Source organism: Aythya marila (genome assembly GCF_965140915.1).
Source record: "Aythya marila genome assembly, chromosome: 3".
In the NCBI taxonomy this organism is placed as follows: domain Eukaryota; kingdom Metazoa; phylum Chordata; class Aves; order Anseriformes; family Anatidae; genus Aythya; species Aythya marila.
In genome coordinates, this window is record NC_139044.1 from 5,679,147 (window position 1) to 5,751,235 (window position 72,089).

At 44.2% G+C, this 72,089-nt stretch overlaps 2 long non-coding RNA genes across 2 annotated transcripts; both read left to right on the plus strand.

Moving 5' to 3' along the window:
- The first annotated feature begins 19,586 nt into the window (after window positions 1-19,586).
- Window positions 19,587-27,166, plus strand: LOC309876328. The gene is made up of 3 exons (XR_014317157.1): window positions 19,587-19,681; window positions 21,786-21,911; window positions 26,888-27,166. It is a non-coding gene; the product is annotated as an uncharacterized lncRNA (long non-coding RNA).
- Window positions 27,167-28,749: 1,583 nt separating this feature from the next.
- LOC309877151 lies at window positions 28,750-34,815 on the plus strand. Its single transcript, XR_014317319.1, has 3 exons — window positions 28,750-29,060; window positions 29,648-29,755; window positions 34,651-34,815. It is a non-coding gene; the product is annotated as an uncharacterized lncRNA (long non-coding RNA).
- The last annotated feature ends 37,274 nt before the right edge of the window (window positions 34,816-72,089 follow it).

Sequence of the window (72,089 nt, forward strand, 5' to 3'; positions counted from 1 at the left end):
CGGACAGAAAGATCTTTACCTTACTTCTCAGCAATCTTAGCCTCTTTATTTATTTTTTTCCGTGTCCCCCCCCCCTCCAAAGGTAGCAAAACAAAAGTAAATTCTCCAGAAACGAGCTGCTCGCTGGAGAAAAAGGGGCGCTGGGGGGTGGGAAGGCGGTGGGCTGTGCGAGATGCTATAGGGAGACAGCGCTGGAGATAGTTGTCCCAGCTACGAGATAAAAGCTACATTACATGAAATTAATGGAGGCTGTCTGAGACGTACATGAATCACTGTTTCAACACTAAGAAACCAGCACAAAAGAATAAAGAAATCTGAGTACTAACTATATCTTCAAAGGTCTCCTATTTACCCAGCTATACCGGGTACTGACACAAGTGGGGGGAAAATATAAGAAAAAAGCACTGCTGTGATCGAATGAATGAGACCATATGAGCTATATTGGTGCCGTATGCATTCTATTTAGCTGATATCAAACACAGTTTAATGAAAGTTAAATAGTTTCTGAGGAGTGCATGAGCTGGAACAGATTAGATTCCACCGAGGGGTCTGTCAGCATATTGTTGCTCACATGTATTCCCCGCGCAGAGCTGCCACAATTCCAGCACTCCATTAGCAATACACAAAAGACTTATGCAGATAGCGGGCATAAGCACGTACCGCCATGTTGGGAAATAAAAAAAAAAAAGAGAGAGAGAGAGAGGAGAAAAAAAAAATAATAAAAAAAAAAAACAGATGAAGGTTTTGTTCGGCACGCTCATCTGAAAATAGATCTCTGTAATTCGAAAGTGATAAGAATAGATGGAGGAAAGGAGAAGTGGGGGCTGTAAGAAAAATATAAAAAATAATAATAAAAAAAAAAAAAAGAAAGAAGAGGAGGGGAAAAACGTAAACTACCTTAACAGAACAGATATTGCACCAAGTATATAAGGAGGTTTTGATCTTTCAGGGACAATGACATGGGTGAATGCTGTGCCCTTTTGATCTGCAAGTTACATCTGGTCTTAAAGGAGCAGCCGCTGCCGCAGCTGGCTGCCCCACAAGTTGCACTGGGACACGGGCTTTGGGGAGGGGGCAATAATCCTCCGACAAACCCGCGTCCCTCGGGCTCCTGCGGCTTGTTTTGAGATGCGGAATTCATCCCAGGAATACCGCCGGACAGCCTGTGCGACTGCTACCATCGCTGTCACTGATACTAACAGGAATTGAGATTAATTTTTATCACTTCAGAGGATTTTTATTCCTCTCCCTGGAAGAAAAAAAAAATAATAAAAAATCTCCTTCTCGGAGGTGTCTGTTTTAAAATTAGCACCAGGATAAGGCTGGTGGGGGTATTTAGATATCAGATGGCAATTGCTCAGTGATTATTGCATTTTGATTTAATCTGACAGAGCTGATCTTGCACCATGAAATCCCTATTTTCACAGGAAAATAGGAGTTGCCATAGTGGAACAGACCATGTGTCCACCCAGCCCCGCGCTGTGCCAGCCCGCCCCGGTGCGTGGGGCAGCCCCCCCGGCACACCGTGCCACTGGGCACCGCTCAGCGCGGGGGGGACTTCGCCTTGCTCCTGGCTGCCAGCGCCTTGCACTCGACGTTTCTTTCCCTCAAAACTTTGATTTTTTTTTTTTAAGCCCAGCTCTTTCTGCCCACGTAGGTGCTGCCAACTCTTTCTGGAGCAAACCTGCGCCCGGCCAGGGACTTCTTGGTGCTGTGGCGGGGTGTGGGAGGGCAGGCAGGAGCTTCGAGGGGAAGGGGCAGAAGCGAAAGCCCTCTCGTTTGCCCAGGTTTCCTTTCTGTGCAGCTGGGAGCCTTCCTTATTAATATCATCCGGGCTGGGAGCGCGCAGTGTTTCCTCGGGCATCTCTTCTGAGTCATTTTATCATTATTCATAGGGATAAAAATGGCCCAAACCGAGGATGTTGAGGATCCGTTTAGGGTTGCCTGTCAGATCCACTAAGGTAATTGGCTCCATTTCTTCATTCTCCTTCTAAATTAAAATAATTTTATTAAGTGGTACAGGAGGTGTTTCACCTGTGTCACCAGCTGCCTATTAGAGCCAGAAAGGGCTTTTCCACATTATTTCTGCTTGTTCTTACAACACTATGTCATCGCATCCAGCGTTACATCATGTCAGGGGTTGTGCAGCCCCATGTACTGAGACCCAGTGGCTACAAAATGTAGGTCCAAAATGCCCTTTTTTGGGGGGGGAAAAATCAAGTATGCTTGACTGATGAGGCTCTGCTCACTGCTTCTAAGTTAGAATCCATGTGGGGGGAAAAATTATCCCATAACTGAGGGCTGGGGCTGCGGCCTCATTGGAAACTCAGCGCATTTACTGGGCTGGTTGGTTGGCTCCTCCTGGTAGGGCTCCAGCTGGGGTCAGTAACTGCACTTTAAAGAAGCAGAAACTGAGCTCCAAAGGGCCTTGCTGAGGACATTTACTGTCAAAATCAGGAATCTGGGGCTCCCGATTTCATGTTTGGAGCACCCAGCCTCGCTGGTCAGGGATGGGCTCTGTGTTTCCATCACTGGTGTTTGCGAGCAGCGTTGAAGCACAGCTCCAGGCGTCTCCACTCAGTGTCTGGGCAGCGAGAACATAGCGGGTACACCCGATTTCAGCATCCGCCTGATTCAGACATCTTCTCGAGGCTGGAGGTTCAGGTTGCTACCTCTTGCTGAGGCACAGGAGCCAGGAGCAGCTACAGGCACAGAAGCAGCATCAGCAAAAACTGCTGCTGGATGTTTTATTTTCGCCTTCCCATGAACCACCAGCTGCTAGTGACGGGGAAGTTTCCACGAGGAGATAACGTAAGCCATGCAGTGAGAAAAGGTCTCCTTTCCAATGCCCCAAATCATTTCCCTTCACAAAAAGGTGCAGGTGTGCAGTAACATTCCTTGTGGTTAGATAGGGAAGGAAAAAAAAAAAAAAAAGCATGTTTGTTCAGTTTTCAGGGATCTTGCAACTGTTTTTCTTCAACCTGCAGGTGGCATTAGCACTAAAAATGGATTTTCTTTCTTTCTTGAAAAGTGTTTAGCAATGAAACGAAGAAAGCTGCGAGGGGATCTGTAGTAGGGCTGCGTGCTTGGAGTTAGTCATCCTAACTGCAGATGGCATTTTTGCATGTTTTATAAGGCAGGGATATACAAGTGTTTTAGCATTAGAAATATAATACGTTAAGCTTCCGGAAGCAGCGGGCTGGTAGGACCAGAGGAGCCTGAGCTTACGCCAAATCTGTGCAGCCGTGAGCAAGCGCTCCTTGCTGACTGGTGCCTGTCCCTCTGCCTGTCAGCACCTCGAGCTGCCGGCTTGTCCCCAGCCCGGGACAGTTTCTGATGCCCCTCAGAGGGCAGTTCGCTGTGGGGCTGAGCTGGGTCCTGTTAAAATCAGCAGGAGAATCCCTTGGTTGGAGCAGGACCAAAGCCTCCTGCGCAGCAGGGATCTGGGGGCGTGCTGCAGCCTTTGGCTGTTGGGTGTCTTGGGCTCTTTGGCTGTGAGATGGAGAATAACAACACCTTTTTGCCTTCCTTACCTGGTCAGGAGGTTGGAAACATTGCTTACTGCTGAGAAACAGTTTAAAATAAGTAAGGTATTTCCCCCCCACCCCTTTTTCCTTGTGTGTCAGGAGCAGGAAAATCTCCCATTTTAAACCACAGTGCATCCCACACCCCAACACTAATGTTCTCACCTTCCCAAAGCACCAACATGCTAAAAATGAACCATTTAGGGCCATATTTTTTCAGACCTGGAAAGTGGCAAGTTCAGAAGAACAGAGGCCAGCAAAGGAGGAGCTGGGTCACTCTTCATCCCATTGCCCAACTCCTCGCCCAAGAGTCCCCAAGGAACCCAAGCAGTGACAGAACAAAGAGCAGAGGTGGAAACTCCTTGTGACCCTGCACTGGTTCAGATCCGATTGACTCAATGCAAACCAATGCCTTGATTACCTGAAAGCATCTACAGGCTTTTCCTGCCGAAACGCAGAGTTTTGGGGAAGCATTGACTGGTGCTGAGCCCCAGGCACAGCACAAGCAGAACTCCAGCCCCTGGGACCCTGTCCCAGCGGGGACACTGACCTTGCTAGCTGGTCTGTCCAGGACAGTTTAGGTGCAATTGGATGCAAACAGCTTAGATTGCCAAGCTTCCCCCATTTCCCCAACAGAAAAAAACTGAGCATCCTAAAAAAGATAGAGGCTCCTCCCTTCATTGCATTGAAGCTCCCAGAGGAAAGCCAGGAGTGCCCCAGGGGCAGAAGGGCTGCAGTGGAAGGTTGTTGAAGAGGGGAGCTGAGGGAGGGCTGAGGCCACAGAGCTCTCACCAGAGGCTGTGTGGGGACTTTATTTTTCCCTTCTTGTTCAGCAAACTATTTTGTTATTGGGAAGTGCTAATTTGTGAAAGCAAAACAACTCCGGGCGAAAGGGTGTGCTTTGACAAATTTCCCATATTGAGGAGGGGCGGGGAGAAGCATGGAAAGAAGAGAAAATAAATGTAGCACGATTGCAGTGTCATGGGGGGTAAGTGGTGCGTTGGAGACAGGGGCTAAATCACTGCTAAATCACTGCAGGCAGAATTGATGTGAGACTGGAGCACACAGAGAACTGGGCAGGGGCATAAACCTAATTGATTTGAGGCTGGAGCAGAGAGTTAATTGGGGGCCAGGGTGGAACAGTAAGTAACGTAGTGCTGTGATAGCCACGAGCATATCTCACTCTGCGCTGCCGCATCCCTGCTCGTGCCTGCGCCGGGTGTGGACGCTGGGAGGCCGGGGATCACCAGGTGGCTGAAACAGTGGTCACGTTGTTTTGGTCGGAGGTCGGGCTCAAGTATTTGGAGGTGGGTTTGAGAACACTTTGAGCATTTGTGGTGCTTTCTGCTGCGATGGACCTCAGGAGAGAGATGTCTCAGCAGCACTTGTCGTCCGCAGCCTTGTTTTGGCTGGGGAAGTGGAGGAGCAGTTGGCTGCCAGAACAATTATTTCCATGGTCATGGAAAAATGGGCACTTTCATGGAGAAGAACTTCATTCCTCTCAGAGAAGCAATGTACATCCCCAAGGAAACCACCCAGACTGGGCCGCAGTTATTCCTTACAAATAATTTTTTCAAAAAAAGAAGGAATGAAACACAACAAAACAACACAACAAAACACTGTTGAATTGAGCACTCAAAATTTGAAAATGCAAAGATGAAGGTTGCCTGGGCAACTGCTTTGCACTGAATGAGGAAATGATCTTGTGAAACAAACATTAAGTGATCATGTAATTAAAGACTGAATCAAAATGCCATTGTACAAGGAAGGAGCCTAAATTAAAGTTGACCAGTCAACTTCCAGTTTGGCGCTTCTTAAATTTTCAGAACTTGACTTAAACTTAACTTTTTGTTATTTCTTCATTTGCATGCAGTCTCAGTTTTTTCTATGCAAGAAAATTTATGGAATATCAACGTGTTATGGCCATGCTCACCTCCAGCCACACTGATCTTCAGCCAAAGATGTCTGGATTCCTACCTAGCACACGTCTGCCACCAGGACAAAAAGTGCAACTTTGGTCTGCCACCTTCTGGGGCATGGTGTACAGCTGAAGGGACAACGTGGCCTTTCAGTTTATTATTATGTGCAGTTTGCCACACTGCATCAGATGGGGAGCAAATCTAGTCTGCATTAGATGCACCAAAGAAAGATGCAGGAAATGAATACGCAGATGTAGAACATCCACAAGAAGACTTCATCCGAGCCACTAGTAGTTAGAGGTTGTTTTATACCCTCAAGAATAATTTCTATATATCCCTTCCAAACCCTATTTTTTATTTGTTTCTTGGCAGTGGTGTTGGTTTTAGGTTTCACCCTTTCACCATTTCCATTACCCAATGTGTCAGAGGAATGTGGTGACTCAGTATTCCTGGGGTCTGCTTAAAGCTCTGGGACGAGAGTGTGGTCCAAAACAATTGTTAGCAATCAGTCACCAACAGCACAAGCAGCCACCTTAAAACTGGAACACTAAATGCCGGTTGGTTAAGAAAAACATTGAAGCAATATCCACATCTCTGTAATATGTGAAGCCTTCTAAATGATACCTTCCATTTTGTTCCTTTTGCAAAACCACAGTGGCATCTTCTGATGTGTTACAGCGTACTAACCATTTCAAACCTGTATTTAAGAATTTGCATCAGAGAACTCCTCTCTCTAATTCATCTGGAAACACACACGTGTTTTTAGCTTACGCATTTTTTAGCTTACTAAGTGATAGTTACATGGATCTCTACCGTTCTCTTGCTATTTTCAAGGGCAAGAAACATCCGTACACACAGCATGTACTAGTGCCTGGCTTTTATTATTATAATTGTTATTGTACTTAGCTATCTGTCAATGCAGAGCTTGAGTTTGACACAAATTATCTCTATGGTGGTGTGCCCCTACCGTGAGATGCTCTCACATCTCCCAGCTCCAAGTGAGAAGACAAAAGACCAGTTTTAACCTTCCATTTGCACCCACTTCAGTTTTGCCTAAAGATCTTGCTTTGGGGCAATTTTGCCTGAAGATCTTGCTTGAGCTGTCCAAATAATTACTAAGAGGTATATCTAGAAACAGAGTGACACAGTATGGAAGCTTTAGCTTGCATTTACAGATTTTCTAGTTATTAATTGTGTTAGTCTTTGTCAATGTAGACTATTGTTTCTTGTAGCATAGGTAAGCCATATGACTGTGGGTAAAAATGTGGGTGCCAATGCATTTTCTCAGTTTGTTTTGAATAATGGTAGCTGTATATATGTATATATATATATTTTAATCTTAATGATAGTTGTATGAAAAGAAAAAGATCCGTACTTGGCAGATGCCAATGCTGTTTTGAGGCGGGGGACTAGAAGATCTTGTGAGGCTTCTCTCACCTCTGTCACTGCACACGGTGATAACCCCAGACAGCACCCGTGGCTAAGCAAGGAGACTCCTGTGTTTGTTGAATTCAGCTTTGTGCTGCTTTCATTTTTCAGGGATAGGTTGGGAAGTTCATTCAAAGTTCTTCCTTTATTTTGGGAAATCCCTGACGTTTTCCCATTGACAGAGAACAACTGGTGCTACTTAGTGACTTTCTGCACTTGGGTTGGATCCTGTTCCTGCCTCCCCACCCAGCCCACTCCAGTCTGACCATGGTGTTCTCACCCAGCTCCCCCGTTTTGCTGCCCCCAGCTGACTCCCAGCCTCTTTGCTTGGCCAAGCACAGCAGCTCTTTTCCTTTTTAAATTCACACCGGTGTTTTTATTCCATGGCTTTACCCAACCAGTCTTACTCTTCCACTCACCATTTAGCACTAGCTCCTCTTTGCGGAGCCCCCATCCACCCAGCCAGGCCAGCTGTAGCCCATCCTTCCCATCCCACGTTCCAGTTTTGCTTGATGTGCTATCCCATGAGTTTCTTTCCACCTTGTCTTCCCCACGTGTCCCCTTCCGAGTTGTTGTTTCCTCTCCTGTCTTGCTCAGACTGGGAGATACCCAGGGAGAGCTGACTCCTGTTTTCTCCGAGGCCTCTCTTGGAGCAGCTGGAAGCCACAATTACAGAAAAAGTCTGGTTTGAGTTTGGCAAAGTTATAAGCAAATATAAAAGTCTTTTATAATGGGAAGTGTCATACAACCTTAATAATAGGCAGTGCTATCAGCCCCACCTATAATATGTACGTGCGCGTGTATAAAAATGAGACCTGAAAACTGAGCGAACATGAAAAGGCCTCGACCTACTTTCAAACCCGCCCGTGTGCTCCCCATCTCTAATGCGAGTAGACAGGACAGGTCTTGTACATCTCTGGGTTCATTTTACAGAAGTGTGTTACAAGTCGAGAATTATTGTGGAAGGAGACTTGCAGACAATAAAACTGGGAAGGGCTTTTGCAGGATCTCATTTACACACGGGCGAAATGCATGAGCTCTGTTGAATCCCATCCAAGGCAATTCAGACAGATGTTGAAACATGCGATAACCAAAAGTAGGTCCAAGGCTGGGCCCTCAGGTAGACAGATCTCTCCCCTAATAGTCTCAGACTGTACGGTTTCAGGGTCTGCTCTCCAGCTGCAACCCAGAGGAAATTTGGAGAGAGAGAGGGATTCGTAGCGTCCTCTTTAAGCCCACCACTAGCTTATTAGGAAACGGAGAGCTCTCATTCCTGGGAGCAACGTTTTGTGAACTGTCATACTCGCTTCCTTCACGCGCTGGCACAGATTGCCTGCTTGACCCGAGGGCTGAAGTCATTTACATTTCTGATCTGCTCATCTCTCAGAAACTTCCACAAATTAGAAATACCATAAACTATGTTTGTTGTAGCGAGGGCAGAGAAGTCTGAAGCGAGGTCTGGGTGTCATGGTTGACCTCGGCTGAAATACTGGTTCAAAATAGACCTTCTTTGAAGAATCTCAGAGCCTCTGAACTTCAAGGCACTGGCTAATGTCTAACTGACTGCAGGGAAGTATTTCTTTACGGGAGGGCTCTTCTGCACCACAACTCTCACTTCGAGCTTCTCCAGAGTCTTGTAGGTAAAGGAGAGAGCTGGAAAATGGATACAATCTCCACAAGGATTTTGAGTTAAAGCTGCTTAATTGCAAGGTGTTTTCCTTCTGTGTTAAGATTTCTAACGAGCCTTTACAGGAGACTGCCAGTGTCTTAGCTGGGAAATGCTATGGGACAGCCAGCAGTGGAGCCTTTATTTCCATAATGCTTACTCTTCCTCGTAGTTTTGGCAGTACTTCCCATGGGTATGCTCTACTTTGTGCTTCTGCACCAAGGGCAGGTCCATCCCTTCTGCTCTCCCCTGGTCCCAGGCCCCTTGGATGGGCATGGAGGCAGCCGGGGTGGCTCTCCAGCTGGGACCTTGGGGCTGGCCCTTATGCGTGGCCTCAGGGGGACAGAGATGAGAGTGAAGCCTTAGAAGCAAGCTGGTAATGCTGCAAGTCTGAGTGGTCAAAACCTTGGTGTTTTCCATATGATGAGGCAGTTTATAATTTGCCCTCATTCCCTCCTGCTGAAAAATTCCTCTAATTCTTCCCATGTGAACGGAGAGCATGAAAGGAGCACCAAAAGTCTCTCCTCTTGCTTTTCCCATTCATTTTCTTAGGCTAAAGCCCTGTGGACGAAGCCCGTTCCAGGTGCAGGAGAACTTTTCCTGTAATATACCCATGGTATTCTTATCAAAAGTGTTACCTCCAGAACTATTTCCTTCTCACATTAATTATCCTTTGAGCCCGCTTGCTCAGAGCACACAAAAGGGTACAGAGGCTTTGCAGGATTTTTTTTTTTTTTCTTTTTCATTAAGTAGCACATGTGCCTCTCTTTGCATACGTGGGGTGGCTCCCCACCACCTTGAAGACATCACAGCGTGTACCATAGGAACCGAAGCTAGCAGGTATAAAATGGGTGGTTATTGTTTACTTATGTGCCATAATGCTTCCCATATGAGCTACTGACGGGGCTCGCGGTGCTGGAGGTGTAAGAATTAAATTAAGAGTTTCAAGAAAACAAAAGGAAACGTAAGCTAATGGCTGCTGGGATAACATCTTTCATGGCTGAGTCTTCCCTGCAAGGCAGGGTGTGCTCTCGTGAGCCTCCCAGCAAGGGGAGGTGGGGACGGATCGGACCCATGGGCACGGAGGCTGCTGGTTGAAGGCAGCCCGACAGGCGATGGGAGGACAGAGAGGGGTTAATCTCCTGTCCTGCTTGCCCGAGGGAATGTTTATCGCCTCTCGGGGAAGGTCTCCTTTCCTTAGGTGAGTTAAGTCAGCCTCTGCTTTGTTTGACGCTGCCCATTTGAGGAAAGCTTCTCCCTGACCTTCTGCCAGAGAGACTGATGACAAGGACGGTTTGAACTAACCTTGACATTCACCAGGGTAAATGGCTTTTTCCACAAGTAGTCAGCAAGCAAGGAGAGCCAGTCAAGAGCTAATGAATCTGCACCTGAGGGAAACTGAACAACAATTGTACTTTTAAAGAAGGAAAGCCTCCCGGGCTCCATCTGTGCTTAAAAGCTGGAGGATTAACTCTTCCAGCTCGCGCCTGGGTCTCGCTGTGTTGCTTTCGGCTGGTGATGGGGAGACAGCAGGGAACACCACCGCGGGGCAGGAAAGGTGCTCAGCTCTCTGGGTGCTGCACTGCTGGCTTCAGAGGGGGGCCCAAGGCTGGATTCGAGTCCTGGGCTTTAGCCAGGTCTGGGCGGGTGGGGTTATCCTGCAAGGACTCACCTATAACACAGGGAGGGACCAGGGGGCACCTCAGCCTGGGGCTTTGCACCGAGGTCTCCCCAGGATATGGAAGCTGAGGCATGCCGAGCCCGCTTTGCCCTCCTCCTGCTCGAGGAAGGAGGTTTTGCTGGCTGCTCGGCCATCTCTGCAAACAATAGAGAGAGCGTTGCCCATTGCGACATATTTCACTTTGCTCAGTACTGTCCGGATGATGTATTCTTAGTCCTAATTAGGTTGTTCAAAGCCTAGTTTTTGTGAATAAGCCATCATTGTGTGAAGATTGGCCTGACAGTCCTCTGGCCTGTTCATTCACAAATCTTGCCTGTTGCTTCGTTGTGCATTAACTCGTTAGGGGTTTCCTCCTGCAGCTGGAGAGGAGGACGGGCGGCATTGCGTGGGATGTGCCACCTCGGGTGCATGAAAATCAGGGTATGGCCGATTTCAGCCCCCTTGGGTGAACCTCGCCGTTCTGTAGGAGCTCGTCCCCTGCCCCAGGAAGTTTGCAAGGGGCTGGCCTGCGAAGCGAGAGCCTGTTTTGGGGGGGGTGCTGGGGAAGTGACTGCAGCCAGCTTTTGTCTGGCAGCACTTGGACTGCAGGCACACGGATTGCTTTTCGGAGTCTGCTACTAATTCATGTGTGCATAACTCCTACTGGCTGGACTAAATCGAGCTCTGTAAAATGTATTTATTAATACTTACTTCCTAGGGCTGTTTATTTAAATGTTTGCAAAAGGCTTTGGAACGCGAAGCAAGGGAAGAGCACAGGCTCCGGCGCTGAATCTTAAGCACTGGCAGTGGAGACACTTGGCAGAAACCAGCAGTAGTTTTCCTCGGGAAAACAAAAGGTAGTGCCCGTGCCATCTCTGCCACACGACCATCTTCCAAAGGGTGGTTTTAAAAAAACAAAACAACACGGCAAACCACGGTGTTTTAAGGAGAGAAGGCAGCAATGCTGAGAAAGAGGGCTGGTAGCTCCCAGCACAGCCGCGGTGCGAGTGGCACGTGTTGCTGCTGGGCTTTCCCCAGCGGGGCTTTGCTGGGCTCCTGGCGGCAGGAGCAGAGATGGGCGATGCTGGGGGAAAGCCAGGGCTGGTGGTGGGCGAGTGCCCGACCTCATGAGGGGCTGGGGAACATGCTGCAGCCCGCAGCCTCCCGGGGAAAAAGTTGCATGCAGCGGAGGAGATAATATTTCATCTCCCCGCGGGTCGGTTGGTTCTCGGCAGAGTGCTCTCTGCTTGAGATTTGAGGATTTGCAGACAGACAAACTCCACAACCCGGCAAAGGTCAGTCTAAATATCAGGCAGATAAACAGCACCTTCACCGTAAGCACACCGCCGATTTATGGTGCTCAATTTACTCTTTCCTTTACATGACAAAGTGAAGCGCATGCTTCTTCAGAGGGCGGCAGCTGAAAAATTTAAAGTAACATAACTTCCTGAGGTGGTTTTAAAGAAATATGCTTTCCTGTGGCCACAGCCTGCTTCCTCTTTATATATTTTTTTTTTCTCTCTATTTTGCTTTGGGGAATTTCTCCTTCCTGACCCCCCAGCCCTGCAGAAAAACGTGACACCTGTGCCTTGCTTCTGCTTTCACACAGAACCCCCGCCTTCACTCGAGATTTAACGGCACGACTGTACAACACGAGCAGGGTCCCGTGAATCGCTAGCAAGGGGAGTTTTGCACGACTGATTTCCATAAGATCAGGCTGAGATAAGGGGAACAAGGCAGAAGATAATTTCAAAATCTTCATTTCTGCTAGTTCTGCTTAGGTAAAGCAGAAACCTGGGAAATTTAATTTTGTACAGAAAATGCTGAAGTTAATCAGTTCTTCGGGGCATCCGATTCCCATTAATAACACAGCTCCTTTATGCCAGGTGAAATCCTCATCACTAGACTTCGCCTGCTCCATCTTTGGCAGAGCCCACATTTTCCCATGACCCATGAAGTGTCTTTGAAGTGAATATAAATTATGCTACAACGCAAATACACCTTTTACAGTCCCGGAGTGGGGAGAAGGAGCCACAGGAAATCAGGATCAGACTCCCCTTAATTTTCTTGTTACTGATCATGCAAAAAGATCTATGTAACTAAAACGTTTCTGTAGGTAGTACAAGTTTCTGAAAGCAGAGTGCGTGCCAAACACTTCTGTAAGCTAAACTCCATTTCATTAGTCAAATAATCAAGGTAATAACACCACTCTGCATCATAAAAGCAGAGAAAACCTTAGTGTTTCCACCCTTTACAAATATATTAAAACTGAGATTTAGTGTTTTGGTTTGGGTTGCGTATTTTTGTTTGCTTGCTTCTCTGTTTCTGTGGGCAGAAGTCCTGTTCTCATCAAGGCTGGGCTCTGTCCATTGCTAGGAATCGTGGCTGGCCCTGCCTTGGATGCGGGGACTTCGCCAAGCTGGACCTGTTTGCTTTTACCCCAACTCATAGAGTAGCTATTTAGTCAATGTGTGCAAAATGAAATTTAGTAGCACTGCACAGTTGATGCATTTAATATTTTTTATTTTTTTAAAGCTACCTCTGAAGCCCTGCAAGCTAGCATTTGCCACAAATGTATATGGCTGTAGGCTGCTGGCTGCAGCCATTGATGCCAACAGAGCAAACCCTGGTTCAGTTAGCTGGGTTCCTGTTTGTTGCTGCAGCCTTGAAATCATGCAAGTTACCTGCCTAGTCTGTACTCTTGAAGAAAAAAAAAAAAAAAGTGAAGTTTTATAACACAATAAAATAATTGTAAAGCTATGAAAAATGCAAATATTAGCTTAGTTGCTTTGAAGTCTGTTCTGAGAATTTGTACTTCACAAGGATGCCCTGCACAGGTTTTGCAGTCGGAAGAAAACACTGAGGTGCAGAGGGGAAGGAAACCGAGCTTCCTTATCTCTTCCAAGTTTTACAGGCTTTGGAGGGCTGAGGGGCGTGATTTTATTTTTTTTAGCAAAGACAACATTTTCACCGTTAAAGCCAACTTTTAGCACCTTAAATTCAAGTTTGATGCTTTATATGCGGTTTCCGTTCTTGTTGAAGAAATGCTGCTTGCCTGGGCAGCATGGCAGAGCAGCGAGCAGGAGGCAGCCAGGCTGGAGCAGAGAGGTGAGGACCCAGCTATCTGTGGTGATGGGCACCAAACGTCTGCGTAGCTCCTGGTAACTGCAGCTCCCCACGGCACAAACCCCTTGGGTGCCAGCATGGACAGGTCCCCCTACTGCATCTCTACAGCCCCTCCACTGCTGCGCAGGAGATGGAAGAGTGACACGCTATTAAAATTGGTTATTCTAGATAGCTCACCTCAAAAGGCACCGGGGATTTGATATAATTACGGGAGTATTCCCCTGCTACCCGTGGTCGGGGCAGTGGCAATGTGATGCCATATTGTGCTACTGACAGCACCCAGCATATCTTTAAGTTGTAATTGAAATATCATCCCCAAATGATTTTTTTTCTAGTAATTTTTGACCCAGTCTTCCATGACCTCAGCAGACAGCCTGACAATTAGGGCTGGGTGCGCATCCACTGAGCAAGGAAGTAAATGACTCCGTCAGTCCGTAGGCACGTTTGTATCCTGATCTGAACCTGGTAGAAATGACTGCTGTCCTTCTCGTGCAGCAATCACGGGCTGTGATGACAACTAACAATTAGTAGCCTTTGGAGGAAGTTAGTGTTTAAGTTAATTTTTAAGCCGTTTACAAGCTTAGCCAAACCTGTGGGCTGTTTGCAAGTCAGCTGCTCTAAACCCGTGCTGTGCATGGGTTGGAGCTGGCCAATGGATCTGGGACAAGGTTTTATGGCACCGCTCAGTGTTGGCAAGAAACAGTACATTTTCTTTTCTCTTTTTGGGGTTTCTTCGGGTGGTGTTCCCAGTCTGGGCATCGTGGAAGGGAAAGGACAGAGACGCGTGGCATTCCTGCGTCTCTGCTGTGCTGCTCGCGTGGGTTTTGCCGGTTGTCCCTGGGTCGGGGCCGTGCTCTCGTGCCCCCGGTGCCTGAGCATCGCGAGCTGAGCACCGCCGGGTTCCCGTGGCCACTGGAGCTGGGCCGGTGCAGGGCATCTCTTCCCGGCTCTCACCAAGGACTGCTACGGAGCTGGGCAGCGAGACCACCTGCTTTACAGGTGCTTTACTTTGGTGCCGTGCTGGCTTCTGTGGTCCCTGCGTTCGTTTGGTTGAGGGCTGCCTGCATCGGCGTTTCATCTCGTGGGGACGTGTCCCTGCTACCCACCAGGCAACCTGCCGATCGCCAGATAAGCTGCGGGCGCTGGGGCTGCTGCGGTTCCCCAGCTGTTGGTGCAGGAATGGCAATTTGTTTTTCTCAAATGACCTAATCCTGTTAAGGGCGGGCGGCGACATAAGCACAACAGTAAACAGCATTAGTGTCACCGAGGGCTCTGCGAAGTGTTGGATCGTCTTCATCTGTGGTGGCTGGAGGTTTTGTTTCCTTCGCACAAGATGCTATCGCTGATCCGGCTCCCACCCCGTAGGGCTGCTTATCTCGGTGTGTCCCAGGGCGTTAGCACGGAGCGTGCCTGCTGTGCCACGGGGCAGGGGAAGGCAGCAGGGAGGGAGATTAACCTGCAAATGATTTCCTTGCACTGAAAATGGCTCATGCCAAGTCAAAGCCAAAAAAAAAAAGATGATGAAAGCGCTTTGGAGAGGCTGATCTCAGCCCCATCATGTGTCCATCAAGAAGAAAATCTGTCCCCTTACAACACGTCCAGTTAAACACCCTAAGAAATGAAGCACATCCTTCCTTTCCACCCAAATTAGTCACGTCACTCTTGAAAACGGCCTCATGCTGCTTTCTGAACTTTTTAACCTAGTTTGAACCAAGGACGCTGGTGTCTCCATCCCATGTCAAGGTACAGCCGATGTTAACACAGCAGGATGGAGCCCCTGCGAGCAGCTCAGTGCACCTCCACGTCCCTACCATGCCACAGGCAATGCCAGGCAGTGCTGGCACTGCAGGGCAGCAAAAACCCACGACGTTTCTCCTGGTTTGCTTTGCCCAGCAAAAAGCCAGCAGGCTTTCCCCACAGCTCACAGGAGGGAATCGCCTTCGGCAAAAAGAGATTGGAAAGCTGTAGAAATGGGCAGTGAGACCCACGGCCAAAGGAACTCCTCCACAAACCATTGCTGGGGTTTCCTTTTCTCCATTTTGCCCGATTTCGGATCAGCCCTCGGGTCGGTCCCACCGGGCTGCAGGAGCATGCCCCAGACCCGACGGTGCCGAGCGACATTCGGGATCCGTCCTTATGGAAGAAGTCCAAAAAAAAATAAAATACAAATCCGAGGTGGTCAGAGCGGATCACTCCCCTCTCTCGAGCACGAAGTACCGCAGCAAGCAGGGCCCTTATCTGCTGGCATTCCTGCGCGCCAGCAGCGCCGCGGCCTTATCGGGGGCCCGGGCGCCCCGCGGCACCTGGCTGCGGGGAGGTCAGCGCCGGGGCAGCCCCGCTCTCGGCTCTGCTCCCTCCCCATCGCCCCACGGCAGCCGTCAGGGTCGGTCGGCGGGAGCGCCGAGGGGCCTGGAGATTGTTAAGCGCCGAATTTTGTTTACTCCCTCTTTTATACGAGCATATTTCACAGGGCTCGGAGCAGGGGAAGAGCCCGGCCGCTGGCGGAGCGAGCATCCTCTCCGCATCCATTTTAGGGCTGCGCCTCCTGCGAGCGGTTATCTCGGGGGAAGGAGCCACGGGGCTGCAGACGGGGCTCTCGAGCGTGGGGCCGCCGGGGCGGGTAAAATATCGCCTCGCCGCTGCCAGGGATTTTTCTTCCCCTTATGAAAACAGAGTGGCCTCTGAATGTCAGCCCAGCCTGCCTGTCAGTTCTCAGCTGCACCATGGGATAAAGCTGCTGATCCCTTTTATCCCCTTCTGGGAGTAGTATTAATAGTATATTCATTTTTGTTCCATTTATAATTCATTACTGCACAGTTATTTGGATTTACTTGCGTTAAAAGGCATAACGAGACAAAAACTTAGCTGGTTACGAGCCTGGGGAGGAGGGGAAGGCGCTTCCCCTCCCTCCGGCCCCGTCGCGCCTCCGGGGCTGGCAGGAGCTGCCGGCCGGGGCCAGGGCCAGGGCGAGCAGGGCAGGAGGGAGGTGGCTTTGTCCCCGTGGTGCCTGCAGCTCCGGAGGTCACCGCTGCCCACGGTGCTGCCACCGGAGCCATGGGAAGATCCGCGTTACTTCCACGCAGAGTGGCGTGTTCCTGGACCCACGCACCCAAATCTCACCAAATTTCGCTGCCAATCTAGCTCCTTCTGGGTGTTTGGGATCCCTCCTCACAATGGAAGTGTTTGTTCTAAACTGACAGGGGCACGCATTTAAAAAAAACAATAATAATAATAATAAAAGCTCCTTATTGTTTTGACCTCCTCCCCCGCTGTGCTTTTATCCACTCGCAGTGGTTGCAGCGCTGGCTCTCCTCTGGGCATTGCAGGTTCGGGGCCAGGGGGGCTGCTCTGCCCACGGCACACACTCCAGGAGAGGCCCAGATGTTCAGAAAAAAAAAAAAAAAAAAGCAAAAAAAAAGCTGCTTTTTTTTAAACCACCTTTACGCTTTCCTGCTCCTGGGGCCAGCCCCCTGCGTAAGATAAAACAGCCTGGAGTCTGCTTTATCTCACCCCCAGCTGCCCACCGTCCCCGGGGATGCTCTGGCAGGGGGCTCAGCCGGACACGGCAGCTCCGGGCCCTGCTCCCTGTCCCCAACACAGGGGGACACCACACGGGGAGGGGACCAGGCCCCGGGGGCCAGCACTCGCCCCACAGCCAGCCGCAGCCACACAGAGCAGCAGGGGCCAGCGCCGGGCCCTGCGGTCCAAGGGGCTTTTTTGTTTGCTCGTGTTTAAATATTTGTGTTTCAATATTATTATTTTTTTCTCGCTCCCCCCCAAGGTGACAGGCTGCTTTCCCAGGCCAGGATCCGGTGGGTCCCTTCTCCAGCCTGCCTACGTGGGCAGGATCTTGCCCCCGCGCTGTGACCGCCTGTGGTTGTGTAGCTGGCTCAAATTAGCTGCTGATAGAGGCCTGGCGAGGTCCCTCTGGACGGTCACCTCCAAGGTCTGCTTTCTGGAGACTGCTCAAGCACGAGCAGGAAGTTTTGTTTTGCAGGCAGGCCCGTGAGGAGGGCTGCAGGCAGAGCCGCCTCTTTGATCCCAGTCACTGAGGGATTTGGGGGCATCCTTGTAAGACCCCGCTCCCAGCCGTCCCCCTCATCCTGCCTCGACCCAGCCGGCCCCTTCCTAAAGGGCGTTGGCAGGTGCAGAAACAAGGCTCCTGGTGCAGTCCCCAGGTGAGAAACCCCAAGTCCCCACGGAGCACCCCGCAGCCTGGAGCTGCCCTGTGGATTTGGGGCACTCTGGGCCTGCTGGGTACTAAAGGCTCGTCCTGTAGACACGGTGATTACTCAGGGCTCCTGTTTATAATGCATACTGAAAATACATTTTCTATTTAATTTAAATGAAGTATTTCTGGTGAAGTTCTGTATGTTCCCAGATAGGGGAAAAATGGCAATGTTTATGTCCAAATTCTTTCCAAAATTCGTTAGTACTCCGGGCTAGATAGTGATCTTACCTTCACCAGAACTGGCCTCCCTCCCCTGATTTCAGAAGTTACCCTGGGTTTGGCTCAGCGTAACTGAGCGCAGAGCTTAACTGTATCCTGTAAAACTTCTTAGCCCGTCCTGCTAAGATTTATCTTATCTGCACTGCTAAAGAAGTCATTGCCTTTCCTGCGAATTAGACAGGAGAAGCACAGTGTGTAGATAAAGAGTTCCTTTTTTTCTTTTTTTTTCATTTTTTTTTCTTTTTTTTTTTTTTTTTTTTTTTATCCTCCAAAACCACGGCTTAAAAAAAGGATAAATAAAGCCAGGTGTGAACCCCGCACCTCATTAGTGCTGCTCTCACCTTCAAAAAAGGCCCAAACCGGAGGCCAGCCGCCCATCCTGGAGCATCGCTGGTGCTTCTGCCCTCACCCAGCTGCAGGAGCAGCACCTGCGCTCCAATTTTTGCTTCGCTTTTGTTCCCGGCACCGTTTCGAACAGCACAGAGCAGGTGGTGCGGGAGGGGGCACGGAGGGGAAGCGCATCCCCTGGTAGGCACCGCCAGCGATTGCCTGCCCCTTCTGAACCCCAGCTCCCACTGACTTTGTCCACTCGTTGGGTCTGGCTTTGGGGTCTAACCCGTTTGCAGAAGGGGAGCAAAGCCCCAGACACCAAGGGGAGAGGGGGCAGGGAAGCTGCTGGCAGCCCCGCTAACAGGAGCACGGTTTGCAACCCCATTCACACGCATTGTCTGGCATTGTTGTACCAGACACGCTCCATTCACGGCCCCTCTCTTGTCCCCTTTCAGCCAGTGCCCACTGGTCCTGCTCTGTTTGTCGGCAAGAATGGGCTGCCGGGAGGAGGAATGTTTCCCAGACAGAGGGTGAGGAGGTCAGTCTGGACCGCTGGACATGTGCGGCGCGAGGCGCGGCCGTGGCATGTGAAAGCAGGGCGCTCCTTTGAGGGGCTGTGCTGCAGAGCGCAATTCAGATCATGAGATTAGCTGTCAGGTCATCTGCTGTGAAATCCATTATGAAAAACACCCGGAAACTGACGCTTGACTTGAAATCCTTAGTTTGCTAAATTGCAGAAATTATCTCTGGAAGGTTTTGTCAGATACATGTATGTATTATATATTTATACACACACACACACACATACAAAATAATGTTTGCGGTAATGCCTCATGCAAAATGCTAGCTGAATAAATCTGTCACTGAAACTTCAATTCCAGATTACTACACTCCAAGATCTGCTATTATAAGTGAAAACACATCTTTAGAAAGTTCACAACAATCTGAAGTAGATGAGCTATTGAAATGCAATAGAAAATCTACCCCTTACGGATTAGTCAAACAATGAATGTAGTCCTGCACGTAAACATTGTCTAACTGTATTGGCAGGGTAAATGGTGCCTGATTTACTGCTGCAGGAATAGGCGGCATTTCCTCAGACTATGAATACAAATATAAATTATCTTGAGGAAAAATGCATTTCTAATCTGGAAGCGTGGTCAAGCAATTCAAATACTGGTAACAAATCAGTCAATTACCTAATTATTAAACATTTCCAATATTATTATTGGTCTCTGGTAGCAGCAGCATACAATTTGCCAGGAAAGAAATCCTTACTAGATCCTGAAGTACTTTTAGAAGTAGTTTTAATCCATGGACATCCTGAAAAGCCACAACCCTGAGCCAGGGAGATCAAAGAGGAATGAAGAGTCTGGTTTTTTGGATTTCAGAGATGTCTCTTCTTGTTTGTTGTTGTTACCTCTCTTTGTGTTTTCAAACTGCATGCTGCCTTGCGTGCATTATGGATTTATGCAGTAATAACCACGTTTACCTTTGCAGCCATTTGAATGTAGCAGCAAAGCACGAACTCCTGACGGAGCGAAAGATAAAAGAAAAAAAAGAAAGAAGCAGAGCAAGGTAGGTATTACTTTGTCTGTTGAGGAAGAGCAGTTTCTGTTTATACAAATTATTTCCTTGTCTTCCACTCAGACTTCTCAAAGAGCATTCTCAGTCCAGTACGTTTTGATGGAAATAGCTGAGGTATAAAGACACGGAGAAAAGAAGAACTTAAATTTGTGGTAGACAGAAAGTTTGGATCATTTGAGGGAAAGCCACTGAAATCCTTGCCAAATTGCTTTTAAAATTTATTGTGCTCCCGAAAGACCCTTGGTACCAAATGCAATATGCTTATGTGCCCGTGCCACGATGCTGCGTGCAAAGGGAGCTTTTGTTCACCTTTCTAAAAATGACTAACTTAGGTGAGGGGAGTGGTTTGGGCAGGTTTACTTAATTCTCTGAAGTTGTACACGTGCACATGAGCATGTGCACGCACACATACATATTGAGCAGATTTTTAGCGTCTCTTAGAGTATCTGCATCATCCCAAACCAGCTTCAGACCTGACCAAAATAAACTGGCAACAAAAAAGACCATCAAACCAATGCGGCCGTGACTGGCAGATGCAGCAGCAAACACTCGTGCAGGGCGGAATCGCTCTCGCCCGGCACAAGTGGATCATGCAAGTCATGGATGAGCATGTCACCATTGTACTTTTTATTTGCATAAAACAATTACCCCATGGACAGTAGCTTTGGAGTTGTCTAGACAACATGCTTTTGATGGTATCGCTGACCTCAGACACACTGGGCTAGCTCTAAATTAGCAATGAGCAGGGCTGGAGGGATGTATTATGGTAGTTATAAACCATAAGAAGGTATTTAAATAGATAGATAAGACACATGCAAATCTTTTCATTGCCATGGCAACCATCTTGATATAGGTTTTCCATATGTAGCAAGAAGGGCAGAGCAAAAGGCACTGGAAAAATAGCAAGAACGTGTAATGATAATGAACCCTGACAGTGTATTAGTCTAGATTTTGGTCACTTATTAACTCTTAATAGAATACAAACTTCTATAGTAATACAGTGTTCAGTGGGTCAGGGAGCAATTACTTATAAACCTTTGCTATAAGGATCCCTGCTATATGGCTATACCTAATGTACCAATTCTTCACAAATTGATCTGACTGATTAAAAAACACTTTGCTATTAGATGTAAATTGCTTAGCTGCTCAAAAGTGCTTTGCAGAGACAGGTTGCACAAAGCATGAAAATATGTCATTTATGGACATCTCTTTATTTCCCTCCTGGTTTTATTGGCTGGGTGAGGAACCTCGTAAATCTGAATTCTGCAGACAATTGTCAAGGGACGGGTGGGACCGCCAATTTCAAAAGGGAAACGTGCTCCAAGCCCCCCAACACGCGTGTCAGCCCTCCGCACGTTACCTGTGTGAGCAGAGCAGAAGTGGGTATTTGTCCTTTTTTATCCATCCCTCGCACAGTACAGATCTTCATTTCTTCTAAGTGCAAAACCAGTGGTTTGAAGGCCAGCTCACGGCTCTAATGATGCCTCCTGTGGCCAGCCAGGGTCCCCTCCAGCAGCGTGTTTCTCAGATAGATGTGCAGGATGAAAGCAGCCGCCAAAGCTTGGAGCTGGAGGCATCTTGTCCAACCTGTCTGCATCCTCTGCGCTAGTCCACACTCCGTCTGGAGATGTTGGGGCGCAGGTGGCCCAGGTGGGAAGGACACAGGCTCACTGCCCCACTTCAAACAGTTCTCTCCGCAGATCAGCTGCGTCGGTAGAGATTGGGGTCTTTGGAAACGAACTGTGGTTAACCTTGCAGGTTTTTCTTTTCCTTGATGGATCATGAGACTGAGCCCTCATTGCTGCCACTTGCTGTATGTCTAACGGATGGTTTTGTTTCGGTGTCTAAGGGTGTTCAGAGGCGGTTGGCCTGCACCGTGCTTTCACATTGCCCCATTTCCTTCCACCCTGGCAGGCAGCAGGGTGCCCCCTCCCCAGCCCAGCCCTGGGCTCCCAGGGCTCTGAATCTGCTGGAGCCTCCGTGTCCTCTCCTGCTGCCTCCCTCACTGACTTCTTCCCATCACATTCCACATAAAAGTCTTGTCCTCCTTGTCGGAGCCCTTCCTAAAATGCTGTCCTTTTATTTATGTTTTCAGACAACAGTTATGGCCAGCAGCATCAGGCTTCTACTGTACAGCTCCCCACAAGACCCATGCTAAGCCTCCTCCTTTGGACTCCTTTTGGGCAGTGACACCTCCAAGCCCTTGGAGATGGTGAGGCAGGTAAGGTGTTACAACAACTGCTTATTATTTTTTTTTAACTGTTGCTTTGTGTTCCCTCTCTCCGTCCAATGTGTGAGGTAGATGGGAAGCAATTTGGGCAGGCACCGTCCTCACCTGCAATGTGCAGCACCGAGCACAGCAGCTCCAGCCGAAACCCTACGAGTGGTACCGTGGTGCAGAGAATAATTAAAAATCTGCACTCGTTTCCCAGATGAGATACACTCCTGTAGTGTGTAAATCAGTCACAGTCCTGAAGGAATAATCCAGGCAGGATAATTGCGCAGGGGAAAGGCCCCAGGCGTGATAGGGGTTTGCATTAGCAATGCCTTTTCATCCATCTGTCTTCTGACCAGAGCTAGAGAGGGCCAGAATTTGACTTATAAGGATGTTTTGATCAACTGATTATTTTAGTGACAGAGCTCCTGAAGTATACATCCACACATACGCAAGATATCTTATTTGTGTACAGGAACAGCCAGGAGCCAGAGATTGAAAGGTTCCTTTCTTCAAAGATTAATCTGTTTAGGATCCACCAGTTCCCTTATAATCCTGGAGAATTTGGCCATCAGCTTGACTGGGGGAAATATCTCACCATGAGCGATTATCTGCTGAGCACAGTGGAAGCAGAAACAGGCCAGAGAAGAATCTGACTCGGAGCAGACGTAAAACGAAATCGTTTATTGGTATAATGTCATTAGTTACTGATTAGGCTAAAGATTTGAAGAGCACTGCCCGTGATCAGCATTTGGTTGTGCTGTTCAGGTGTGCTAGGAGCCCTGCACCACACCTCCAAGGCGTATCCCATTTTTTGGAGTCATATGGGGAAAGTTAAAGGTGCTGAAGATGACTGGTACCAAAAAGTATCCCTGGTATGAACGTGAAAACAATGCAAGAGCAAATACATTTTTCCTGCAGCCAAGTGCATTTTTTTAAGTCCCATGTAACATATGTGCTACTACCAACTACGCCGTTGAGAAGTGTATTCTGAAGTTTAGAAAAGGCATTTCGGTGCTGTGGAGGAGAAAGAGCCTATGGCAGAGTCCACCCGTGTATTTTCTTTTTAAGATCAACTAAACTTTATTGAACACTAAGCGCAGAACTGAACATGGTTGGTATTGGTACTCTGGGGCATCCTCTATACTGAAGTCTCAGTTTCTTATCCCATTCTGCCTGACAAATTTTGGGGTGTTATTTTGCCTTCTAGATAATCAGATATCTTTTGACATCTGGGAATTTAATTAACAGCTTTTGCATGTATTTAAAGCAAAGTAAAGGTTCCCTGAGCCTCTTGATGGTGAGGAGCAATCTTATTTATGAACACTGGCACCTGTCACGTTAATTTGTACAAAGTTTGTGATTTATCTTAAAAGAACACATTACACAGTGGATTTGGAGGAGTTAAAGGGAATCTGCAGGGTGACTTTAATCTTTATGTCTTTATATACTTGAGGGCATTTTACTGCACCTCTGCACTGCTTTCACTACACAATCATTTTCTGCTTTAGAAATGTAGCCATTTGGATCAATAGCTACAGTACAATATATTGTGCTTCTGATGGCAGCCTCACAGGACAGTTAAGAAGCACTGTAGTAATTTCGCAAAATGCTTGGCTACGCTCTGAAATATAGTTTTAAAAGTAAAGTTGGCAAAACATGCGCTGCGCAAAATGTACAAGAGCTCTAATGAAATTGTACTTACCCTACTTACTTTTATTAAAACTAAATTAGGAAAAATGGGATGTAAAGGGATGTTCCTTGCTTGAAACGTGGCTTTTTTAATAGGAAGCGTTAAGCACTAAGGACCAGGCTATCTGCCGCTCCGAATTTGTTGCAGCAGTAGTTTTAAAGTCCTGTGGAACAGTGCTGGCTTGTTTGGAGGGATTTCTGAAGGGGGAGGTTTCTAACTAACGTGATGAGTGTGCGTTTTCCAAGACTGCTTTAAAAGAAAGGAAACGAAAAAGGACGTTAGGAGACATTCGCTCAGTACAAGGAACAAAAAATAAAAGGGGATCTAAAAATATACATCCCTTAAAGTGTTAAAAAATGTATCCTTCACGTTGCGGATTTTACAGTAAATTCTTTATCTATAAACAAACCGGGTTATCACAGCTGTTTATTGTACTGCTAGCCCTGATCCTAACCTTTATGTCTTTATTGCTTACATACCATTCCCTTGTTTATACGTCTGTACCAGCCTGTGCCCTTGAACTTGGCCCCCGCGAGCCCTGACCCGGCGCGCTCGCTCGCTCAGGCGGGTCACGTCGGCACTCGGTGAGTGGGAGACGGGGCCGGCGGGCAATTAGCAGCCACCCCAGCCTCCTGGTGGCCACACTGCCCACAGGCCTCGGTGCTGCAGCCCCGGCACCCCGGCCAAGCCACGGGTTACGGCAGGGAAGCAGAAAGATAGAGCAAAAGGGGGCAGGGGGAAAGGACAGAGGGGATCCCCTTTGAAGGGCTCTTCCTGCCTGGGTGCCAGCTGCAGCGCCTGGCAGAACCGCCCCGGAGCAGCACTGGGGGTCGAGGAGCTGGGAGCTGTGCTCTTCAGCCTCTGTAGTTTTTTTTTTTTCCTCCTCTGGCTGATAAGCTGACAGCCAGGCGTGCCTTGTTCTGATAACTCAGCAAAGTTTGGTTTTCGTGCAGACAAACAGCCCGTGCCCTCCAGCATCCTTGCCAGCAAGGCTTGAAGGGCAGGACGGAGGGGTTAGCGAGGGGATGAGTGGGGTTGGGGCTGCAGCTGGGAAGATCTGCCTTCAGATCGGTGACAAACTTCCCCAGGAAGCCAAAAAGCGCGTTGCAGAAACCCCGATGTCCCGCATGGCGGATTTCAGGGCATAAAGGATTTTGGCTCAGCTCGATGGGCTGCGTCAGGGTGTTTGCCACCGAGAGCACAGCCAGGGTGCGTGGTGGCGTGAGCCCAGGAGGTGGGCTCCCCAAAACACGGGCAGCACCAACACGCTGGGGCAGGCTGGTGTCGGTGCGTACGGTGAGCCTTTCTCACAGCTCCTCACAGAGATCACACCCATCCTGGCTTCGGTTAGTAGAGCGGGATCGTCACTAAAAACAAACCTCCTGGTGAAAACATCTCCGGGTCTGAATCGAATCCTTCATTTGCTACTAAAAATAATGTCAATGAATGGAAGAATTCACCAATTCTCCCAGGGAAAAGAAAAGATGATCCCATTAACCTACATTACAGCCATCACCATTAAGAGATACCATTAACCTGCAGTTCCCACACTGTCTTGTCGGAGATACTACAGTCATCCCTATAATTTCGAAGACGCTACTGTCATCACTGTAATTGTGTGGCAACTCCTGGCGAAAGCTGACTTTTTAATAGGCAGTACTGCAGCCAAGTACTTGGTGGATTATAAGGCCCAATCCACATGTCCTTGCAGGAGTGTTTTGGCTGTTCATGCGAAGCCTAACCCAAACCGGGCTGCAGCAAACGCAGAGGCGGCTGTGCACATCTGTGGGCTTTGGATCAGGGCTCCAGAATAGGATCGGGTCCCCCACTGTATAAAATTATAGGATTTTACTGCCTTACAAGGTCACAAGCAGTCACAATAGATCAATACAGAGGCTGATACGAGTATCAAGAGCTTTAATGACATAATATCGTGTTGTAGAAGATGTTGTTTCACTTTCTGAAGTAACACATACGTTTTCGGTGGCTGTTCTTCACACATTTATTGATACTCAGCCGCTGAAACGCGAGTGCTAATGAATACCCATATTTGGTGGATAAGTTTAACCAAACACTACTAGTTGGAGAATCGGAATGTTACTGTTTAATATAAATTATATATATATTTACATATACGTGGGCAATAGTCTACTCTCTGAATAAATTCTGTTTACTTTACACATTTAGGCTTCTATTACTAGCGTTCTGGTGAGTTCAGTAATCAAATTTCCTTGTATCCAGAAGCGTGATTTTTCCTCAGCTTTTCACTTTATGCAGTCTTTGTATCTACCAGTCCAAGATGTTGTTTTGTTTGTTCTTGTGGTTTTGTTTTGTTTTGTTTTGTTTTGGATGGTTTGTTTGCTTGTTTTCCTCAGAGGAAGGAACTGCACAGAAGTCAGTGTAGTTTCGCAGCAGAGGAGCCGGAGTGGTCCTCAGTACCTCATAATTTGTCTTACTTCAGGTTCTTAATGTGGCCGTAAGCCAAAAATTCAATCTCTGTGCCTCAGTTTCACATCTGTAAGGTAGTGGTAATACATACATTACTCTCACGACTAGCTTGAGGATATATTCATTATTTGCCCACTGCCCTCAGGCTCTGGAGAAGAATGGTTCCAGGGGAGGCTTTCACTGGCAACGGGCTGTTGGGAATGCACGAATCTCACACAGTCTTAATGCTGGTACCCAGGGGAAGAAATCTCCCTTTTCCTTCCACAGCAGCTGGAAAGAGTTGAAAAGCTCTTGGTAACATCACCAAAGTAAAAGAATTTAGTGAGCTTCAGGTATGAAACTAGACCAGGCAATACAGAGTCCGAGGTTGTAGGGTCTTGTCCTCATTGGGGTGCTTAAAAAAAGGCAATAAATAACATTTTCTGACTAAATGTGCTTCCTACAGTGCAGCTCCATTTGCATAAGGGTTAACCAAGCCCTAAGAATGTGGTTGATATATTATCATAGTCCTGATGGAGCCATCAAGGAGTACCAGGCAAACAGCATGTATTTAAAAATGAGCGGTTCTCATACCCTTCCACAAGAGACTTTTATCTTTTTTTTTTTTTTTTTTTTTTTCTACCCTGGTCTTGTTTCTAAATTTACTACCTAGAAATATTCTTAAATCTAAAATTAAGAAATTCTTCACTTTAAAGGCTACAGTAAAACAGAAGTTTTGTTCATATGTAAAGCAAAAAATAATAATAATAAAAAAAAATAATCACCCAACAAATAATAAGATGTATATTTTTGTAACAAGGAGTCAGATTTCTAAAAATCCCATTGTATCTTGTAATTTCAGATGAAATGATCCAGTCCTGGGATAAGCAGCAGAGGATGCTGACATGTAGTGATGTGCGAACTCCCCTGTCTGAGCTGAGTATATTTCTACCTTTGCTCTAATTATGAATCACTCGATTCATGTCAGACCACTCACATTTAAGTCAAGCTTTCATGCCATTTAGACAGGTGTTCTGTAAACACGGGGAGAAACACAGGGTGGTATCTGGAATGAATGGGATGGCTGCCTGAGTGGCTGTCTGAGTCCATGTTCTGTACGAACAAATTAAAAGCAAGAGTCTTTCATGCTAAATTTGTATGGCCCTCTCCATAAATTGCTCAATTTATTTGAGTATTTTCTGGTGGTGAGATGTTTTGGGACATAAAAGTTGATAAAATGCATTAAATAAAACACTACGAGTCAAATTTAAGTATAAAATGCAATTTTTCCTGTGTTGGGTTTGATGTTCTTAATTTAATCCCTGGTGGACAGTAGTCTGCATTACAAAACCTTCACACATAATTTGGCACAGTTTGGATGATTTGCAATCTCTCCCTCGCGCTGTCTGCAGAGGATGCCCAGAGCAGATCCTGCATGGAGGCTCGGTGACCTCTCCTCTCTCAGGAGGGTGGTCTCCTCAGGTCACCGTTCAGGTCATTTCTGCAGCAAAGTAAGGAAGCTTTGACTGTTTCTTTGCTTGTGTGGGTAAACAGAGGACTTTAATTTCCAGCGCTACTGGTCCCTAACCTTCAGAAGCTAAGCAGTCACTGAGGGGGATGGGGAAGAGATGCCAAAGGAAAGTGCAGAGCAAAGAATGTAAAGAATTTTTCTTATCTGTGACAAGTTTCTAAGTGTGTTTGATTATGGTAATAAGGATACCTCATTAACAAAGGATTTTAAAGGCATGTACACCATTGATAATCAGCCCCGGCCAAAGTACAGCATACATTTTTAACTTTTTTTTTTTTTTTTCAGTGGGATATGTTTGAAATCTTGCAGCACCGTAGTGCGAATGTGGAATTTCACTTGATGCTCGAGGGTGGGGCCACGGCAGCTAAGGAAGGAGCTGTATCTACCGAAGATAAAGTCCCTATTGCCCGGCAAGAGATGATTGTAAAACATGCGCAATTCCCCATGCTTCAGACTCTCCCTAATTGCAAATCTGCTCATTGTTTTAACTTATCTCTGCCAGTGCTGTGCTGAATTAGTCTTTTGGAGTCCCTGAATGGGATCAAGGGAAGAGAAGAGGAAAGGAAGGATGGGAATGAGAGTGAATGAGAAACAGAAGAAAGCAAGATAGCCAGAGAAAAGGAAAGGGGGGCTGGGAGGTGTTAAGCATAATTGCCCTTTGGCTTCCTGTGAAATTGTAAAAGCTTTTGAACACCCTTGCTGAACCAGCAATGAGAAAGTATCCCCGCTGCCTGGGAGGCGTCTGGCCTGGTGCTGGAGGGGAAAGGAAAGCAATGGAATTTAGCAGGGATTTAATTCCCCTGGGCAGCATTTTCCCCTGGGCAGACCCCCACCGCTTCCCAGGGTGGGCCCTGTGAGTGCCCCTGCCCCCGGGCTCTGTGCCTGTCACCCCCGTTAGGTCTGTTGGGGTCCCCCAGCTCCCCGCCTGCGGGGTAGGAGACCACCACCTCTGCAGCCACCCCTTTGTTGGCTGCCTTGGCGCTGTAATGGGCAGCTGTTGTCACCAAAAAGGGGTGCATGGGAACTCACTCCAGCTGCACCTGATACCGGGAGTATTCCTAATTTTTGCATCCTGATCTCCCAGTGAATATATAATCTACAATAGCACTGTACCCCTGCCATTCTCCGGACTTCTTATTAAAAAATTTCACCATCAGACTCATTTGGACCACGGAGAAGCTACTTCTCGCCCCGTGTGGGTTCCTTCTTGCCCTGAAGCTGATCTGTTCAGGAGGAAAACAGCACCATCCATCTTCTGAAGAAAGCTGGACCAGGACTGTTGAGCACATAGCAATAGTATCAGCCCCAGGCTGCAGGGACACCCCAGGAGCAGAAGGGCATCTCCTGAACCGAAGTTGCGAGTTGCCACAGCTTCATCAAGGGCTACAGCTAAGGCTGGAAGAAACTAAGGACCTCCAGCAAACACTGCAAGGGAGTTACCACAGCCCTGTACACAGGCCCATGGCAATGCTGCTCTTAAGCGAGACTTCAGTGACAGCAAAATGTGAGCAAAATGAAAGCTGCCTACGCACAGGGCTCTTCAGGCATTTTCTAAGTGTAATAGTTGGGTGCTGGCTGCCCAACCCTAAATGTGGTAGATATAACTCCATACTTCTTCCTCTAATGCCTTTGGGTTGAAAAACACATCTTAATATCCACACACCTCTAATAAACTAAAGCTGTAACGAGGCCTTTTCTATTTGTATTGCTCTTTTGTTGTCTCCTATGCGCATTTACCATTGATTTTTGCCAAACTCCCCTATACTGTAACTATGCAGTTATAAACTGGTGTTATTGAGGGGAGCTGAGGTGGAGAGAGAGGATAGCCATAAAAATTACTGGTTGCAAACAAACACTGCAGCTCTATTTGGGCATTTATCAGCAACACCTGGAGATTATTGCATACAACCTTCCTAATCAGTAAATCAGCCAGCCACCAGTTGTTTCCTTAGCCACATCAGACAAAAATGTAACAGCTGTTTAATTTTTTTTTTTTTATGGTAGGAAATTCATATCCTGAATCATTGATACCTTTATTTTGTAACTTGCTGCCATTGATTTTTTTTTTCTCTTTTATTTTCTCTGATTCAGTGCTGCCTGCTGTGAAGGACGGGATGTCTGCATGCGCGAGGGCCTGACATCATCTATCAGGATGGTGCCTGCATGGCAGCCAAAGAAAACTCTCTGGAGCTTTCCGAAGTAAGTTGGGGCATCCCTTCAAGTACTAGGTGGAGTGGGGAGGCACTTGTTAATGCGAGCAGGAGCCAAAGGAAGCACGACACGGAGCTGAAGCTTTGCAAGCTCTAGAAACTCTAAGGCGAATGGCTTTGGTTGGCTTGAGACTGTGCAACAGCCAGCTACAACTGAATGCTTTATTGCCGTCTGGAAGTGTTTATTTTCTGAACATAAATTCAAGGGACAGATTCAAGGCATGTCTAGAAATAAAGCATATCATCATGTGAGCTAAGCTGACAAGGACAATTTACTGTACCCTGCATTCGTTCTGGGCCAATCGGAAGAGAAGAGGCTATTAACATCCTGAAATTCCCGCTGTTCGGCTCTCCCTGTCCCTTCACTGAACTCGGGAATGGCATGTATTAACCCCTTGAGGGCCTCCTGTGCACGGCGCACATCCAAAGAAGGGACACTTGTTTAGGCCTGGTAGACATATGCAGTATGTCCAGCTCTTATTGACAGCAACAGAGAGCTGCTTTAAAAGCCATGACACGGCCTGCACTGTCTGGAGGCCCAGCACAGGGTTAACATCTTTCCTAGAGGCAGTTTCAGTGCTGTAGATGAGCATTGACTTACCCTGTTTAAATACGAGAGTTCACTGGTCAGCTTGACCTTGAATTCTCTTGCAAAGGCAGGAACAAGTTGACATACTGTTCGTGTTTCCAGTGGCTGCAAAGTTCAGGGAATACAACTCAACCGCAGCTCACATGCCATGAGCATCACTTAGAGAAGAGAAAGTTAATTTCCTACTTTTTAAATTGTGCCAGCAAGAAAAGTAACAAAACCAGAAGAGAGTCTGAAAATAAAACACAAAGGGCACGACAGCAGGAATTGCAGAGGAAAGGTGCCATTCATAGTCAGGAACGTGTTATAATAAAATCCACAAGCAAAAGTCCACAGAGGACTGTTTGCATAGCAGCATTACAATATCTACATGTGTAAATAGAGGGAACAGCCTTTAAATCCATCCACATTGCAGCAGTGACTGTTGGTTCTTTTACCTGCAGCCACGCTGCTTGAAGTATTCCTCCTGACTTCGTGGATGTCCTTGTATAGGACATCACGATCAGCCCTATTTGAACATTGCAGCTGAGGGGAAAATAATAATTTGAGTTTGAATATGAGTTTTCTGTGTACTGCACTGCAAAAGGGCACTATTGTTAAGTTAACTGGTCTCCAGCTCCTTCTTTTCATCCTGCCCTCTCTCTGCAGGGTAGGCAGCCTCATTCAGCACAGCAATTCTTTCCTGCCTCTTGCTTCCAGTGGAAAGAGCACCTATGCGCCTCCAGCCCCTGTGTAAGAAAACATAAGCTGGAGCCTTACAGAGTGCGTGGGGAAAGGAAAACCCGGGAAGAAAACTGTATCAGCTCTTCCTGGTTTTCTTTTAAATCAAGGCTGGCTCACATGTAGCCCCGTGAGGCTGAAGGCATAGCACACCGAGGCACCCCTGCAGCCACAGAGCTATACAGAGAGGCAGGAGCACAAGCAGGACTAGACACTGGCTCCTGGGTCATGGTCAGCTCCTCAGACAGCCTCACTATTTGTTTATTATTCTGCCTGAGAAGACATGGAGTAAATCCACACATATTAAAACCCACACCCATTCTGCCCCCCTCTGCTCTGTTTTGTCCCATTTTTCATTGGGCTTTAGTCATTCCTCTGTATTTTGGCACAGAGTTGTGCAGCAGGGTCTCTCTACTATATTGGTATAATGTTCACAGCTGTAATCAAAACATTTGTTCTCCTATCTTCTCCCAAATCACTTGGGATCTCCTTCTCCCACTGAGGAGCCAGTCTCATTCATTCCTTGGCTTTTACACATAGCTCGAGTATTGCAGCCTGCAGTGCTAGACCAGAATAATATAAGAAACACAAAGACTCATTATCTGAAATGGCATATTTTATGCTCTTGTGTAAGTTTTCCTAAGGGACTTCTGAATGTCCTAGTGGGTGATGGTAAAGACACCAAGGACTCAGGGTCATGGGTTTCATCTTTATTACAAGCCCTAAAACACTCAGCACAAAGACAAAGCTGAGTGAATTAACGTTTTCTGAAAACTAAGATACTATATTGTCCCACCAAAGTCCTTTCAAAAATCTCTTTAAGAGCAGAGTGGCTTGGGGGCTGAAAGGATCCGAGTACTGAAATTCATCTTAATCTTCTATTACTATAGAAATGTTTCTGTACTTTAAAAATACACTTGCTATTTCTTACTTTTAGACTACCCTAATCTCAAATTAGCCTTCTGAGCAAAGGTCAGGAGTGCAGGTCTTATTGGTTCAATTAAAGGAAATAACACAAAATCACACAGGCTATTGCTGAAGTCTTTGTCAACAACTTCCTGAATATTGAGAGGCTGCTCAGACATGAGCTGTCTATACAACCAGATAATGCTGTTATTAGAAACACATTAGTGTGAGATTTTTTTTTTTTTAATATACATGGCTAATAGATACATTCATCTCATAGCTTTCACAGTCAAAGTCTTGGACTAGTGCTTCTGATTAATTATTAATGTTTGTCTTCTCGTTCCTTTTTTCAGTGTGTTTACAACTTAGCCTTCTCTCTCTCCCTCTCTCTCTCACTCTTTTTCCCAAAATGCCTGCATATAACAAAGCTCAGATAACTACACTAGTAGCTGCTGTACTATTGCTTGTGAATGTCCTTAATAATGATGAAATGTTAAGTGTAATGCACCAATAAATATTTTGGAGTTAAGGAACTGCAGGTATCTGGGGAAGTCACTTTGTGTTAACATTTGATATACTGATGTTATATTGATGAAAACTAGGGCTAATGCATTTGTGTAAAGATCCCCCTTTTAAAGTGATTTTCCTTTCTTTCTTTCTTTTTTTTTTGTTTGTGTCCTTGTGCCTGAACATTTGACCCTGGGGGAGTAGGATGGAAAGATTGTTTAAACAGCAGAGAATTGTTTATTTCAATTTTCTCCCTCTTTTTTTTTTTTTCTCCTTTTTCTTTTTTTTTCTTCTTTTTTTTTTTTTTCCTTTCTTTTCTCCAGTTCACTTTTACAGGTAAATCACTTGCAATACAGGAGAATCTCAGAAAGTTCAGAGGTTTTGGGGCAGGAAACGCCTCCCCTCCCCCAGAAGTTTGCATTCAACCCTAAATTTATCTGAATGCTGTCATTTCCCTGCTTTTCCTTTTCTACCTCCTTCACTACATTCCTCTTTCTCCCTCCCCATTCCCAGCCACCCAGATCTTATCCTTTCCTTGACCTGCAGCTCCCCCTCCCTAGCCTTCCACCGCTCTAAAATGTCCAGAGGCTACAGCTACCACCTACAGAGGTGGTAGTTTTTCCTGGTTTTATTTTTTAGTTTTTATTCCTGTACTATTCTGTAGCAAGAAGCGTTCTACAATCCTTTACCCTCAGAGGCTGTCTCCATCAACAGAAGCTAACAGCAGGTCCAGTGGCCCGTGAGACAGACAGGCAGCAGTGGTGCCCAGCAGAGATGGCCAGGCTCGCTCACAGCTTGCTTGGTGCAAGCACTGCCAGAGATGCAGCAAAGGGCTTGCTTAGGCTGTCACTATTTGTTTTAGGTAAAAAGAATTCCTGAATAGGTGCAGAAGTAAAGCCAAATTTCCAGCCTGCTGCCATTTTCTCTGAAACGTTCTGTGTATTTGCATCACTTACCACTGATCTTGAATGGTCTCTCCTGGTAGGGAATATTTGGAGTTCAGCAAGATTCCTCTTCCCTCTCCCCCCCCCCCCCCCCTTTTTTTTTTTTAATATTGTAGTCTTGCACTGTGACTATTCTAGTTTTTCCCAGAAGTGGCAGGCAGCCAAAGACTGGAGTCATTATTTGCAAACTCTAAAAATAGAGTCAAGATTTATAGGAAGAAAACAGATATGTCTTGTTATAAATCCATGAATAAGGATTGGCACGAGCATAACGGTTTATTCTTTTTTGATATTGCTTATTGTAAATTGCGCTCTATCTTTCTGGAAGATACACTAGATAGTTACAGTACAAAAACATTTCCTTTAGTTGAAAGTGCTGGAGAGCTGCAGTTTATTTATTGTGAAGACTTGATTATTCAAAGGAAGTGATAAGAGATGAGGTAGCCCCGGGGAATTTTGTACATTGTTGGGGTGGATGGTTTGTTATAAAGAAAAAAAAAAAAAAAAAAAAAAGTATTAGTGATCTTCTGCAGGTCACTGCTGATAAAAATTACATTCAGCAACTCTTTGCCCAGCATAAAGGTGCCTCACAAGTTGCACTTCTGGCTAATATTGCTTGTTATTATAAACCGTGAACATCACCTTCCTGATCTCACTAATGTTAATAACACCATGCACGCTATCTCCTGCCTCATAGGTTCTGTTGGGGTCAGCAATGGGAAGGAAAAAAAAAAAAAAAAGGAAAAAGCACTGAGAGAGAGAGCGAGAGAGGGAGAGACTTTCACAAAGAGTTAAAAAGGCCTGATGAAATCCTTACAATGTACACCATATGGCTTGACATTTACCAGATTAGTTAAACATTTCTACTGGGGATAAATATTCCTGCACATCGATGTAAAGAAATTGCATGAGACAAGGGCACATACAGCATATTTATGCCATGGAGTAATCTTTTTTTTTCCCCCTTTGCTAGCAGCATTCAAGGTACTGAACTCGCAGGGGCCAAGTATACTAAACCCAAATTAAGCCCCACTCCTGTGCACTCCTGAGCTGCTTGTTCATGTGGCTGCAAACACAAGCCCCTCCCAACCTCACCCCCAACACATGTAAAACTCTCACCCAAAAAACTTCCGAATGAGCAATCTTGCTGTAAAAACAAACAAGCAAACAACTCTGTAGAGAGGCTAAAACGTTAAAGTTTGTCAAAATCTATTTCAGGACTCGGGTTGCCTGTGGAGAGATGACTGTGATGGCTGCCAAACTGATTCGAGGCTTGTTGATGCAGAGGAGGTGACTGCTGGTGCCCGTGTCTGGTGTAGACTACTCCGCTCCTTGGTGAACAGCCCTAAAGCCATAGATTTCATTTGATCTTTGCAAAGGCTAACATCTGTCTGCTGTCATTTTAGTAAGATTGATGACAGGCTGGGATAGGGGAGGAGGAGGGGGAGAACAGTGGGAGGAAGGCAGGTCCCCGCAGCCCTGATGGCTGTGGCCAAGCCTTCCCGGAGTCACTGGCCCAGACCCTCCGGTCAGCTGCAGCAGTGGCAGGGAACCGCTCCTGCGCTGCTCCAGCAGTAATTGCACTGGGTTGGTACAGCAGATTGTGGGAACTCGGAGACATAAAGGCAGCGTTTTGCACCTTATATATCTTAATAGATTATTCACGTTGCAAGCAACACAGAGCGAAATGTTATGACAACCATAAGAATGTAGTTTACTGTGGCTTAATGTGCCTGGGCAGTGCAGGGTAAAGCCATCAAAAAGATATATTTAATTTTTTTTTAAGTTTCCGAGAGAAACTAACTGATGTGGACATGCAGCTATTTCTGTATAGAACCCTGACTTTTGGCAAACTCTTTCCAGGCTCTAATAGAAAATGCTTACTCTTTTTATTAGTAGCAGTACCGCAGTGCCAAATGAAAAATCATATGCTTCCCCACTTGGAAGCTTTCTTGCAAGCTGATGTGTGAGCTGATGTAACAGGAATCTTCTACAAAGCACCTATGTCCCAAACAGGGCAGCCAGTTGCTGGCTGTTGCATGCAATACTCCTCAGGAAAAAAAAAAAAAAAAAAAAAAAAGCTTTCGTACTTGGGCAGGATGGAGTCCTTGTATCTTTTTCCATGAATGAATGAGTGAATGAATGACTATCAATGCCGAAATTTGATCTTGCTGCAATCCCAGACGTTCGGGTTTCACCGGGTGTGTATACGTATACCAGAAGGATCTTAGTGTTTTGGGAAAGAACTGCAGTGTGCTGTGGAGGAAATACACGGGGATAGGGTTAACTGCTGTTGTGGATTGGGAAGCAAGAAATGTAGCTGTGAATCTTACGACATTAGACTGCAAACCATAGAGGCAAGGGCTAGAAGCAACCTTCATTTTAGAGCACAGAGGTTCCTCTGTGGGAGCCGGAGGGGAGATGGGTGCATAAGCTGGTAAGTTTAACAACCTGGAATTCAAAATATTCCTGACCTAAAACTCCAGGCTGAAACATGTATGGGCTTGGGGGAAAGCTCAGCTCCAGCCTTGGCTCAGGCCCCTCCTGTTGAGATTTACAGTGCTGAGACTGATGCCATGCTGATTTTAACCACTCGGCGTCCGATCATGATGGCTGACAAAATGACATGACATTAGTATGGGATTTCAGCTGCAGGCAGGGAAAATGTAGTTTAGAGTATGAAAACCAGCTGTGCTCTTATTCGTTCGGGCTGCAGGTCAGGGAAGAACAGAGACTCCCACCCAAACCAGAGGGCTAGCTTGGGCTACGCATGAACTGTGTGCTTGGGTGAGCACAGGTGGCTGGATTGATAAAGAGTGACCCAGAGAGATAAATACACATACAGAGGGAAATAAGAAGAGATAATGTATTGGCGTAAATTGCAGTATATTTCCTCCTAGTGATGAAAGACTAAGAGTGAGTTATAGATCTTTCCTCATGATAAGAACAGATATTTCTTTCCAAATCATTTATATCTATAAGATACTGACTGAGATATTATTTAGGCCTGTGTGTATTTTCAGCGATAGATAATGGTGGAAGGTGCTACAGTGCTGGTGCAGAGACACTGAAGGGACCAGAGTCAGCAGTGGCCAAGTCCCTCCAGATACCATTTCTGCCAAGCATCGTAGTGCTGAACAAGACTTAAACATGCTCCAAACAAGACCAATGCACTCTTTTAGAGAGGCTGGAAGAAGTGTGCTCGCCTTCCCACCCAGCTCGCCAGGTGGGGGCCTTCACTGCTTACCTGGTGGCAGAGAGGCTTGTGCAGGGAGCTTCCATTAATTCATCTCTTGACGTCTCCATCGCAGGCGTTTAGCAGCTGGAAGTGTGGTAAAACATACTGCTGGAGGTTTCATCCATAGCTCTTGCGGATGAGGAATTAATTTTTATTGTAAAGAGTTCAGAAGAAAGAGGGCATATTTATTCTAGCGTCGCAGGTAAACATGATATGGCTATTTATACATAACCAGAGTTTAAATCTTCATTTGTTCAGGTCCTTAATGTATGAGAAGCAATTGCTCTAAGTGTTACAAGATCTGTTTACTGCTCTGGGATATTATTAACTTTAAAAAAAAGGATGCCTGTATGGAGAAAACAACCTTACCTGACAACTTTGATGTAAGAAGAGCCTTCTCCCTTTGACTGCTCCAGCGACGCTGCAGCGTTATGTGGGTGCGTTCAACCCTTTCATCCCTTCAGTCAGTGCTATATAACATTTACATGTCTCAGAAATATGACATATGTACAGTACACGTGTGAGAGGGTGGGTAGACTAGTCTTTCAAAGATTATTCAAAAAAGCAGGATGTTTTTGTCAACCGGGAGAGATTAGAGTACTTTATTTTACAGCTAGAGCAGAGAAATATTTTTCATGTGATTAGAAAAAAACGTTATTATTAAAATACTTATTTACTTATTCATTTAAATTAATGCAGACCTATTCCTGACCGGAAGTGGTACTGAGGGGCCAGGCTGTGCCCCGTGAGGGGGCCGCCGGAACCCTCTGGAACCTTCTGGAAGCGTCCGGGGCCTCTCCTCACGGAGCCCCATGGCCGATGCCTGGAGCCCTGCAGAGCCCAGGAGGACGGATCCTGTCCCAGGGAGCACAAAGAAGCTGCTTTGTGAACGCCAGCAGGTATCTCCCAAACGAGGGAGGCCTTAGGTGGGCGGAGAGGGTAACAAATGCAGGGAGCTGTGAGATGCTCGTGGGTCAGGGGGACTCGCGTTTCTGCTGAACAGTCGGGTGTATCCTCACCTTCTGTAACCTCAGCTGGAGCCTTTGCTGTCGTGCTTTCCCCCTGCAGAACCCTTGCTTTTGAATCTTAAGAGAAATCTTTACAGTGGTCAGTAAATCCTAATGTTGTCCTTGTTCTGTTTTATGAGATTTCCAGTGACGCGTGGCTTCGGAGATTTGCCACTTGGTGGATCTAACAGCTCTAAGGACATAGTGGACTTGGGATGGGGTAATATCAGCTGTCCCTGTTTCTTGTAAATGAGCTTCAGATTCTCTACATTAACGTGCTAGTAAGGAAATCTTGTGTTCCCACACTGTTCTTAAAGACGTTCTCACACTGCTGACCTGACCTCTTTAATCCTAGCTTTCCTGAAGGAAAAGCTGATCCATCAGGCCTCCTGTATCTAAAATGGGATGAAAGGAAATGATGGACCTATTTCTATGCTGGTGTTTCTTAGGTACCTCAAGCTGTCTTGTTCTTTTTGTATTCATCTCTCATTTCCCTGGGAAGGAAAAAAAAGGAAGGAAAAAAAAAACTAGATGTGAGGGCTCAAATCACTGAAGATGAGAAACAGCAAAAGGAAATAAAGAGGTCACACACCTAAGTTAGCTTATGATTAAAAAGAAATTAGTGGGGCTATTTTTAATTTGTTTAAATATATTACTTTCTATTAAAAAGGTCTTTATATTTCACTAAGTATGAGATGAAGTGTGTCACCAGAGGAAGATTTTTTAGTTTTAGTCTCTTTTCTCTTAAAGAATTAGAAGTCAAAGAAACTCCACTGAAGTCACAGATGTGAAGCCAGCAGAAAAGACAGAAAAGCTGGCACCTTTCCTCTACAATACTGTGCAGTTGCCTTGTGGTGTGGCCAGTTTGCAAAGATTTAGGGAAGAAAAACATAACCTGTGCACAACAGTTATGTTGTGGGAAGGTCCATGGAACCGTGTAGTCACCCCAGATATTCAACCACCCAAGGCTGTGCAGCCTTGAGAAGTAAAATGCTGCATCCCTGCGCTCAGACCCCTCTGCAGGCATTTGAGCCCCAGGGCAAGGAGCTGGTGGAGGCCAAGGTGCATCGCATATATGAGTTGTGCTGCCAGAGCTTATGGCTTTTCTCTTTAAATCCAATAGGCTATGGATATTTTCAGACTGCAGCTGACAGAAATTAGAAGGGATAGTTGTAAATGAAGTTTTGTAACACCAGAAGTCTATGATGGAGCTTTGTTTTTTTATTAACATATGAACTAGATGGCAATCAAACTACCCTAAGACTTCCACGGAATTGCTTTTTGCCTTTTTTTTTTTTTTTCCTTCTTTTTTATTTTAATTATTATTTTTTTTTTCCCCACTATATTTTCACTTCTGGAAAATCTCTTTTGTTAAAAGGAGAGCCTTGAAAATGAACATGGCAATTGGGTTAGTCTCCATAAACCTGTGAGGCTATAAGGCAAATGTACTTTTTTTTTTAATAAATAAAAAAGATTTATTTAGGAATCTGTCAAAACCCTCCAAAACAAATGCAAACACCCTCAATTTCTTGTTTCATTCCCAGCTGGACAGTCAGGCTGGAATCACTGAACATTTCACCAAGTCTTGCTAACCTTCTGAGCTGAGTTGTGAGAAATTGTTCTTGACATCACATGAGCTGGGCCACAAGGCAGGACTAATGTGATATTTGCTGTCGAAGGTTTCCTAGGAAACATGCTACTGAGAGCACTCGGCCCTCCCTGCCACCCTTCCCACATCCTCCAGTTTCACTGGTTCCCACAGGTTTTGCAGAGGGCAGCGATGTCCCCTCTGATCTCCCGACACCCTCAGTGCAGACCCCCCTGCGGTGCAATGCTTCCCAGCAGCTCTACGCACCCAGCTGAGCAGAGAGTGGATGCAAAGTTTTTTGAAGCTAAGCTCGCACACCTAATTGCCCTATTTTCCTTTGATTTATCCCTTTCCCTCTTTTATTTTTTCCTACAGCCTTCTGCAATTGGAGAGTCGAGAGAAACCGAGTTACATCCTGCAAGACAAGCTGGAGAGAAGGAATTTTGAATGCTCCTGGCAACCCTAACCTTTCCTTCCAAAGAGGAACTGGTGGAAAAAGGTTAGGAAAATCAACAGATAACTTAAAACTTAACTTGCTGTGAGGCTCGTACTCTTTTGACTGCATTTTGCAATATGGTAGCATATTGCATATACTGCATAACCGATAGGGATTTTTCAGTTTAATGGGGCTCCCCAGTACGCAGTTAGATCTTGTGGCTGTAAATGCTGTCCTTGCCATCAGGCTCATGTAAATGATCCCTGTCATTCAGGCCAAACTTTTCAGCTTCACCATTAGGAGCTGCAGGATAGTTCCCATTGAGGGTGAGATGAATGGAATTGGTTCACACATGTTAACCAAATGCAAATCCTTAGATGGAAACTCATGGTCAGCTTTTTCCAATGCTATTTTCAGAACTTCCACAAAAGACTGTGCTGTGATTATATGTATTCATGATATGTATATCATGTATTCAGCTCAAACAATATTTGAATGATGCATTTAGAATTCTTCCTAAAAAAGGACCATGCTTCTGTAAACTGCATCATATTTGTGAAGGGAGAAAAAAAATCTAGCTTGCTTTTCCTTTCTTCCTCTCTTTCTTTATAAGATATCATTTCATAAGGCTGTAAGAATTGGTGTTAATGCTACACTACACACAGACACACTTCTACATAATCACATGCATTTGCATGTGTGCCATACATAAACAACCTTATGGAATCCCTGCTCTTCATTGTTAAGTTTGACTCGGTATTTTTCAAAGCAAAGAAGCCCTGGGCATCCAACAGTTGCTTTTTCACTCTTTGACTGGACTGCACAGCAAATAGAGACAAGAAAATAAAGCACTGTTTTATTTATTTTTTTTTTGTATGGGCTTATTTTTTTGCCTACCTGGCCATTTACAACTACCTGTTTTCGCCCCTTTCGTTTCCTCCACTGATAAAACACCACTTTTTTGAATCTGTCATTAAGTGTCCTTTGTGCTGCCAATATTGATTTCTCTAACCCCTTGAAGGCCAAGAGTGTCACCTCCATGATGGTCCCTGCAACCACTGACTCGGAAAACAGGAGAACTAAGGTTGCTGCTGCCGGACATTGGTTTCCAAATGGTAGGCAAGAAGACAAGTAGCCTTAAGTCACTGGACTGTCTGATTCATTTATCTCCATGATGACGTTCGCTTCACCTTACCCCGTGTGTGTAGTGAAGCTGTTTGGTCAACATGCCCTTTGGGCCTTGTCTTAGTAATGAAAGTTCAGAGAGTGGAAGAGAAATTCTGCTCTGGATTCTTTAGCTCTGTCTTCAGCTTCTGATGGCATCCAGAAGATTGCGATGCTTTTTGGGTATGCTTTCATATTGTGAATGGGTATGCTTTCAAGTGAAGCATTTGCTGGGTCTGCAAAGCCAGATGGACTTCACCTGTGTAAATCTCGGTAGTATTTGTGTCTTTGTAGTCAGAGAAGGAAGACCAGTAATACTCTTCTCTTTCTGTTCAATCTCAGAAAAGTTTCTGCCAAGCATTCAGACCGTTGGACGGATGATGTCCATCAGCGTCAGAGGAACAGCAGCAGTTTAGCTGGGAGTCTGCATACAAGTCTTAGGTCTATAACAGTTTTACAAATTGGCATTTTTCATCACAGAGTCATGCTTTTCTTGTGTGAAGGCAATGGTGGATTTGCAAAGCAGTCTGTACCTGTAAGATACCATCATGAAACCACACTGCTCATAGAAAGCAGAAGCAGAACTTTCCTAAATTATGGTGGAATGCCCAGTATGACTCTGGTGGGTCACCCAGACAATATGCCCATTTTCAGAGCACTTTAAGAATGTCAGTCCTCGAGGTACCATGTATAATATATGTCAGGGGAAATTGTTATCCCCCATTGCCAGCTGAGGAAGGGAGGAAAGGAGATTACAAAACCACAACTTGAGTTACTGCTGGCGGCAGGACTGGAACTTGGGATTTCCTGGGCAGATTAGCACCCCTCACTTCTCTCTTAGTTGGTATAATTAGCAGTGTCCTAGGACTCTTATTCCCATGCAAGAACGCATTTGAATACAATTTTCTTTGAAATTTTCTGTCTTAGGGTCAGTCCTGTTGTGCACTTCCGGCTGTAAATGATCTGTTGTCTGCAGTGAAGTGCTCACTACTACTTTGCAAATCATGAACAGATGTAAAGGTGACCGTTTGTGACTACTGATTTAATCTCTCTGGATTTCTGAAATTGGCTACCTGTAAAACTTGGGGACCATGTCTTGGAAAAATCAATCCTTTGTGGCTGTTGAATTTTTTTGTTCTTGGCTGGTAGCCACTGAGAGCGATGTCTTACATCCTTGAGATGAACTTAGTGCAGTCCTCATTGACCTAGCAAGCCATTTTTTCCCTGATGACAAGCTGGGATCACATTCTGTAATGACTGCTGCAAGATTGTCTTGTTAGGGAAAGGGCTAAGGTGGGATCGTCTTTAATGACAATGAAAGCACCTCATAAAATCTGATTCTTCAGTTTTACAGGCATGGCTCTGGAATTTTAGCCGATGCAGACTTAGTAAATCAGTCAGTCAAAAATTATATCAGTTGAAGTATAATGTTCATGGCAGTCCAAAAACCTGAACATGTAGGTGATTTGGAGGGCATTTTGTTAACTCTTTAATTGGTCGTTTGAGTGCTGGAGGCAGTAGCTAATTGCCTGTAGGTCAGAATAGTCCTAGAGCTTAGGTAAATGTATATTGTCATATGTCACATTTTCATATGGCTCCTTTGCACAGGTTGGTAAAAAAGATTGCTGCATAATTAAAATTAAGACAAGGTGGGAAAAGTGATTCAATTAGACCCCTGAAGCCATTGCACAAATTATGTGAAGTACAAAAAACTAATGAATAGTTATAACTAGTTTTATCTTTTTACTCTTCATTCTTGAATCCTGAGGGTATTAAAATGGCTGGAGTCTCTCTCCAAGTTCTTAGAGGTAAGTTTTTGGGTGGGCAGCACAAGTATGAGTCAGCGCATAGGAATCCAGGCCTTTTAAAATACAAGCACACAGAAACTTTGTTGCCTAGTTGTTTTGAAGTGAAAATAACCAGACCTTACGCACAAGAGACCTTTTGGTTTCTCCACCAGCCCAGTATTATTTTGAAAACATCTGCAATATTTCACTCTGCATGCAGCAGGTATTATATACCAGGGAGGGTGATGACAGTAAAAATAAATGAGATATGTTGTAACCAAAACATCCCAAGTTTTACATCATACATTTCACAACCCTAGCAAGCATCCTGTGCTTTGACTTGAAGGCTAAAGGCATGTGGTAGTTTTACAAATGTCTATTAGTATTAACAAATATGTTCCATTATTAGACAGTGTGCCACTGACCCAACCTCCTGGTGCAAGAGGTGAGTTAATATGGCTTATAAAATATAAGAGTGCTGCAGGCACAAGCTTTGGAAATAAGAGCCCCAGCTAAGCAGGAGGTCTCATTACATTTGGTGGGACAACTTACTAGAGGCCTGAACATAAGTATAAAAGCTGCCTCCCAGCTAAGGCTTTTTATGGTTCCTGTCCTTTCCCAGAGCAGTATGACTTTAGGAGGTTTAGAACAACAAGGGCTGCACCCTTGTATACTGGCAGCATGCTAACTCTGACTAATGTTAAAATGAGAGGTAAATGAAAGAGTTTAAGATGTTTAAGATGTTTGCACTATCGTCACATTTTTTAACAGAATTTTTTTGATGGTTGAAAGTAGTGCGGCAATTAGGAGATGTGCCCTTGCACTTTTTTTTTTCTTTTTCCCTCTTTGCTGTAAGCCATAAACATCTGTTCCGGGGAAACTTGTAGTGTTTCTTGGCCAGGGTTGCCAGGATTGTGAGGTGCGCGCAGATAGGACCCAATACTCTGAAACTGTATAAACAGCACTCCTTGTGAGGAAATCAGACAGTCTTGCTAGTCTTGATTAGAGCAGATATTGTCCTGAAGGATTTTTAAAATGTACCCTAATAGAGATGGTTTCCAGTCATCCAAGTAGAGTTGTCTGTAGGCATTGCTCCTTGCAGAGGAGGCATAGATGAAGAACACAATAGGGTCTTTTCTTGCTTCCACCTCTTTGAATGTTATCCTCTCTCTGCCTTTGAAAGTAACAGTTATAAAGCCTATTCTGTTGCTTAGCCAAAGCATAATCGGAAGCTGCAGTTAGGATCTAATTTATTATCACAGGTAACACGATCATCTAAGTACTGGCTTTATCAAGCCAAGGAAATCCCTGCTGAGGACCAGGATGATTCAGGGTATAGTAGGTTATGAAAATATGATGACGTCAACTCACTAGATTAGTCCTTCATCAATGGGTAAAGCTTTTTTAGGTAGAAAAAATAAACCTCCATGAAGATTTCTGTGGACCAAACTCCCAAGAGATGCAGAGAGCAAAGTAGAGAAATGCAGGAGGTGTTCAAATCATGTGAGGTCTCCATTTTTCCCATGCTTCCTAGTGGAAAAGCAAACAGCAAAACATTGTCAGGGCTGTCCTAAAAAGGCAAAGTTGTGGATGGGCGAATGTCTCTCCTCGTGTTGCAGTCTTCCCACCAAAATACGTTCTTGATTCTTTTTTAATGTGTGTTCAGCATAGACTGCTGGCAATGAGAGACAGAATTTCCACTCTTTTTTATCTCTAATTCAAGAATAACACTGCTTATATGATCAAGCAGGGTGTTCCTCTGCAGCCTTTTCTATATACCTTTGGCCTGAGACCACCCAAATGACAGGTAAAAAATTGCTTGTCACCGGTCTAGGTTTTCCTTCCAGTACAAGGCATGAGCAGCAGTGTGTAATTGCTTCCTTTTATGCATGCAGATTGAGATTTTTAGAAGACTAGCATCAAAAGCCAGATTATAGTTGTGGTTTTTACCAGGAGAGCACTGAAATGCCCACTTTTGCATATAGGAATGTGGAAATGACTCAAGAGTGTTTGTGATGCCTTCGTGGATTCCACACACACACACAGACATATATACAGTATTGTATTACTTTTATATAGATGTATATGGCAACACAATACAAAACTAATACGAGACATAAAAGTTGTTAAAAGATGTTATGTGACAGATTCACAATTTCTCCTCTGAGTATAGAGAGCAATTCAAGGTCATGGCTCCAAATTCATCTTTCGAAACTGCCTCATTTCATTGACTACAGAAGGCTTGGACCAGTGCCCTGTATTCACTATTAGAATACATGTTTTAAGATGTTTAAAACCAATAGTTTGATCTGTTAATACGGCCGTTGTCAAAGAAAAATGCTAGCTATTGCCACCAGCCAGGTCCATTCACATGTCAGGCCCTGCAAGTAACAAGCATACACAGCGAGTTTGAAACTTTGAGGATGCAATCAGCATTGCTGGTGGAGGTGCCAGGAGCACAACCCTTGCCTTCCAGGCTTTGTGGAGAAGACCTACACAATGTGCTCATGATCAAAGCGGTGGATGATAGAGAAATGTATTAGGGCTTTGGAGAAATTGCTTTAAAAGCCTCTGGAATTACAAAGAGAGTGAGAGACACTTTCCATAGCCTTTCTGGAAATGCCCTGTGGGTCACTGGTGGGTTCCCTCGGGAACTGAAGGAGCCAGTAGGAAGATGGTAATGGCCCATTAAATTCGATAGGACATGCTTTGGTGGTGAGTGGTGGGACCATGGCATTTCCATGTGTTTTCACTAGCTAGCAGCAGAAGGGCATGCACATTGTACTTCCTTTGGGGTACATTTTACATGCAGTGAGATACGGATGTGAAGGCAGCTGTCTTCTCCCAGAGAGCCTGAAAGGATTGAATTTCCCTCTAGACCAGCACTCCTCTTGATATGCATCAGTGTTTTAATGGTATTCTCTTGTAAAGAGGAGGGTTTAAAAGGTGTTTTTAATACATGAGGCGAACTTAAACCTCGTTACCAGTGAGTCTGGGGACCCACCATCCTTGTGTTATCTCAGGGAGCCACAACCCTTACTCACATTACCTCATGGGCAAGGACCAAAGCGGTTGCTTGAGGCAACAGTTCTGGTATCAGCCCATATGGGATATCCCTGTGTTAGTGCTGTTTGCCCAAGGATGCACCTGGAAAGTAACATCTGCTGACCCACGAGCGGAGAGATTTCATGTTGCAGGCTTTGCGAGTGTGTGGTGTTCCTTGGGTATTCCCACCTCCTGGCTTATACATAAGATGACAACGAGGTAGAAAAGACTGTTGGATGCCCAGAAAGGAATGCACCCTCTGCAAGGGGCTCTCAATGGCATGAAGTTAGAGTGACCTTATCTATGTCCTCTGTTGGCATATGCTAATCAATGCAGAGCGGATGCCCTCACTTCATAAAGTTATATTTAAGAAGGAATACATTTTAGTAGCAAGAAAAATGAATCAGTCCCTGAAGGGGAGTCTAGATCTGGTGGTTTTCAGCTCTTCCCTACCCCCAAAACCAATATCTGAGACCTTAGTAAGTGTCTTCTGCTTTGTATCTTGGTACTTTGTCTGCTGAAGTTTGTGTTGGTCCTGGTGGGGGACCATCTTCTCCCTCGCCATTTGAGAAGTGCAAATACTTGAGTTGTTGTTACCCTACTTTAACTTCTTTGTCAGGTTTGCCTTTTTTTTTTTTTTTTCCTTCGTTGTTGTTTTAATATTTCATGTTTGCATTGACCTAGATTTAGATGGAAATAATAATGCTGATGGCTGGTCAAGACATGGATAGATTTTGTTGGATTTAAGTGTCTATAAAATACAAGTCAAGTTAGTGAAAGAAGACTGCTGACAAATCAGATCTTTTCATACATGAGGGTGTTTTGCGAAACAACACCTGAGCACTGTATTGTTTTTCTCATGAGGAAGGTAAGTACACCAGAAGAAAAAAGGACAAAGTTAACAATGATAACCACACGAAGAAAGATTAGGCATAAGCAATGGGCTTGGCTTGCTTTCTTTAGCCAATTTGATGACTTTGTTTTCCTTCCTGAAGTAATTTTGTTTGTTTGTTTGTTTTTAGTAAAAGAAATGATAGCTGATATTCACAATGCAAATAAATACCCTGCAACATTGCAGTATTTTTGGTGTCTCACAATTAGCCTCGACAACCCACAGGATGGAGTCTAGCATATGTCATGGGTGGAGTCAGGAATAACATTCATCTTTGTGTCTATTTATGTACAACAAATTTCTTCAGTCAGATGCAGGCCAAGCTGGATTTAGGCATCTTGGCCTTGATATTATCCATGTGGCTAAAAGAGCCAGTCCATTTGCCCTGGTAATTATTACAATGGTGCACTGGTAAATGCAGAGTTCTGTTGTTCCTTCAGTTCATGCTCTTGGATTCAGAGATAAATGTACCTATATGCTTGTCTTAAGCAAGTGTAGATGGAATATTTTTTGTTTAAAATAAATTACTGTGCGAAAAAATCTTTTAGCATTCTTTTAGAAACTACCAATAATCTCTGTCATTTACCTGTAGCTTAGGTAGTTATGACTTACAGGATAAGAAGGAAGTAAAAGAGCTTATATATGAATTCAGATGATAGAACACTTGAATTTTTAGTGAGGAAACTGTTTAAGTTAAGACTAGAATAGGAACTAAAGTGGGAGCCAGAAAATCCTATTTTTTCTATACACATCCAGAGATCAATGACTAACCCAAGTTTCTAAGCCATAAAATGAGCATACTGCTTAAAACTTACACAGATGTTGAAGATGATAATCTATTGATAATGTGGAGGGGAAGGTCCTCCTATTTTTACCTTCAACAATAACTGTTTGCTTGAAAATACATACAGTGGGGCTTTGCTAGACTAAAACAACCTGTCTCACATCATGTGACTGTTGGGACCATCTGGGCTGGGAATTGCGTGAGTCCCTCTTTAAAGGATAAACATGCTTAGGCATCCCTGAGGAGCAGCCTTTTAGGGCACCTCTTCTTCTGCAGAAGGTCATCGAGATCTGCATGCTTGAGAGGCATCCCAAGCCGGGGAGACGTTTACCTTCCAAAAAGCTCGTGTCTAAAGGGTAGACCTAAAAGAATGAGCCCTCCATTAGGAAAACTACTGTAAATGACAAATTCTTCACCATCATTCCCATAGCACAGAGATTTTGATAGGGGCACCCATTCTGCAATAAAAGCTTTCTTTCGAATTCCTGAGGAGATTCATCTGTGCATGCGATTCCTCTTTTGGGTAGGATGAGGAAAGTAATTGCAGAGATTAAAAAATAACAGCTCCGTGAAGGAAACGTGTTGTATCGGCTGTGTCTGGCAACTAGCTCTGTCTGTCGGGGGGAGCAGTGCTCCTCAAGTTTCACTGTGCACTGGCAAGGCAAATGTTGAGCATGAAATATACCTGTATCTTAGTCAATAAAACCAGTAGAACTGAACACAGAGATGAAATATTAGGTCTTTTCTTGTTTGTTTTGCAGAAGAGAATGGAGGCTTGCTAGCACCAAGAGAAACCTTTATTTTTTTTTGGTTTTCCCTGGCATTCTTCCTCTATGAGAAGGAGAAGCCAGTCTGGCTCTCACTGCGTTTGTTTTTATTATTAACAAGACCAAAGCTTCCAGTTTCAAAGTGAGTTGATTTTCGTTCAGTAACTCCTGAATCTTTCTTGTGTTATCAGCTCTTCTCATGATGGGTATGAGAAGGATACCAGGAAGGGCAGCACAGGGAGAGGGTGAAAGCAGCACAGCTGTCCAAAGCCAAATCTTTAGGCTCTTTCCTGAAACTCTCACAGATTTGGAGCAAGCATTCTATTTATTATGGGATTGAATTACAAAAACAGGGATAAGTTGATTATCCTGCAACGTGCTCGTGCTCTCAGAAGGCTCTAGATGACTGGTTTGTTACATGCTGGCTATTCCTGAAGCCCCAAAGACTCTGTGCTAAGGGTAAGCGTGGTGCACCAGTAGCTTGCATACCAAAATAATTCCACTGCTTACTTGAGCAGATTCAGCTTAGGGTCATGGGAATGCGAAATCAGTGTGCATGTGGCCAAGTGTGTTTGAAGCACTGCAGGTGGTACCATTGTGCTTTTCCACACCATTTTCTTCCAGTCCTTTTTCTTCCTTTTCCCGGAAGAATATATTCCCCAAAGAATTTTTTCACCTCTCCATCTGGCATTTGCCTCCTTCCTCATTCTTTGCAACCCACAAATGTTTGCTGCCCTCTCAGCTGCTGTCTCGGGCCCCCGGCACCATTTGATAAATGGTGACTAATCTCGAAGAGCATGTCCGCTCTGCTGGCCATGCAGCAGGAGGTGGTGGCTTCCCTCCCATGCACTGTGGTGAGGTCTCCTCTGGCAGCAAAGCCCCACTCCCTATCCTCTCTCAGCACCTGCGACGAGTCCTGGGCACAGGGGCCACAGAGGCCTCCTCTGAGCAAAGGTGATTAGATTAAGTTAAAAACTAAAAGTGTGATAGATTGGATGGATTAGACAGAAGGTAGATAGATGATTCTTATTTTTTACTTGAGTAATTTGAACTTTTAATAGCTTTTTTGTTTTTATTTTTTTTTGTTTCAACTGCACAATTGGTATTGTTTATTTCTAGAAGGAAATACTGTACATGCTCTCCTAGCCCAAATGTAAGTGTTCTTTCTAAAATTTTCTGTCTAGGAATAAACATCCCCGTAATAGTCATAGCTGAACTCTTTGCAGTAGACAAACACAAAAGGGTTGCAAATGCAGACGAAGATAGAAATCAAAAGAAATATTCTCAAAAAATGTTTGGCAGCGTTTGCTCACCTTTGGGATATACAACCTGTCCCTTTTCTTAAAATATGTATATATTTTTAATAGAGCTGGGCGAGCTGGTATTTCTTCTGCTCAAGCTGTTTCTAACCTTATATTTCCAACAGTAGCAGCAGATTATGAGACGATACTTATAGAAATGACATTATATCATTCTTTAAAATACCCATCCTGAAAGGCAAAATCTGCAGAAATTATAGGACTAAGAGGCCTCCTTTGAGAGGCAGAAACTATTTTAACTCGTTATTTTTAGAGCTCTGCAAATCACATATTTTTCTCTTCACTGGCAATTCAAAAAAAAAAAAAAAAAAAAAAAAAAGAAATTGTAATAAGTTTTTAAAAAAAAAGAATCCTTCACAACTTTTCCCTGTAAAATGGAAAGTTGAAAAATGTCATTCGTGGGCAAATGAGATGCTTCACTTTAATTTAAACCGTTTTTGAATTCCTTTTCTCAGGAAAAAAAAAAAATTAAACAGAGAATGTTCTTTGGTGGGCTAGCTATCCATGTGGGCTGGAAGGGGGTTCTTGGTTGGGCCACCACTCAGGAAGCTTGAATAGTGACCCAGAGATGTGCACAAAACCAAATGTTTCCATAGCTGTCTGACCCACTGCAACCATGGGCAGCCATATGCCTGTGACTCTATGGGCATGGATCCCACTGCCAACAAGTGCCACAGACTGTGCAAAATTAAACAAAGAAATTGAATGACCCTGACTATTTCAGAGAAATAATGCTGAAATCTGCTGTGACTGCTCAGCACAGTTTCTTAAATTAGCCTGTTAAGGCAATTGCCAGGGAAGGGAAGGTGCTAGTGCTGCGATGAGCTGTGCAGGGAGCCCCACCGTGCCCTGGGACACCTGCGTGGGCTGCACATATGCCAGGACACAGCCCTCCTGTCACCCGGTGCTCTGCCCATCGGCATGCAGATAAGTCTTGGGAACAGCTGTTTTCAGTGAGGAGCTGGTGCTGTCAACAGAGCAAACAGCTCCAAAAGTTTCTGGTATTAAGGAAGGTTGAATGGTGATTTGATTTTTATGGGAAGGATTTTGAAGAGGGTCCTGATTGGTAATAATCAGCCACTAAAAACTGATGTGGTAGGGAAGAGGTGGATGAGAAAAGGGTAATGGCACTGCAATAATTCCACATGGATTAAGGAGAAACCAACATCCAATATAGCACAAAAGGAAATTTGTCAGGATTTGCTTTGGCTAATGCAGGCCTTTATAAACAGGAATACAGCTCACCAGAGACAGGTTAAGCAAATGAAAACAGGCTCAGGAGTTTCTTCTCTATGGCTAAGCGAAAGGGCTGTACCACAACAGGCAAATGCTGCCTTGCCTTGCCTTGTCTTTTCATGCCGTGCCGTACCTTGCATGGCCGTGCTGTGCCTCGTCATGCTGTGCTGTGCCGTGCTGTGTCGTGCCTTTGTGTGTCACCATCTCTCACAGCTTGTACCAGAGGGAGAAGGAAAATCAACACAGATGCAGGAGCCTGTAGTACTGCTAGGTATTGCCTAGGAGCTGTGAACATGGGCATTCTCTCCTGCCCTTCCCAGTCATGCCTGTTGCTTTATGGACCTTTTTGTATCTGCCTTTGCCCAGCACCACCTGAGCCTCCTGTGCACCCCGGAGCCATCCAGCCTCCCTTCTCCCCACTGGCTGTCGCTGGCACTTCAGGGCAGGTCTGTAATGTCAGCTCTGAACACTTGCTTCCACTGCCTGTTGTCAAAAGAGCACCTTGGTTGGTTTATGCCTCTATGCCTCCAGGACCACTGCCCAGAGCACTGTGGCCACTGTGAGTGTGACAGGCATGAGGAAGGTGCAACAGCTGATTGGAGTTTGGCTTTTCATTTTTATTTTTGTTGGGAAGGATCTGGAGCTTCCTAGGTGAGAGAGCCAGCAGCAAACGTGGTGCTTCGGTGGCACCTGAGATGCTGCCAGGAGAGAGGATATATAGATACATATGGTGTAAGGGAGCAAGATGTTTACAAACAGAAGGTCAGGAACAGATCTGGAGAAGGTCAGTTGAGTGGTGGTGACTGACATGATACCGTGTGCAAAGAAATTACTACTCTTGGGTGACTTAAGGTAATAGTAATAGAATAGTAATGATTCTATTTACTTTTTCTTCCTTTTTTCCCCCCTTTTTTGGATGAGAAAACAGAAGAGAGTTCAGTAGAAGGAACTTGTTTTTCAGGGAGCTCTATTCCAAAACTTTTTCCTCAGAGAAGTTTATCCTGTAATTTAAGAGTTCTTGTTTAATTACATTTTAAACTTCCCTCTCTTAATTACTTTTATATTTTTTTTTATTAACACCTAAATATGCTGCTATTTGGAGCACAAACAGACAGAGATTACAATTAACAGAATAATTACACTCTTTTTGTCAGTATAACCTCATGGTACAAAAAGTATTACAAATCCATTTTAAAACATATTAAATGTTCGTATTAATGAGGATAATAGAGAACAAGTACCAGCAAACTAAATATTGTTAATGATTTTGAGCTATTAAATTCATTACCATTTCCTTTCATAATAAAGTGGTTACTTGCTAATTAGACCTTTTTTAACTCATCATTATTGAATTCATTACATTGTGTGCAGTTAACCCTTAAAGATCTGCCTGGGTATACAGAAACAATTAAAAAATCATTTCAACAGCATATGAAGCCGATACGCCGTTTGCCATCCTGCTTGTATTTCTGACAGTAGCTCCATGTACTTTTCTTCTGGTACATTTTCTTGACACATCATGCCTAGCAGCTTCGTAGCTGTCACAGCAGCTTCGGCAACACGTATGATGGAAACATGCTGTATTCATTTCATTTAATAGCGTTTAATGTTAAAACTAAAGTAGAACCCACTTGTTTGGCCAGGGAAAAATTATCCATCAGCTCACTAAATGGTTGACGTCAATGAGCTACTCTTCTCTGAGTGAAGTCTGCTGAGAGGTGGGATGATTTACCTTTTCCTCCCACAGAGACAGATATACTTGAGCCTATCTGGGTATCCAGTCTTTCTCTGCAACCCTAGATTGAAATCCAGTCCCTGCTAAAGTCCACGTCAAAATTTCTCTTGGCTTCAAGGCACCCCTGAACTCATGTCCCAGCAGCTCTGAGGGTTTGCACCCCTCCTGGGGAGGGGGCGCAGGCCGCTGCACCTGTGTCTTGTCCCACATGTCCAATTGTGGGAGAGGGCACTCCTGGGGACTGAATCAAAGTGCTGCTTTGCTGCTTTCTCCTCCCTCCAGTTCTCAATCCTTCAAAGGAATAAGAAAGTTGAGCCTCCATCTCTTAACCTCTTTCTTTTTTCTCCATGTACACTTTTTTTTTTTTTTCCTTTCTCAAAAAAAGAAAAAAGAAAAAAAAAACCTTTCAAGTTACAGCTATTTAAATAGCACAAAGATGGTTGTTCTCCTAATTGCTGGGACCTAATGTGTAGCACTCCAGATCTTGCCTGGTCGTGGCACGGCGATGCGGAAGGAGTAGGGTAATGATCTCTGAGTGGCAAGCTCCATTTTCGGAGCAGCCCTGCCGTTGCAGAACTGGCTGTTGCAGCGCTGGCCACTTCAGCGTGCATCGCTCAGGTTATTCGCATCGAGCAACGCCACCAAGGAATAATTTTACTTGAGTAGGAAAGGCTTCGTGACACTTATTGCTACAGTACTTGATGACTGGAGGCTGGGCTGATGGATACCCTGCAAATCCAATAGATAACCGATTAGATATGCGTGTACTGTACGGCTCCGGAGAAATGCCGCTGAGCCATTATTCAGATCAGGCCGTCCTCCTCCTGCCAATCCTAAGCCGTGTCTTTGCATACGTGAGATACGAGGGTACAGCCATGGGCCCGCCGGTGGGCCAGCCGCAGCCCAGTGCTCCGCCTGGCTCAGGCACTGCAGCCGCACTGCAATATATAATAACAATAACACTACGTGTTTGTAACCTCTGTTTTATTTAAAACCAGGTCCCTTTCACCTGTAAATAGCTAGGGTATAAATGTGCCTCACCAATCACATTGGACTATTGTATTATACAGTCTATTGAATGTTTTTGGCAGGCATGAGCCCCTATGCTACTGTGTCCTTATTTTATTATTGTTTTGAGGGTAGAGCTGTGTGATTATCCATTCTTGCTTCAGGCATAGCAAGCCATCTGGAATGCTTATTAAACCCACAGGCAGATCAGAAGGATATAACTCTGATGATGTACATGTACATGGGCTGTACTACATCATCAGAGCATTGCTCCTCTGATGATGTAGTACACATTAGTGGGCCTAGATAATGGATTAGAACTAGCAGAGTGAAAGTTAGACTTTTTGAAGGATGGATACGGTGGGTTTTTTTTCTCCCTCTGGGTAACTGCTGGCATAGGATGTGGAAAGGAAAATTTAAAAGTAAGCCAAGGAAGCTTCAAAATTTGTCAGTGCTCAGGTTGTCAATGTGGAGGGACAAGTAGTGGTCGAGAGGCTTAAGGAGACAGCTTTTAAACCCCAAATTTTTGCAAAGAGGTGATAAGTACCTGCCTGCCAGCATGAAAAGGGCCATAGAACATGTCCAGAAATAATGCCAGTTTTCAAATCCTCCTTTCGTTGGTCATCACTGAGTGGATTTTTGGTAGGACTTTGGCTTTTCATCGTACTTCTGTACAACATCAGAAAAAATGACACTGTGTTATGACACATAGCTAGTTTTTCAGCGGTTTCCAAATTTATGCTCATCACATATTTGCAAGTACTATTCAGAAATAAGCTTTTCAAATGAACGAAGAATCTGATCAGCTTTCAGACTAGCCATGTGTCTTTTCTTCAAAGTACGAAGTAAAAGCAACATCAGTAAAAAAGAAAAGCTATCTGGGCCTACATATGTGGTGTAGGTGAATAAAGGAATAACTATTTGCATGTCTGTGGAGTTCTAAATATAATTTCTATTTCTCTTTGTTCAACCCTTCTTGCAACAGTTTTTAGAGGTAGCTGATATTTGTCTAATCATGGAAAGGTGTTTCGTGTCTAAACAAAACCTTTTCCTGTGGAAGCTGGAAAGGTTCATAAAAGTTGGGTCATTCAGTCAGGAAACTGAAACAGTGCTGTGCAATTTAGATAACAAATTGCACACTTTAAATATCAAACTGTAAATATCAAGTACTCAAAAGAATATTGAAATTTTTGAGCAATTCCAAAGAGTAACATCTGTGTGTCCAGAACTTTCAAAGAGGAACTGTATATAGTGAACATATGCTCTAAAAATCACTGCTGTGAAGTAAGGCAAGTGCCTGTTTTCAGAAAGGCAAATAGCGAGCATGTAAAGGTATGGCTCACATTGACGCTTGGATTGATGGATGTCTTGGTTTCAGCCACTTTTGTCAACATCCTAAATGTGGGCTGTGTCCATCAGCATGTCTCAGCAAAGTGTGCAGTGTGTGTAGATGCACATTCCTCAAACTACGCCATATTAGTTTAGGTGCAGAATGGCAGTACCACAGTAGCAGTAGCCTAATTGGTTTGCCAAAATCTTTACTTTAGGGGGACTGTATAGCTTTCTGTTTTGGTGCTGACCAGACTAGCTTGGAAGTGTAAGGGGGGAGAGCTCCTAAAAATTGGCAGTTGTAGGAGTTGTGTTCATATTACATAACTGTAAGCTGAGTTTCCCTCTTTATTCTGAGTTTTGAGATTTTGAGGTTTTTCTTAGTACACATGGCTGAACCCCAGTTGTGACCGTCTTGTGCTTCTCTTTACCTGGGCTTGATGGACACCAGGAGAGTTTGCTCTCTCTTTCTCAGTAAGTGTCTGGAGAAGTTCCTGTTTCATTCCCATGAATAGAATTGAAAGAAACTTGGAAAATTCTTGCCTTCCACTGCGGATCTGACTTTGCTTTTTTGGATAGCCCATGTTAGTATAGCTCCTAGGTAGAAAAATTGGCAGGAAGTTGTTGCATGCGTGTTGATTTCCAGGTTTGTATTCTTCTTAGTGAAGCATCCAACTTCTGCCCTTTTTCCAGCCTTCCTTCTCTCCTTCCCCTCGGTTCCTTACCATATTTCCTCCCCCAGGTGCACCCTTCCCTCTCTCCCCCACGAAGTGCTCTCTGACCTCTGGAGTTTGTTTTCTTGCAACCCGCTGCAGGGCTGTTGCTTCCTTTAGCAAAGTCTGCTCCGTCCCCTGCTAATCTGCCTGTGCCAGTTTGTTTCTTTCCCTGCTACCAGTTGGTCCCCAGCTCCAGCTCGCTGGGGAAGGAGATGACAAACTGTCACTTTCTCAAACACCCTCTCCTCCACCAACTACTCTTAAAGAGGCAGCGGGATAAATGAAATTCAGCATTCAAAAGGCTCAACTCCTCCAGAAAATATTCCACCCACAAGTGGGGAGCTTCAAAATCCATTCCTAGCAGTTAATGCTCCATCCTAAATGACATAGCTTTTCAGTAGTGACATGTGCATTGATCTGCATTACAAAAATAAGAGAAATAGCACTTCTTTTCAGCAGCAGATAATTACCAGCATACATCAGGTTCCCTCCTGCTGATACCCACAGGGTGGAGGGGATGGGAGTGGGCATTAGGTGGAGAGGATGCGGCCAGCTTACATGCTCAGCCAGATAAATAATATTGATTGGAATTTGTGTAGAGCCCCAGCAACACCCCTTCTTGCTGGTTTCATTAGCCACAGGGGTACATTCGCTACAGTTACGTGATTTCACCCCAATCATGTCTTCCCCACAAAGGTGCTAGTTAGGCTATGAGCAGAAGCAAGCTGGGAGCCGAGAGGTTCTTCAGCTCTTATTGGAAAAGATCAGAGCCAGGCGGCCGTGGCCCTGGTGGAAGAGCTGGATGAATTATGGGACCAACACGTGAGAAACCTTCCCACCCTCCCTCTCTGGAGGGGGGTGCAGGCATCCCAGGGTGAGTGCAAAGCCACCCCCCTTTCACTGCCACTACTATGCAGAGAAATAGTTTGGAGGCTTAGGAGCCAGGGGAGGTCATTCCCGATCAGCTAATTACAGATTTTTGTAGGCTACATGCACCGTCAGGGTGTGGGTCTGCATTAAGGGCTCATATGGTCCACCTCTCCAGGTCTAAGTGCGCAGCTGCTGCCCGGCACAGGTGAATTCAGATGTGCAGAAACTTCTGAGCTCCTCTGCAATGCATCCCCCTCAGGCAAAAGACACTTCCAATTTCTGTGAGGGAAGGGGTGCCACTCACCGGCTGCCAAATGCTCTGACAGGGGAAGGGCCTTTACTCAACTCGCCTCTCTCTGGGGCAGATGTGTACAGAATCAGCTCTCAGTTGTCATTTTCAGGCTGAACCATCAGTACGCAAAAACTTCATTTTCAAAGGAGTGCTGGAAAAACTGCAACGAGTAGTGAGAGGGGCTGCGTATGTGGGACTTTCCCATTTCTAACTTCATAGTCTGTCGTTCTTTAGAGGCAAATAAAGCCCACTGGCAGTGGGATTCAAAGTGCTCTCTCGGTCTAAGCACGCTTGAGTGTGTTAGATCGACTGAATTTCCTCTCATCAGTGAACGCAATCTGCCGTGAGAAAGTTTTACTGTCTCTGAGTCCTTATGAAAACATTCTTAGATAATTGAGACATTCCCAAACAATTAAGATAACCAGATGTGTCTGTTATTTGTAATTACCTGAACATGAATTCTTTCTTCAAGAACAGTTCCATTTTTGAGCTTTTTGAATTACTTTAGATAATGGATAGGAAGATTAACTCCTCTGAAAAGTAATCTGTGGTATGTACCTAGTGCATCTCATTCTGATGCAAAATCGCCTCCCAAAATTGAATGCTTTGGCTGAAACAATATATGAAATAAACTTTCAAGTTCTGCTGTAGTTGTGGTCTGCAGTGCCCTTGCAGGTGACACCATGGGGTGAACTCCAGGGTTTAAAGTCTACGAATGACCCATGAAGAAGATGCTAAAATGATCACTTCAAGCAGGGAAAATTGCTGAAGGCTTGAAAATGGTTTCACAAACCACTTTGTTAAGTAGCACAGTTTGAATAAAAGGGCTTTTGCACATGCTGCATTTGCACCTAGAGCTTCTGCAACATTTTCATTTTACAAAGCACCCAGCTTTCACTGCATCACAGCACAGGAGGCAAAGGAGCTCAAAGGATTCCTGATACATTCACAGTGTAAGAAATACACCTCTACATTTAGTCACGTTTTCTTCTGGTGCTTCAGTATTAAGTAACCTCAAAATTGTCATTTTTAGGGCAGTAGGCATTACTTTTTGGTGCAAAACACATGTCTTTGAAATATACCCCCTCCCCACTTCATCAAACAGAATTTCAATCAGAACTGGCTTTTCACCCCCAAATGCTGGGGATGCATTTGTCCATCCTGTTTCCAAGAATTCTCTTTCTCGGCTGCTCGCTCCCTGATGGGTTTCCCTTCTGCTCTGCCCTCCAGACTGTCCTGCAGACAAGCGTTTCACCTACACATTCCCACTTCTCCCCTCTTTGGTGATCTGTTTGGTGGCAGCTCCCTAAATTCAGCCCCCTGGTCCCCTGAGGGACTGAGTCAGTAGTCCTTTCTGCATCAAGGGTTGTAGCCTGCTCCTCTGTGCTCGTTATTCCTAAATTAGTACCACTACATCTCACAGTCCTTTGCTGAGGTTTACTTTGCTGCCTTCCTCTAAATCCCTTCTTCTTGTCCTTGTCCAAGCACTGTCTCCAGCTCCAGGCAAAGAGGAGCACTGTTGCAGCTCAGGGCAAAGTTATGCTCACTGCCTCCTCCGTTCTCTCTAGTGCCGTACACATACCATGATCCTTTTCCAACTGTACAGTAAGGTCATACAACTCACTGGTCCAGCAGAATATACAGACCTGTGTTCTTTTCCAGGTTATATTTCCACCAGGTTAATGAGTTGCTTTGGCTCCTGGTATGGGTAAGGAAGTGCCCAGGCTTGCAAAAGGGAGGAAGAAAGTCCAAGAACCATGCTTTGGAGATGCTGATGAGGACAAAGATGTCTTGGTAGGGCTAAAGGTAAGCAGCCATGCTAACAGATCTCCTTAGGTGTGTTGTGTAATTTTTTTTCTTTGCCTCTAAAACCAAACTTCTCCGTTTGTATTTCCTTCTCTTTCTTTTTTTCTTTTAACAACTGTCAGCTCTACCAGTCTGCTGAATATTTTTCCCAGCTAACTTGTGATTTTTCAACATACTGAGGAAGTTCTATATCCTATTACTTGTCACAGCTATTATCCTCATTTTTGGTACATATCTTACTGCTCATGTTTTTATCATCTGCTACCTGGGCACTGTAAATAGGAAGGTAGGATGCGTCCAAGTACCATGTCTCTGCTCTTCTTTTCCTCTCCTGCTTACGCTGCATTTACAATACAAGTTGATGGCTTCATCGTTGTCTTCTGTCCTTGAAACTTCCCCTTCTTCGTATATTTACTTGTGCTTATTTTTTGGTGGTAATACCAGTGGTGACAATGTCACCCCCAATTGTTCCAAGAAATTTTTTTTTTTAAAAAAAAAGGAAAGAAAAATTCTTGCCTGGTGCTCTACCAACGCTTGGTGACTGGTGTGCTCAGTGTAGGTGTTTCTCTTTTTTTTTCTTTTTTTTTCTTGAAGCTCATTCAAATCTTCTCTCTTCCTCTTGACAGTTTTGCCCTGAGCACTGCTACCTTTGTTGTCCCAAAGGAATATCCTTGGACCTGTTAGTCATGTATGTATCAACCGAGACTTCTGTCACCATTCCCAGCCTGCTGAGGGCTTAAAAGTTACAGCATTGACTTGGCACTGAAAATAGGTTGGCCTTAAAGATGGGGTGGAAGACTAGTGAAAAATGCTTTTTTTTTTTTTTTTTTTTTTACTTCTGCCTAACTAGTTAGAAGGTCTGCTCAGCCTGAGCTAAGCTTCATCCACTCTGCTGGATACAGCGAGTTATGACAACTTTGCCCAGGTATGAAGAGTACATGGTAGAATACATAGTCATTAAAAAGCCACCTTGTTTGTCCCCCCAAAAGTAAAAGGCATCATTTTATTGGTACTTGGGAGGAACTGGTGTTTTTAGGTAGGTCTGAACACTTCTCATCCTTGGTAAATGTACAGAAGGATTTCTGATAAAGGGAGGCACTTTCCTGCTGGTTTCTTCCCCAGGTTCCTTCAGGCTGGATTCTCCTGAATCAGACATCCTTTTTAGGTCCATGGGAGCATTCCTCATCTGGATGGCCAAAAAGCACATTGGTAGCAAAGGGCATTAAGGCATCAGGTATATTTTCCGAGAGCCCCGTGTTTTATTGCATCCTTGTCTCCTTGCTTCCTGTGGCTTTCCCAGGTCTGTTTCACTCCCACCTCTCCAAGTCCCATCTATGCTTTAATAGAAATTCTTTAAACCATTTCTCAGAGCCCTCAGTACCACAAGTTACTGGTGTCATTGACTATCTGCTTGTTAGGTAGCCAGGCCTAAATTTGTCAGGGCAGTGAATGCATTCTGTGGTATGGGACGTAGCGTGCACCTTTCTTTTGTACGGTCATTTTGTTGGGTAGCCTGTAGGTTCATGAGTCTTTTGAGTGGAACTACGTACTGATAGGTTAAGGAGGAGCCTTTTTTTTGAGCAAACCATGTGCTTAAGTTTGATTTCTGGTGAACTTAGTCTTTACAAAGATTGGCTTAGGAATTCAGGAGTAGCTCAAAGACCTATAATGAAATAAAGAATTACAAGAAAGGATTTAATGTTAATAGCATTGTGTGTGAGAGTGAGAGGGAAAAGTCTGAAGTCTAGTCACATGGAACCAAAATACAAGGGAAGGGAGGCAGAGTTAGAAGATAATTGTGCTAGGTTAAAAAGGTGGCAACAAAATGCAATGAAGAAAAAAAAAGGCAAGACAAAAGCATGAAGCACAAAGCAAGCTACCAGTCAAGTGTTTGGATTGCTTATACTTGGTACTGGTGCAAGAATGAAGTGTAAAGGGGAAGGAAAGGAAATCAGTGTTGGGAGCCGAAAATTATTTATCTAACTACTAGAGTTGCTTTTCTTCCCCTTTCTTGGAGTTTTTGTTAAAATCTGTGACTGGGTTAATTTCCCAAGGGTTTCTAAGTATCTCTTTGTACTAATGGTAAATCAGACATTGTAGCCCTATGGTGAGTAATGCAAAAGGTGTGGCTGGAGGTGCCTAGAGAAACAAATCCAAGGTATTCGGATCTGTATCAAAATCTAAATGTTTTGTCAGATGCAAGCTGGTCTCAGGAAATTCAGTCCTCCCAAGAGTGCTTCTAGGGAAGCACTAGGGGGTTTGGAGGGGCTGTGAGCACCGCTTCAGACCTGGGGCTTTTCATTGCCAGGTAACTCCAGTCCTCCAGACTGCTCATGCAGCGTGTTCCCTTTCTCTGCCCAACAGTCCCCACAGATATAAAACGGTAGTTTACAGACCCTAACTCATAAATGCATGTTGCAATTAACTGCCTGTTGTTTCCAAATGTGTGGAGGCATGAGCGGGAGAGGCACAGCAGGGCTGAGCCAGGGGTGGCTGAGGACAGCTCTGGCAGCGGGGGGTACTGCTGAGACCCTGCACAAACAGTATTCAGACCTGTTTACCCAGCCTGCCCTCATCACAAATCTTGTATTTCTAAATGAATATTTTAAGCGAAGGGAATTGTGTAGATTGTTAGAGTAGCTTATTAGGTTTTAAAAATTCATGTTTTCTAAATTCCCAGTATTATTTTCCCTTTGCTTTAAAGGAAAAAAAAAGAGGGGGAGGGGGTCTATTTTCAATAAGGGCTTAATTGTCTGTTTCATTTGGAAAGTGCTTTGAATTGAAACTCCCCTCTCCACAACACTACCTGAGTTCTTCACAATTTTCTTCTTTTGAAGTGTCTGTTTTACAGTTTGTCTCACTTCCAGGCTCTTAGCTAGAACTGGACATTTGCAGCCAGATGGAGGCATTTAAACTAAGTATCATGCTATGGATGTGTCAGGCTCCAATATTCATTAGGGGCTGTGCTGATGCTAAACACTCCTGAGCATCAAAATGAAGCTAAGGGCAAGGCTCTGCTCACGCCACTTCAGCCATCTAAAGGCTAAGCTGCTTCTTTAATCACTATGACATTGCCGAAGGGAGATCTATCAAAGGGAAATCTATCTATCTCACCGATCTTAGGCATTTTTGGACAGGACAAGTCTCCCTCTGGGATTGCCCAGCATATGCTGTTAATGATGGGCTTGGACTTGGTGCCCTCCTTACTCAGCTCAAGCCATGTGAGGGTATGCCCAAGCCACAGAGGTTAGATCTCCAGCTGGTGGCTTAGTGCATTACATTGGCTGAACTGGTCTCAAATTTCAAGAAACAGAGTCTGGAAGAAAGATGGGAGTCAAATGAGCAGAGGCTGCATGAGGGTACCCAAAGCGAAGGTTAAGAACACTTGCTCTGAACTGCTAAGCTCATTCAGAAAGCTATCTAATTTGGAATAAAAATCCTTTGTGTTGAGACATACACATGTTGACTATGAGATGGGCAGCTGCTGCACAAGGCAATCGTATTTTTAACGTACTCTGAATTTTAGAATCAGAATTTCTCAACTCATAAAAAAGTTGCAACAAAAATAGACCCTTTTTAATTTTAAAACAAGGGCTCGCCACATGTGACTGCTTGGATTATATCACACTTTACTATATGAGCTAAAGCAAAGGGCATTAACATTACCCTATTAAATGTAGGCCTGCAAGTCAGATGAGTATATTTCACTGAATTTCACATTGTATCTTCCTAATGACCTTATCTCTCAGTCTGGGAGATGCCTGGGCCAAAAGCAACATTCTTTAAGTTTCTGGAGAAACATATATCCATCAATAAAAAATATCCTTTACCTGGAGTATTTTTGGATACAGAAATTTGCTCTTCTATCCTATTTTATGAACTGTCTTGAAGCATAGTTTTGGTGTACACTTAGTGGCTTTTAATGATATGGCAAATGGGGCCACAGGTGGTAAGGACAGCCATCTGAATCCAGCAGAGTTTCACAGTAAGGGACAGTAATGAATGTGAGCGATAAATCAATTAAATGACAGATAATTCACCTGCTCACCAAAAACTCAAAAGCCACTCCATTGGAGCTGCTGTAAGTCCATGACAGAGTCGATGCCCTGGAAACACCGTGTTGTGCAGGCACACAAAAATACCAGCAGTGGAAGATAATTCAAGAGATTAAAAGCCCTCTGCTGTTACTATCAGTACTCGGGTACATTGCAGAAATACCCCTTCTCATGCTGCTTAAAGACTGTCGAGAACACACAAAAATAATCTGAGTGTCTGTTAAAAGGGAGTAAATAACGTGTGGTAGAGAAAGATGAAGGATGTGCATAAAAATACATTGAAGATGCTTCTGACTGAAATGTGAAATACAACTTCTTTTCATTTTTGATGCTGCAAAGTGCAGTATTTGCAGCAGCGGCACGGCTGTGAGAGGGTTGTCTTTCTGTTAAGGGTAAATAAAATGAGGGTAAAATTTTTAAGTTGAGGAATTCTCTGCTGCTAGAAGGCAAATTACTACATGCACTACTACAAAAGAGCAGGGGTAAACAATACAATATGCTGCGAATTGCGGATGCGTGTGCAGTAATGCCGTGAATACATTAACTTCCCGCGTTGTCAAGGCAAGTGACAACGGCTGACTGAAATCCAGAAAGGAGCTACTGTCAGCGTGGCGCTCGCCCGGGCAAAGTCACATCACTCCTAATAACATAGTCTATTCTGTTTACATCTGACATGGTGATCGAGAGGCTCTCGTTTGGGGAGTTTTATTTATTTTGACCCAGGGAAGTCCACCGAGTTGCTCTATCAGGCTCCAGCCTCCTGCCACAGCAATTAGACAAACTCGTCCACACTGTGGCTAAAGGATTCATCAGTAGGACTGAATTTTCTGCAGCTACCTTTCCTGCTCACTTTTTTTTTTTTTTTTCTTCCTGGTGTACTTCCCTGTAGAAAGAGCAAAAAGAAAATCACAGGAGTAAATAAATCAAAAAAAAAAAAAAAAAAAAGCTTTTTTCCTGCTGTGCCCCGGATGCTCTGGTCATTAGTGAGGAAAGGTTATTCCACAGGGGCACTAAGTCACGAAGCCTGGAGCTTGGTGCCTACAACGGTGCACCAAGCTGTGCAGAAAAGGGACGGCGCAGCCCCAAGTTGCTCATTCCTTGTGCTGTGCACGGCCCCAGGAAAACCCTTGGAAGACTAGATCAGTAGATTTAGTCTGTGTCCCAGGTTGATTAAGGTAGGTCTGCATGGGACTTGCCCTGTACTGAAGACATCCAAGGCAGGAAGGTAAACATCCCATTGTACTGGGTTTGATGAAAGAAAATCCTGGAAAATGTAAAACTTGTCTAAGAAAACTGCCAGAGGCAGATTATAGGTCTGAATTAAAATGCAGACGAGATTCATTAAATTGTTGACCCTGTCCCCTCCAAAAAAAAGTCAGGTTGCCATCTTAAATTGACAGCATTAGAGACAAATTATGTGCGCTGATTAATAAGTGTGGGCTAAATGATGGCTCGGGGAGCGGGTTGAGCGCAGTGGGGATGGGAGCAAGGGCAGGAGCAGAGGAGGTGAATCCATCCTGCCTTGGAGTGGGGCAGCACCGAGGGGCGAGGGGCCAGCAGCAGTGGGAATGCAGAGGGGGGCAAAGGCCAGTCTTTGGAGGGCACATGGACCCCAGGGACAGCAGTGGTGGGGATCAGCAGTGAGCTCAGGAACATTACTCCTTTTCCTGGGTGTACTGAGAACTTTTCGTTTAAAAAAAAAAAAAAAGGATGAACAAAAAAACAAAACCCTGCAGGGGTTAGATCTAAGCAAATTAAATAAGAAAGGTATGGTAAGTAACAGACTTGAGAAGCCAATTTCCATGACATTGGGAAAAAAAAATACTGACCATTTTACCTTTCTGGACAAAAATGGGGAAAGCTCGTATAGCAGCACGTACATTACTCACAAGACATAATTCACTGGAAATACTATGAGTGGTACATAAATAGCAAAATGAATGTTATTAGCATGTTAATTTTACTAACCCTTTAACCTATTGATTAGCCAAACAGAAGGAAACAGCATCTTTTCATATGCTTTTTTTTTTTTTTTCCCCTGCCTTTCATGTAATTGGATTCAAATTCACATCTGTAGCTACTAAACCAATGTTTTCAACCTTTCTTCTACACCTCCCCACCCCCAACTGTTTAACCTCCCATCTCCAGCTCTGGCATAAATGTAAGCCTTTATTTGTGAATATTCCGATAAGCACTTTGCCTCCAACTATATTGTTCAAGTACCAGCATCATTGTTACAGCTGTAATTGTTACTATCAAGACACAGTTCTTTGTAATTAGAAAGTCAAGATGGTATTCAGCAGTATGGCAGCACAGATTCTCATTTGTTAGGCTATTAGAAAAAAATGTTTACAGAGAAAACAGTGTCATTGTTTAGTGCTCTTAATTGACCATCTGCCTGGTAAAGAAATGTCCAAAGAAGGATAAATAAGGCTATAGTACACTTATTTATTTATTTTCTTTGTGCAATGAGTAAATTAGGAAAAGCAACAGCAGATCCAAACTAGACAAGACATTGCTAAATCAGGCTGCAAGTGAAATCATGTCATGAATACATTAACTTTTATTTCTCTCAGTGTCAAGACTCGTGTCTGCATCTTCCTCAAAGTTTGTTGGGAAGAAAAAGGAGGCCAGATCTTGGTGGGCACTGCGGAGTTGACAGCATTCATCTTTTAACAAAGTCAAGCATATGCTGCTTTGAGTGCAGCATCTTTGCATGCTCAATGACGTGTTTAATGTCACCTTTCCCACTGTAAATCATCCCTGAGTAAATCCACAAGGGAGAGTGGTACTAGGAATTAAGCAGGAGAGAAATAAAATTCATGACCATGTGGTTCTATCTCAGGGAATTTGGTACGTATTGACAAGAGAGATTCACACCTGACGGGGCCGAGAGCTAATTTGTAGTAGGGCTGTTTATCTTCTGCCTGAAGGGAATGCTTTTTCATATTTCATGTGCATTTTCTGCATCTCCATGTGTGTATGTTTGTGATTTAACATAGCTAAGGGTACATCTGGTTTTGCTGCTTGGGAAAAATGTAGTTTCAAATTTCGGGCTAATCCAAAATTCAGTTCTGTTCCTATGAAAAAGTAAAGAAGGGGCAGTTAGGTGTTCAAAAACTGAATTCAGTGGTTTCATTGCACAAGGCCTTGTCTTAGGTAGGGAGCATTTGAACTGTTCTTGCAGCATTTGTTTACAGCTTTGAAATGAGAAACGAAAAAAAAAAAAAGCATTACCATGCTAAACCAATATGGTAAATGACCAAACTGATCTTCTCTACTATTTGTCTTCCTACATTCCAGGTGGAAATAATCCAGTACATTTATATGTTGATTTATTACAGTGTAGAGCAGAAAGAAAAAAAAAAAAAAAAAAGAAAGAGGGAAGCAATAGAAGAAGAAGAAAAAAATAAAAAAAAAAAAAAGGAAAAAGAAGAATGAACTGAAAAAGTAAAAATTACATTTAAAAATAATAATCTCTCAAAACTTTGCTTTCCAGTTTCAGTAGGCACCAAGAGAGTTGTGTAAGGGGAGCCCTGGTTCTGCCTCCTCCATGGCTGCTGCAACATCTGCACAGAGGTGCAGCTGCTCCTCGGGTGGTGACAGCCTGACAGCAACCAGCACCCTCGCAACGATTAGCAGTGTGACGATGATGACGGTGTCCTGGTAGGGAAAATTTCCCAATACTTAAAAAATTCACAGTGTTTTAGCAATCAGTTCTTACAGTGACAAATGCACTAATGACTCAAGGGGCGTTTTCATAAAAAACACTTGCTTCTTGATGCCTTCTTATTCCTCAGGTGCATCCCTTGTCCATTTGTTCCCAATCTAAATGTCCTTTTTTTTCCATCTCCCCTGACTCCAGCACTAAATACTGACCATAATCATTCTCATTGCTTTTTTTCCTCCTTCAGTACTTCTGTGCACAGCCTCTTTTTGAGTTGTGAGGGAGTACATCAAAATCTTGGTTTTCTGCCTGATTGCTTTTGAGAAGGGGTGATAGCTAATGGAGTCTAGCTATCATTTGTCTTAAAAACACCAACATGTAATATGTTGCTTCTAAATATAAAATTGTCTTTCCCTCCCATTTCTGGATATCTTTCATTAGTGCCAACTGCATCTTTTCAGAGAGCAATGACCCACCTTTTTACTAATTTTTTTTCCTTCCAGTACAGCATATAATAACTTCCATCAGCAGGTGTAAGAAGGTGACAAGTGCGTAGGGCTTTCAGGGTACTGCATGTATTTTGTGAGCTAAAGGCACTCAAATGCATGAGGTGCAAGATCTTTCTTCTGCATCTTCCAGACTGGAACGAATAGATGTAGACACCCAACCCTACCAAGACAGAAAATCCTGTCCAGATAGCCTCCTGCTCACACATTCTGGCAAGGACTGACATCTCCATACATACTGCATATTTCACGTAGTGCTGTTTCTGTTTTGGTAGTGGTGCAACGACGACATCTTGAAGGTGCTTTTATAAATCACATCTGTACCCGTTTTCCTGGCACCGGAGGTATGTGCTAGCACCTGTATGTCAGCATGCTCCTCGCTAGGCTGGGTGCTTGTATGTGGCGCTTTGTGTCTGCGTTTTGTCTGCGTGTGCTGTGGAGTACCAAGCAGAGTAAGTGGCTCAGATCTGATTGACACCAGTAGTTTTAAGCTCATGCATGTCTAGCTACTTGTTCAATTTGTTTAGTCCAGTGGTCTCCTTTATTAGGAGCCTTAGGGTTTTTCTTTTGATTTGGCAGGATGATTATAATGAGAGCTCCTTAGTGCTACTACACCAGGGTATCTGCCCACTTGCTCTCAGCCTCTGCTGTATAGCTTGTGATTAATGTAAAACAGTCAGATGCCCTTCAGATCATTTGAATTTGGGGATTCTATTATAAACACCAAAAGCATGCAGACCGCACAAAGCCCTCGGTGGTACCAATTAAAGACAGCGTTGTTCAGAGTTGGCACTTCTCATGCTGCTACCTTTTCTTTTTTTCTTTTTTTTTTTCTTTGCATGGCAAATCTTTTCCATGACAGTGGTGGCCTCTGTATCACCGTGCACCTGTACCATACTCCAGTCCCAGGGCATGACTTCCTTGTCTGGTCAGGAAACTCCTTGCTTTCCTCTCTTGCTGCCCAATTTCTGAGTTAGCCTCTCACCTGACCAGCTGTGAGCAATGAGATTTGGGTACAATACCTGCTCATGTCCTCACATAGGGACGGGGAGTATTGCTTTGACTGCCCTTAGCAGAAAGTCCATGGTGTCCCCTTCTCGATGTTCTGGTGGCTCTGGGCTGCCACCATCATCTGACAAGTTTCATAGAAAGACCCCAACCCCAGCTTATTGACATTATCTTTTTATTCCAGTCAGTATTCCAATTATTCCTTGAATGTCATGAGTGAAGAGTTGGACTGTTCACAAAGTGTCCAGTGTTAAATCCTATTTACATGCAAAAGTTGTGCCAGTTTACTCTGAGGTTAAATCAGTGCAACCCACTTCTGTGAGGATTCTTCTAAACTAATGAGAATGACCTCCTGTAATTTCTTTAATTAAAGAACAACAACAACCTAAAGCAAGATAAAACATGCTTCATATTAAATAAGGTTGGCCAAGCGAATGGTTTTGCATTGCTTGAAATGCTGACTACACTTTTAGCACTGACTGAATTACACAAGTGCTTTGGGCACAGCAAGTCTCGGCTCTGGTTTCTGAGCTGCAGGATTGGTCAAGCAGCTGCAGCAGTGGAGGTGGGTGCATTACACCTGCCCCCACAGAAGTCAACAGCAGTTTTTTCTCTGCCTTTGAGGTGGCCAAGGTTTCTCTCCACCGTACACATTTTGTGTCAAATCCCACTTCTAATATCTCACAAACTCATATAAAGTGTCTGGATCAAGACAAAGCTGTATTTTTCATGAAAGCTACTCACCCTCTTCCCACCCCTGCTGTGGATAAAGGAATAAAATTGCACTATACGAGAACGGAGAGAAAAATCTTTTATTTCCGAAATCTTACTTTCTGTAGACCAGATTATTATTATTTTTTTTTTCTTGCATAAGGCTCCCCATAAATCTAGGGTCTTGTAACTTTGATCTATTCATCCTCCATCTAAAAAACATACTCCAATCACAATTCTTACATAATGGACTATAAGGAATTGAGGAACCCCAGCATAAGAAAAGAAACAGTACTGATCTCTTATTTCTCTGCTAATTTCTGCCAAAACTTGATCTTAAAAAGCAACTTAAATGATACTTGCTGTTGAGAAGGTGGTGGCTAGTCTCCTTCCTTTCACTGCTGATTCAGGAAACCAGTGAGAACAGAAGTAGTGTTGTTTTCCACCACTACAACCAATCTCATCACAAATCTTATGACTGTTTAGGTATCTCAAGATACCCTCTTCTAATCCAGCTGTTTTCTAAGTCTGTCCTGAGAGATGATTATTGAGCTGCTTTTCACAGACCCAAGCCCTTCAGTTGCTCAAAGCAACTGTTTGCATAGGGGTAGGACTCCCCCATCAGTGTTTAGAGCCTCCTGGAAAGGGCTCGTGTCCAGCAAAGCTGATGAGAAAAGTTGTCCTGTGAGCTACAGGACATCACTGGTGTTTGCTGTGTCCGTGTCTTACTGTTAAAAGAACCTTATAAACCTAATCACTCTGATTAATCCTAGCAGAAAATGTGGGCAAAGCTGGAATGTGATTTTCTTCTCAATCAATATTATGGAACTCTCCACCAATCTTTTAATAATGTTTTATTCATGGATGAAAAGGTACGAGGGTCCCAGTATATTACAGTCATTCATGTTTAGACCTGTAAATGAACCCAAAAAGAATCGCAGTATTTTGTTGCCTGCTACATGTAGAGTATACACTCAGCTCACTCATATATATAAATTAAAGATAAACTGCAGTTAATCCCATTAAGCATTAAAATGTAAGCAAACAAATTGACTAGCAAAATATAGTGGGATGGCAGAAAAAGAAAATAAGCTCAGAAAATAATTGGTTCTAAGGAAGTTAATGAAAGTTTGTAGTATGCGTGTTATATGAATAGAGTTCAGAAGAGATTATTTTTTTGAAGTGTTACTCACAAATCTCCCATATCCACAATAGATCTTTTGTTAACTGTACCTGCACATTTATTGTGTATGACAGCCTAATAAAATGAAGTCATTTTAATAAACATTGTATCAGAATATCCTATCTTCTGTGTGGCAATGTGAATTTCCACTACTGAAGGAAACATTTAACATTCTCACCATTTTAATACTTTTAATAAATATTTGCAATTCCTGTGATAATACATAATGGCAGAAAAATGCATTGCCTCCAAAATTTATGTGGCTGCTGGCAGGTGGCCATTTTCCAATTTTCTGTCTCACTAATATACATTTATTATGTATTTCTAAGGTTTTTTTTTCAGTACTTGGCTTGCCATAAAATAGCTATTTCTCTTACAAGAGAAAGCACTTGCAACAAAGAAATTCCAATTGGACCTAAAACTGACAAATGGGCATCTACTCGCCAAGCCAGAGAAGAAAAGCATTTGCCCAACATTCATTTCAGTTTGATCCCTTCCCATCAGCCAAAGCCACTATACATTTGGATCAGAGACTCATATTCCAAACTGATAACAAGAATCAGTTCTCGCTTAGTAATATTTTCTGAAGTGTGACATTGCATTGCATCATGTTCTGCATGACATGACATGAAATAACATACCTTTACATGATGGGTTATGACATAAGGAAGCAGGATGTAAGTTAATATTATGCTTTACATTTTTACGTTTTGTGGGTTTTTTGTTGTTTGTTTTTTTTTTTTTTCCTAAAGTGCTGGATCAGGGCATATAACGAGCTGCAAGTGGGCTCTTATATGCTGGCTTTATACAACAGCCATCATTATGGTATCTGAGCATCCACCAGCAGATAATTAAGCCTCTATTGACAGCTGAAATCCTTGAATCTTTCAATAAGCACATATCGTTCTCTATATTTAAGTAGTAGTATTCATTTGAAGAGCAAGGGAGCAGTGACTCTCTAAGTATGAAGCATAAACAGACAGGCAATAAGAAGTGGTAAAACTACTAAAATGACATATACTTATCCTCTAAATGGAAGGAAACTGATTTTGTAAAACTCTTTATTGCATTCATAACAAAGCAGGAGATATCCTATATCGCAGTGCATGTGCTTCTTGAAGATTCTTTCTGGTAGCAAATGATGTTCAGTGAGTGCGATTTGTTATCAGAGAGCTATTTATGATGGCCAAGATAGAAGGGCACTGAATAAATATCTATAGCTCTCAGGAACTGAAACATGATTGTATACTAGATGGAAAGAAGTATCTCAAATAAGCAGAGGAACAGAACCTCCCAACCAAAGGTGATGGTGAGATCAGGAACTTTTTCTTTTTTTTTTGTTTTGTTTGTGTGGGTGTTGTTGTTGTTGTTTGTTTGTTTGCTTTGTTTTTCTTTTTCCCAAAGCCATGAAGCAACTTGATAATCCAAATTAATTGAATACTGTAATGGAAAGGAAAAGATTGCTGTGTGCTTAAGCAGGAAGTAGTGGTGTGTTTTATATTGTTTTTGTTTTCTTTTTTCTTAATGTGCTCAAGTGATTTCTTGTATTCCTAAGAGCTATGCAAAGCAAGACCAACTAAGAAGCCCTTTTAGACTTCCCTGCCAATGAAGCCTAGGGCACATCAGCATTGTTACTTTCTATTGTTGCTGATACACAAAGCAACATGGAACCACTAAAAGAGTCCGATTCTGTTGAGAGGACCCAAGATGTGCAGCACTGTGGAAACGAAGCAGATTTCCAGAAGTTCTGAGCACCTGCTGTTTCTAACAACTTCAGAAAGAAAATATGTTTATTGTGCCCGGGCATCAGGAAGGTGTCGTTTCAGGGCCTGATAGCTAAAGCCCTGTTGGTATCTTGGTGCCCTAGGAAGCATTTCTGCTGTAGGATACAGCACAGCTTATTGACCGTGTGGGTGACATGCACAGAAATTAAAGATTGATGGCTGAGTTGTAATGAATTAGGAGTTAAAGGTACAGAGTGTTTTTGTTATATATAATTTATATTTATCTGCTGTCAGCCAGCATTCAACTTACCCTGGCTCTGTTCCAAGTATGCATTAGCATTACTGCAATTAGTGTGAGAAAAATTAGATTTCTTCAACCTGTATTTCAGTAGGACTTTAGGACCTCTGCAGCAGGTGACAAGATTTCTTGCCAAGATGCACAAATAGATGGACCATTATTAAGGCTGATTTTGATGCTGATTTGTGCTCTTCCTCTTCTCCATCTATTATTTTTCTTTGATTAAACTAATTCCTGAAGTGGTAAATACAGTCTCCTCAGCAAAGGGGAAGGATTTGCTTGTGTCTGTGCTTACAACATCAAGAGAGGTAGATTTACCTCATCAGATATTAGTAAATATGCTAAAAAAGAACTTTTTGGCCATTAAGAAGTGACAAAAATATGGCTGTTTTGCACCTTCCACGCACAAGTTGATTTCTTGAAGTTTTTAACACTGGGAAGCACAGTCCTGCCTCGCTGCTGTTGCATCTTGTGTGGTGGCAGGAG